General features: G+C 43.0%; 4 protein-coding genes and 1 pseudogene across 4 annotated transcripts; all 5 read left to right on the plus strand.

Annotated features, from left to right (window-relative positions):
• Positions 1 to 1245: 1245 nt before the first annotated feature.
• Positions 1246 to 16223, plus strand: LOC124006635 (annotated as a pseudogene).
• Positions 16224 to 18499: 2276 nt separating this feature from the next.
• Positions 18500 to 29329, plus strand: LOC124007140 (AN1-type zinc finger protein 5-like). The gene is made up of 7 exons (XM_046317470.1): positions 18500 to 18760; positions 26264 to 26439; positions 26572 to 26674; positions 26967 to 27079; positions 27224 to 27300; positions 27374 to 27425; positions 27542 to 29329. The coding sequence occupies exons 2-7, from the start codon at positions 26283 to 26285 to the stop codon at positions 27688 to 27690; spliced, it is 651 nt and encodes a 216-aa protein (XP_046173426.1). The 5' UTR covers positions 18500 to 18760; positions 26264 to 26282; the 3' UTR covers positions 27691 to 29329.
• A 7539-nt stretch (positions 29330 to 36868) lies between these two features.
• Positions 36869 to 45883, plus strand: LOC124007129 (transmembrane channel-like protein 2-A). The gene is made up of 20 exons (XM_046317456.1): positions 36869 to 36936; positions 37109 to 37147; positions 37532 to 37964; positions 38256 to 38408; positions 38657 to 38747; positions 38848 to 38929; positions 39101 to 39207; positions 39305 to 39403; positions 39637 to 39779; positions 39991 to 40138; positions 40328 to 40516; positions 40766 to 40945; positions 41265 to 41423; positions 41533 to 41661; positions 41791 to 41858; positions 42116 to 42355; positions 42558 to 42683; positions 42933 to 43011; positions 43653 to 43779; positions 45017 to 45883. Exons 1-20 carry the CDS (start codon positions 36897 to 36899, stop codon positions 45250 to 45252), a joined length of 2868 nt encoding a protein of 955 aa, XP_046173412.1. The 5' UTR covers positions 36869 to 36896; the 3' UTR covers positions 45253 to 45883.
• An 8630-nt stretch (positions 45884 to 54513) lies between these two features.
• Positions 54514 to 60608, plus strand: slc30a5 (solute carrier family 30 member 5). The gene is made up of 16 exons (XM_046317459.1): positions 54514 to 54938; positions 55285 to 55407; positions 55496 to 55562; positions 55673 to 55758; positions 55881 to 55968; positions 56093 to 56180; positions 56296 to 56372; positions 56508 to 56678; positions 56847 to 57141; positions 57294 to 57502; positions 57677 to 57834; positions 58994 to 59123; positions 59296 to 59554; positions 59729 to 59955; positions 60103 to 60231; positions 60332 to 60608. The coding sequence occupies exons 1-16, from the start codon at positions 54868 to 54870 to the stop codon at positions 60500 to 60502; spliced, it is 2349 nt and encodes a 782-aa protein (XP_046173415.1). The 5' UTR covers positions 54514 to 54867; the 3' UTR covers positions 60503 to 60608.
• An 856-nt stretch (positions 60609 to 61464) lies between these two features.
• On the plus strand, positions 61465 to 64737 carry LOC124007134 (G2/mitotic-specific cyclin-B1-like). Its single transcript, XM_046317461.1, has 9 exons — positions 61465 to 61549; positions 61807 to 61941; positions 62031 to 62138; positions 62283 to 62465; positions 62561 to 62719; positions 63364 to 63600; positions 63845 to 63985; positions 64128 to 64238; positions 64366 to 64737. The coding sequence occupies exons 1-9, from the start codon at positions 61529 to 61531 to the stop codon at positions 64468 to 64470; spliced, it is 1200 nt and encodes a 399-aa protein (XP_046173417.1). The 5' UTR covers positions 61465 to 61528; the 3' UTR covers positions 64471 to 64737.
• Positions 64738 to 71243: the final 6506 nt, after the last annotated feature.

The raw sequence follows: 71243 nt of genomic DNA on the forward strand, positions 1-71243 counted from the left end.
TGTTGAATTGCGACTCCACTTTGTCAACTCTTTGATTACCTTATGGAGGTCATTGCTGGTCTGTTTGTATATGTCCATGTTCCCGGTCAATTTGCCATGGTTAAATGCAGTGTTTCACGCTTTCAGTTTTGTGCGAATGCTGCCATCTATCCACGGTTTTTGGTTTGGATATGTTCTGATCATCACTGTAGGAATAACATCCTCTAAGCACTTCCTGATGAACCCAGTGACAGAGTCAGTGTAATCGTCAATGTTATTTCCAGTGGCGACCCGGAACATTTCCCAGTCCACCTGATCACACAGTAGATTCAGTGTCCCTTTCCTCTTCTCCTACCTCTCATTACTTTTACAGATTAGTTGAAAGGTAAGAGAGGAGAAAAGCATGCTATTAAAGAGTATTGGGATGCAGCCTCCTAATGTCTGATCATTGTAAAGATTTTGGTCATGTTTCAAGTGTTTGCAGAAGGGAGAAGCCGAGATGTCCAAGTTGTGGAAAATATCACCTGTTATAAAAGTGATAAATGTGACATGTTGCAATTGTGGTGGGAACCATGAAGCTACATCTTTCGATTTCCCCACAAGGGTGAAAGAGAATGAGGTGGCCAAAGTCAGGGCTATCCAGAGCATATCATATGCAGCAGCTGTTAAAAGGGTTGCGGGTTGGAATGGTGCACATGAAGAGTCCATGGTGGTGGATATGCCTTCACTGCAGGCTGCAGGGGTTGCCTTTCACCAGCAGGATCCTGCCATTTCAAAGGTTAAGAAGGTGGAATTTGTGGCCTTTATAGCTATGGTGATAAATAGCATTGCCAAGGTGGAAAGCAAGTCCAGGAAGAAAGAAATCATTGTGGAAGAGGAGGAGCGGTTCCTGGAGCTGAAAAACTTCTCGGTGAAGGAGTAACGTGGAATATTATCACAAGCCGTACCACCCTCTTAGGTCCTAGAGCCTGAGAAGGGAGATATATTGAAATTATTGAAAGAAGACAGAAGTAGGAATTTTGTTTTGTAAATGTACTATTTTTATTTGGGTGAAGTAAGTTAGTTTCCCTATCACGTATGGATTTTATTTTTTACCTTGTTTTTGTTTCAATTTGTCCAGTTGGTGGCGGCAATACACATTTTTGGGGTGTAGTCCGCCATAAAACCCAGAGAAGAAGAATGTGTTGCATGTTGTTTTGTTGATGAACTACACGTGATCCACCTTGTCCAATCATCAATCAAAACCTTCCACACAGGGCGCTCGAATCACAGTGACAGACTGCTAAGGGCGTCTTATAATTTTCAAGAACAACATGGCTTCTGTGGGCGAAAGGAGTAAGTAACGTAACGAACACACAAACATCAAATAATTAAGTTAGCTCGTCCTCTGGTACTGAAACTGACCCACGTCCCGTTGGAGATGGTAAAATGGCTGGTTTTGTCGAAGGATCCATACTTTGCATCAATGCAAAACTTCCTGTGAGTCAACTCTCCCTTGAAATGCTCACAAACAAACAAACAAACAAACAAACAAGCTAGGTAACCACAATGACGTGATGGCGATTTACCTAACGTTAGCTACGTCTCTTGTGTGCTAGCATACGTTATCCTTGTGAAATGTTTGAAGTAAGCTAATCTAGCTAGTTAGGTAATTTAGCTAGCTGTGAGAGATGTTGCTGTTTTGCAGAGAGACACTTGGCATGAACAACCGAGTCAAGGATTGTGGTAATTCTATGTATGACCAAGTCTTGTAGCTAACTAAATGTGCCAGCAAGCGTCAAAGTTGCTGAATGTGCTTGTGTCCGACATAGGTTGTTGTATTGTAGCCGAGGCTACCTAAAGTTAACTAACTGAATATGCCAACTATTAGATAAAGTTGCTGCACTTAAGTTAAGCTGACACAATTCACTCCTTCACACAGAACCTACGACCACTCCATAGTTCTCCCTGGACCAAACCAGAACATGATTGTGGGAGCCAATGGAACTGGGTAGTCCAGTATTGTCTGGGTCTAGCAGGAAAGACTACCAATCTGGGCAGAGGGGACAGTGTAGTTGGCTATTTATTAACAAGTGTAACATTACTGACGTTAGCTAGCTACAACTGGGATATGCTTCAAACTTTCCGTAGCATTATTTTGGATTGTTGCATGTATGGCACTCTATATTGTACTTAATTTCTGTTTGTTTTATGTTTTGTATTTGATTGTACAGAATTTAATTGATAACTTGTATTATTCTGACTAGGTTGGACTGTACGTGAAGCATGGGTGCAACAAAGGATCGGTTGAGATTAAATTGTAAGTCTGTTATTGATTAAATCAGAAATGCCATCACACTGATTCCCATATGTTTCCAATAGTGGGTATAATAACATGGATGGAACCCCACCTGTGTTTTCAGGTACAAGGCCGTGGGGGAACCTGGTGATCAACAGAGAGATCCACGTGGAGAATAACCAGTCAGTGTGGCTGCTGAATGGGAGACACTCCAGCCAGAAGGCTGTGGAGGAGGTGAAGGCTCTACAGATCCAGAGTATGCTAACGTCCTACTCCTTCCAATTTTCTAACCACCCTTTGCCTCCTGCCCTGTGACTTTGCAGGAGAAGGTGGGAGAATTTGCCAAGATGACCAAGATTGAGCTGCTAGAGGCCACAGAGAAGTCAGTGGGGCCTCCAGAGATGTACGAGTTCCACTGCAAGCTCAAGATCTTCCACACCAAAGAGAGAGAACTGGAGGTGAGCACAGTTTTAACTCTAGCTCTATGGATGAACGGGGACTCATTGCTTCTTCTTTTATAAAGATGTTTTTGCTGCGGTGTTGACCGCTCAGGGCAGAGCAAGTTCAATGGTATGCTGGTATTGTTTTTTGGTAGAATGTGTGCAAGGAAGAAGGCCAGCGCCATGGAGAAGTTCAAGCAGAGGAAGGAACGGAACAAGCATGGCGTGGGGCGCTACTATGAGAAGAAGAGGCACCTGGACATGATTAAGATGCTGGATAAGAAGAAACCCTGGGTGGTGAGTTTCAATAGCAAGATCATCTGACACACGTATTTATTATGCACACCAATGTAAACCGCTTACTCCAGACACTACAACGTGATGTAAACTGTTTCTGTTGCAAAACATTTTGCTATGTTGTGCACTAATGAACCCTGTACTAGCTTGCAATAAGACACTGGACATGGGTAGATTATTTAATGTAAAAACAAATTGCATGTGAGTGTGTTTATATGAATGTTATGTGAATATGTTCATTTTTGTCTATCCTTTCTGTCCTCTCCAGGAATTTGAGACCGCCTGTAATGAGCTGGAGGGGGTGAAGAAGGAGAGGGAGGATGCCAAGAAGCAGCTAAAAACCATGAGGGAGTCCCAGGCCCCCATGCTGAAGAAGATCCAGCACATCGTCAGCCAGCTGAGGCCCATCGAGAACCAAATGAAAGACAAGGTCAGACAGGCTCCCTGGGCTGTGTAGCTGGGCTGGATGGGGATGTCCATTTATTCCACTTAGTTCCAGCGTCGATTAATTTTGAAACGGGGCCCCGGGTAGAAGCATGGGTTATATTTACTTGGTGGGTGATACTGCAAAGACATTTGTGAACCAGTGTGTTGTGTAGCCCTGTGGACTGGTGGTGATGTATCCTTGTGTTCCAGACGGCCAGCGTCAGGGAGGCCTCTCAGAAGTGTAAACGGGACCACCTGGACAGTAAGCACAGAGAGGTCTGGCGCTGTTTTCTTTCTCTTTTTCTGCCTTATTTTTATACTCTCTTGATACCAATGAGAACATATGACATAAAAATACATGTACAAATGCTTGATCCTCCCTTATCCCTCTATGGTGAAGTTACACATACCATTTTTGCACAGTGCCATGATGAAGATCAAGGAGGAGAAGCTGAGAGGATGCTCCAAGGCACCATTTTAACCAACTCTTCAGTGGAATTAAGGACATCAAGCAGAAGTATCATTGAACAGAGTGTAGACGTAAGAGAGGCACGGGCTCTGAGGAGTTTTGGCACAGTGCCTTACTGCACCATTTTAACCATGGTGAAGTGTTACACATACCATTTGACTTGGTGCTAAACATCCTGTAGTGTTGAAGAACAGGCTGAGAAGTCTGGATGACATGATGAAGATCAAGGAGGAGAAGCTGAGAGGATGCTCCAAGGACACCTACGCTGCTCTCAAGTGGCTGAGGCAGAACAAACAACTCTTCAGTGGCAACGTCCCTCATACGATTTTTTGTTTGTTTGCTGTAGCACATACTTTTGTTTGTTTGCTGTAGCACAGAGGTCTTTTTTCAATTAAGACTACTTGGTTCGAAGAACAGTATGTATGACTACGTAAAAAGAATTTGAAAGCCCGTAGTAGCATTTTGTTGAATTAAACGTTATGTTCTATCAGATCAGTGTCCGTAGCCCGAAAAATGCCAAGTACGTGGAGAACCACATTCCTTTCAATGACCTGCGGGCCTTCACCTTCCAGAAGAGAGAGGACATGGAGAAGTTCATGACAGAGGTGAGAAGGGTCAGCAATAGATTCAGAAAGAAATTCAACTGCCAATACAAGAAAATCAAAATGCTCTGTTTACAATGATATAAGGCAAGGTTTGTACGTTTTTGAAAATGAACATTTTTAAATGGTGTTTTCCAGGCCTGGAAAAGTTTTGGAAAATGATACAATTCTAAAAGGTTTGGAAAAGTAACAAACAATTACATTTCTATGAATGTAATTTATTTAGGCACAGTTTTTAAATATGTTTATTTTTATTTAATTGATAACACGTCAGTGTCATTCCAATCCTGGCGCGCAACCACAGACATGTCAGCGTCACTCGTAGGGGTTCGAGACAAGTGGGCTGTTGCTCAAGGAGAAGCGGGGCAGTCAGACATTGTAGCATCAGATAGGCCTAGCCTGTAAAATATTATAGAGAAGAGACTAATAACTAGGTAGCCAATTCAAAACTGTTTAGCTGTTATTAGCGTGTATTAAGGTTTGTCATATCCCAGAACTTTTCACCGACAATCACAAAAGGCCATATGAAGTTGATTAACTTTTTTGAACAATTCGTATGATTAATTGAAACCATTATTTTTGACAAAACGAACAATTCACTTTGCCATTAGTTGGGATTCAGTTCTATTGTGGTGAATCTAATCATGTGAATAAAAATTATAATTTGCGAATAGTAATTTTCGGGAAAAATATTTGATGTAGCTTTTTGAATTATGTGGATACTTCCAGTTTGTTTGGGCATCCAATGTATGGGACATTGCAACTCAATAGATGCTAGTTAGCCTGCAAAGTAAACACAACTAAGGTAGCTAAGATATATAAATATGACTAAAATCGAAAAGGTATATTTTCTAGAGAAAATTTGTGGGTTTGCTTCAGCTGAATAAAAATATTTGTAACCTACAATAGCCATTTGATCTTTGATATATTGAGTGAGCTAATTATTTCAAAAGGCATAAAGTATTTGGTTATAATGTTGCAATGTTCTACATCAAGGGTTGTCAACCATCCTCCAGGAGAGCTACTGGGTGTGCAGGGCTTTTCTAGTCCCCCTCTAACGAACAACATTTTTAGAAATGAGCTGCTCAACCCGGACCTTGATAGACTGGCTCTGTGTTTGAGCAGAGCTTGATCGAAAGCCTTGACACCCAGTAGCTCACTGAGGGTTGACCATGTGTTTTATGTAGTTACCTAACAGGTGTTATGCATTGTGGGGGCTTAAGTGCCTTGCACAACGACAGGTGATGGTACATGGGATCAGAGAGCGTCCTCCCAGAGTCGATACCACATTACGCTTACTTTTTTTATACATACATATGTTTATACATATACAATTGTTGGTCATGGAAATTTGGTTAAGTCAAAGGTTTACTGACCATGTGACCCACCTGCCCAGGCCCGTGCTTCTACACCTGCATTGCTTGCTGTTTGGGGTTTTAGGCTGGGTTTCTGTACAGCACTTTGAGATATCAGCTGATGTACGAAGGGCTATATAAATACATTTTATTTGATTTTGATTTGATAGGCTCTAGTTAAAGGAACTATATACAGTGGGAAAAGTTATAATGGATTTGTCCTTGGCCTCAGGTACGTGACAGCCAAAACCTGAGGGTGAATTCAGTCTTTGCTCCTGAGGAGTCCTGTGCCACACACCACCCTTCCCGACCCATTGAGTCCCTGAAGTGAGTGGTCCTCTCATACTGTCCCAATATGGATTGTAAATGTATCAAGCCTATACCTAACCTCAACTGTAATCCTAACCCTTCCATTTGTATGTGTAAGATAATTTAATAATAATATAATTTAATTGCTATATTGTAATTACTTCGCCACCATGGCCTATTTATTTCCTTAACTTACCTCATTTGCACTCACTGTATATAGACTTTGTTTTCTTTTGTTCTACTGTATTATTGACTGTGTGTTTTTGTTTATTCCATGTGTAACTCTATTGTTGTATGTGTCGAATTGCTACGCTTTATCTTGGCCAGGTCGCAGTTGCAAATGAGAACTTGTTCTCAACTAGCCTACCTGGTTAAATAAAGGTGAATTTAAAAAATAATAATAATAATAAATATGCATTTTTTTATTTTTCCTGTCTGTAGGCGTTTCGGGTTCTTTGCGTACCTCTTCGATGCTCCAGAAGAGGTTATGAGCTACCTCTGCAACCAGTACAAAGTGCACAATGTTCCCGTGGGAACGGACCAAACCAAAGCCATGATCAAGACTATTACGTTCCATACCCCAGAGTGGCTGGGAGGATGGAGAGTTATTTTGAATTTCAACAAATGTCACTTTCATATTTGATTTGATTTCTGAACAGACTGGAATATGAGATGCTCCAAACTAGGAGTGAGACTGTTAAATTGGGATCCCCAATGTTATTAAGACAATCCCTAACAAAATATATTTTTTAGGCTATAAAGGCCTGGGGAAAGTTGTGTAATGTAAGTAAAACCAGAGAGGTAGAGGTGAACTTTGCTACTGCAAAGCATGCGAGCTAAGACATTGTGAGACGCAGATTATCAAGATGTACAGTGGGGCAAAAAAGTATTTAGTAAAATCAAATTGTATTTGTCACATACACATGGTTAGCAGATGTTAATGCGAGTGTAGCGAAATGCTTATGCTTCTAGTTCCGACAATGCAGTAATAACCAACAAGTAATCTAACTAACAATTCCAAAACTACTGTCTTACACTTGTGTATAAGGGGATAAAGAATATGTACATACAGATATGAATGAGTGATTGTACAGAGCGGCATAGGCAAGATACAGTAGATGGTATCGAGTACAGTATATACACATATGAGATGAGTATGTAAACAAAGTGGCATAGTTAGTGGCTAGTGATACATGTATTACATAAAGATGCAGTAGATGATATAGAGTACAGTGTATACATATGAGATGAATAATGTAGGGTATGTAAACATTATATTAGGTAGCATTGTTTAAAGTGGCTAGTGATATATGTTTTACATTTCCCATCAATTCCCATTATTAAAGTGGCTGGAGTTGAGTCAGTGTGTTGGCAGCAGCCACTCAATGTTAGTGGTGGCTGTTTAACAGTCTGATGGCCTTGAGATAGAAGCTGTTTTTCAGTCTCTCAGTCCCAGCTTTGATGCACCTGTACTGACCTCGCCTTCTGGATGATAGCGGGGTGAACAGGCAGTGGCTCGGGTGGTTGTTGTCCTTGATGATCTTTATGACCTTCCTGTAACATCGGGTGGTGTAGGTGTCCTGGAAGGCAGGTAGTTTACCCCCGGTGATGCGTTGTGCAGACCTCACTACCCTCTGGAGAGCCTTACGGTTGTGGGCGGAGCAGTTGCCGTACCAGGCGGTGATACAGCCCGCCAGGATGCTCTCGATTGTGCATCTAGAAGTTTGAGTGCTTTTGGTGACAAGCCAAATTTCTTCAGCCTCCTGAGGTTGAAGAGGTGCTGCTGCGCCTTCTTCACGAGGCTGTCTGTGTGGGTGGACCAATTCAGTTTGTCTGATGTGTATGCCGAGGAACTTAAATTACTACACTCTCCACTACTGTTCCATCGATGTGGATAGGGGGTGTTACATTACATTTACATTTAAGTCATTTAGCAGACGCTCTTATCCAGAGCGACTTACAAATTGGTGCATTCACCTTATGACATCCAGTGGAACAACCACTTTACAATAGTGCATCTAAATATTTTAAGGGGGGGGTGAGAAGGATTACTTTATCCTATCCTAGGTATTCCTTAAAGAGGTGGGGTTTCAGGTGTCTCCGGAAGGTGGTGATTGACTCCGCTGTCCTGGCGTCGTGAGGGAGTTTGTTCCACCATTGGGGAGCCAGAGCAGCGAACAGTTTTGACTGGGCTGAGCGGGAACTGTACTTCCTCAGTGGTAGGGAGGCGAGCAGGCCAGAGGTGGATGAACGCAGTGCCCTTATTTGGGTGTAAGGCCTGATCAGAGCCTGGAGGTACTGAGGTGCCGTTCCCCTCACAGCTCCGTAGGCAAGCACCATGGTCTTGTAGCGGATGCGAGTTAACTGGAAGCCAGTGGAGAGAGCGGAGGAGCGGGGTGACGTGAGAGAACTTGGGAAGGTTGAACACTAGACGGGCTGTGGCGTTCTGGATGAGTTGTAGGGGTTTAATGGCACAGGCAGGGAGCCCAGCCAACAGCGAGTTGCAGTAATCCAGACGGGAGATGACAAATGCCTGGATTAGGACCTGCGCCGCTTCCTGTGTGAGGCAGGGTCGTACTCTGCGGATGTTGTAGAGCATGGATGTTGTAGAGGATGTTGTAGAGTGTTCCCTCTGCTGTTTCCTGAAGTCCACAATCATCTCCTTAGTTTTGTTGACATTGAGTGTGAGGTTATTTTCCTGACACCACACTCCGAGGGCCCTCACCTCCTCCCTGTAGGCAGTCTCGTCGTTGTTGGTAATCATGCCTACCACTGTGGTGTCGTCCGCAAACTTGATGATTGAGTTGGAGGCGTGCGTGGCCACGCAGTCGTGGGTGAACAGGGAGTACAGGAGAGGGCTCAGAACGCCCTTGTGGGGCCCCAGTGTTGAGGATCAGTGGGGTGGAGATGTTGTTGCCTACCCTCACCACCTGGGGGCGGCCCGTCAGAAAGTCCCGTACCCAGTTGCACAGGGCGGGGTCGAGACCCAGGGTCTCGAGCTTGATGACGAGCTTGGAGGGTACTATGGTGTTAAATGCCGAGCTGTAGTCGATGAACTGCATTCTCACATAGGTATTCCTCTTGTCCAGATGAGTTAGGGCAGTGTGCAGTGTGGTTGAGATTGCATCGTCTGTGGACCTATTTGGGCGGTAAGCAAATTGGAGTGGGCCTAGGGTGTCAGGTAGGGTGGAGGTTATATGGTCCTTGACTAGTCTCTCAAAGCACTTCATGATGACAGAAGTGAGTGCTACGGGGCGGTAGTCGTTTAGCTCAGTTACCTTAGCTTTCTTGGGAACAGGAACAATGGTGGCCCTCTTGAAGCATGTGGGAACAGCAGACTGGTATAGGGATGGATTGAATATGTCCGTAAACACACCAGCCAGCTGGTCTGCGCATGCTCTGAGGGCGCGGCTGGGGATGCCGTCTGGGCCTGCAAGCCTTGCGAGGGTTAACACGTTTAAATGTTTTACTCACCTCGGCTGCAGTGAAGGAGAGGCCGCATGTTTTGGTTGCAGGCCGTGTCAGTGGCACTGTATTGTCCTCAAAGCGGGGGAAAAAAGTTATTTAGTCTGCCTGGGAGCAAGACATCCTCGTCCGTGACGGGGCTGGTTTTCTTTTTGTAATCCGTGATTGACTGTAGACCCTGCCACATACCTCTTGTGTCTGAGCCGTTGAATTGAGATTCTACTTTGTCTCTATACTGACGCTTAGCTTGTTTGATTGCCTTGCGGAGGGACACTGTTTTTTATTCGGTCATGTTTCCGGTCACCTTGCCCTGATTAAAAGCAGTGGTTCACGCTTTCAGTTTCACGCGAATGCTGCCATCAATCCACGGTTTCTGGTTTGGGAATGTTTTAATCGTTGCTATGGGAACGACATCGCCAACGCACGTTCTAATGAACTCGCACACCGAATCAGCGTATTCGTCAATGTTGTTGTCTGACGCAATACGAAACATATCCCAGTCGACGTGATGGAAGCAGACTTTGAGTGTGGAATCAGATTATTCGGACCAGCATTGAACAGACCTCAGCGTGGGAGCTTCTTGTTTTAGTTTCTGTCTGTAGGCGGGGATCAACAAAATGGAGTCGTGGTCAGCTTTTCCGAAAGGAGGGCGGGGCAGGGCCTTATATGCGTCGCGGAAGTTAGAATAGCAGTGATCCAAGGTTGCCAGCCCTGGTTGTGCAATCGATATGCTGATACAATTTAGGGTCTTGTTTACAGATTAGCCTTGTTAAAATCCCCAGCTACAATGAATGCAGCCTCAGGATGTATGGATTCCAATTTGCAAAGAGTCAAATAAAGTTTAAAATATATACGGCTGTGATTATAATCGAAGAGAATTCCCTTGGTAGATAATACGGTCGACATTTGATTGTGAGGAATTCTAAATCAGGTGACCAGAAGGACTTGAGTTTCTGTATGCTTTTGTGACCATACCACGTCTCGTTAGCCATAAGGCATACGCCCCCACCCCTCTTCTTACCAGAAAGATGTTTGTTTCTGTCAGCGCGATGCGTGGAGAAACCAGCTGGCTGCACCGGCACCGCTCTCTCAAGTGAGCCATGTTTCCGTGAAGCAAAGAACGTTACAGTCTCTGATGTCCCTCTGGAATGCTACCCTTGCTCGGATTTCATCAACCTTGTTGTCAAGAGACTGGACATTGGTGAGAAGTATACTGGGGAGTGGTGCACGATGTGCCCGTCTCCGGAGTCTGACCAGAAGATCGCTACGTTTCCCTCTTTTACGAAGTCGTTTTCTTGGGTTGCCGGCTGGGATCCATTCAGTTGTCCTGGGTGAAAGGCAGAACACAGGATCCGCTTCGCGAAAGTCATATTCTTGGTCGTACTGATGGTGAGTTGACGCTGCTCTTATATTCAGTAGTTCTTCTCGACTGTATGTAATGAAACCTAAGATGACCTGGGGTACTAATGTAAGAAATAACACGTAAAAAAACAAAACTGCATAGTTTCCTAGGAACGCGAAGCAAGGCGGCCATCTCTGCCGGCGCCGGAAGTAACAGTCAGCCACCAATTGTGCAAGTTCTCCCACTTAAAAAGATGAGAGGCCTGTAATTTTCATCATAGGTACACTTCAACTATGACATACAAAATGAGATAAATAAATCCAGAAAATCACATTGTAGGATTTTTTATAATCTTATATTGGGCATTCAGTGCAGTCAACAATTAGGGGCCTGTATGTTAGAGCCAATTTGGACATATTTGTATAAAAGACTGAACATACGGAGCTCCGTGTATATTTGTGTAAATATATTAAATATTAATGTATATGATGAAATATTAGGTACGTACCTTTTATGATTTATATTTACCTGATTGAGATATATTAATTTGTTGTTGGTGTAACTCAGTTTTTAGCCTCCCCCTCTTGCCTGTTCATTGTATTGTGGTAAGTGTGTGAGGATAAAGGCAGGAAGTTGGGCCTTCGGGAGAGGGAGTCCTTGCTAGATGCCGGAGCGGTATAGTTTTTTGACCATACAGACATACAGACAGGTCATAATGTATTTTCCATATCAAGTATTCTATGCTTTAAGTTGATTGGAGAATCATTTATTTGTTTGATATAAGAAGAATAAACATTTTTGTTGCACCATATCCCTGGATGTCATTAAATGTTTGTCCGTTTGGAAACCTTGAGTGTGGACTGTATGCTTACCAAACAACCCTGCTTCAGGCTTGGCCAGTGGCTATGGTAAAGACGAAAGGAAGCCACTACACATTTTCTGTAAGTCTTCACAAGGTTTTCACACACTGTTGCTGGTATTTTGGCCCATTCCTCCATGCAGATCTCCTCTAGAGCAGTGATGTTTTGGGGCTGTTGCTGGGCAACACGGACTTTCAACCCCCTCCAAAGATTTTCTATGCGGTTGAGATCTGGAGACTGGCTAGGCCACTCCGGGACCTTGAAATGCTTCTTATGAAGCCACTCCTTCGTTGCCCGGGCGGTGTGTTTGGGATCATTGTCATGCTGAAAGACCCAGGCACGTTTCATCTTCAATGCCCTTGCTGATGGAAGGAGGTTTTCACTCAAAATCTCACGATACATGGCCCCATTAATTATTTCCTTTACACGGATCAGTCGTCCTGGTCCCTTTGCAGAAAAACAGCCCCGAAGCATGACGTTTCCACCCCCATGCTTCACAGTAGGTATGGTGTTCTTTGGATGCAACTCAGCATTCTTTGTCCTCCAAACACGACGTCTGGCAATGCAGGATTTGAGTCCCTGGCGGCGTAGTGTGTTACTGATGGTAGGCTTTGTTACTTTGGTCCCAGCTCTCTGCAGGTCATTCACTAGATACCCACCTTGTGATTTGTTTTTTTTGCTCACCGTTCTTGTGTTCATATTGACCCTACGCGGTGAGATCTTGTGTGGAGCCCCAGATCGAGGGAGATTATCAGTGGTCTTGTATGTCTTCCATTTCCTAATAATTGCTCCCACAGTTTATTTCTTCAAACCAAGCTGCTTACCTTTTGCAGATTCAGTCTTCCCAGCCTGGTGCAGGTCTACAATTTTGTTTCTGGTGTCCTTTGACAGCTCTTTGGTCTTGGCCATAGTGGAGTTTGGAGTGTGACTGTGAGGTTGTGGACAGGTGTCTTTTATACTGATAACAAGTTCAAACAGGTGCCATTAATACAGGTAACGAGTGGAGGACAGAGGAGCCTCTTAAAGAAGAAGTTACAGGTCTGTGAGAGCCAGAAATCTTGCTTGTTTGTAGATGACCAAATACTTATTTTCCACCATAATTTGCAAATATATTAATTAAAAATCCTACAATGTGATTTTTCTGGATTTTTTTCCTTCTCATTTTGTAATTACAGGCCTCATCTTTCTGAGTGGGAGAACTTGCACAAATGCTGGCTGACTAAATACTTTTTTGCTCCACTGTATGCTCATGGTTCTCCCTGCTCCATTCTTTCTCCCTCGTGTTGGCCTGCCTGCTTTTTCTCTTCACTAATGATGCAAGTGTGTGTGTTCATTCTTTGGTCTGTTGCGTGTAGAATATCCTAGCCTTTTCATGACACCGATGTTGCCGGGATACAGAGGTATCTTCAGGCCAGTCTAACAAGCATAGGATAGCCTACTCTTCGTTACTGAGTGGGTGGGGGTGCTTTTGTCTCATATGAAATTACATTAGGCTACTGGCATGTTTGTCTGTTAGGGTAGGCTTTTTAAATATCGGCACGAAACCTCTATGAACATACTTGTCTGTAAAGGAATGCCACGAAGCGGGACTAACATTCATCACTAGGCGACCAGAACTGTCAATCAAATAATCTCAAACTGCCTGCGCGCAGACATTTAAATACTGTGACATACAAAGACATTTAGTAGAAAAAAACATCTAGCTACCCTACCATTAAAAATCACAGCAGCACATCAATCCCCAATGTTTGTTGTCAGGGAAACAATACAGAACATTCTATGCCGGAGCAGAATTCTGAGAAGTTAGACGCTTCTGATTTTAATGCAGCTTTTTTGATGTATTTTTGTCTGAAAAGTTATCAATTGTTGCTATTGACACGTTACTGTAGCTGCGTCCTATGTCTGGTAGATATAATATAGCCCTAGCAGTCATGCATGCATAATAGGGAAATTATTCTGCATTGTTAATTGACGTGGAATTGTATGATTATTTTTTGGGGGGGGGGGTTATCGTTAACGGAAAACCGATTTAATAAAATAAAAAATGTTGGTCAGTTTGTCACATCCCTACTTTCACCTACATCATTTGACCATATATGTTAGTCAGGTGATTGAGGAGCCTTATCTGAAGGTGCTCTACACGGCTGAGGAGAAGTACTCCCTGAAGAAGTCATTCTACTCAGGCAAGACCAGCACCAGTAACTCTGCTGTGCGGCCCTCCCAGTACCTCACCATGGCCATGGACAAACGCCATCTGGAGGAGCAGATCAGTGTGAGGCCAGGAAAAATATGAATTTGAAATAACACATGCTGTAAACTGTGCATTAGCAGTCTGTATACTTTTGTCATTTTGCATAGGAAAGGAACTTTCTTAAGATTGACTTGACACCTGCCATAGTAATACATTTATATCATAGACACACTGATGCTAGTTGGCATAGATAACTTGCAGTAATGTAGTAATAACCAGATGCTTAGCATTTTTTAACACCTTGAAAGTAAAGTGTAACCTTTGGCCATGCCCAGGCAGCTGAGAAGAACATGCAGGCCATCGATGCACAGATGATAGCCATACAGGAACGTGCTGCCAAACAGGATCGGCGTGACAATGAGCTGCGGGCCCAGAAGAAGGCGCTCTCTGAGCTGAAGGGCAAAAAGAGACAGCTGGAACAGAAGATCAGCACCAAGCAGGACAGGTGGGTGGCAGACACACACAGTGTAAACGTTTAGACAATCAGCTTTGTATTTGTTCTCACATACCATTTACTCTTCTGTGTGTAGTCTTTGGCAGATGGCGCAGGGGGCTGAGGAAGAGACTAAGGCCCAGATCTCTGCAGTCAACTCCCAGAAGGTGTCCATTGTGGCTGAGTTCATGGCCCACATGAGGGTACTGTCACTGGTTAATACTGAAGGCTCTATATACACAGATTCTATGTTACATGAGATTTGTATACTAAAACCCTTTATTTTTATTCAACTCTCTCCTTCTCTTTTCCCTTCTCCAGCTGAGGATGGAGAAGGTGTACATGGCTCTAGAGACCGTGGGCATGACAGCAGAGAAGACCAAGCTGGAGACTGACTGCAAGGAGGGCTCGGCTGAGCTCAGGGTCCTAGAGGTCACGCGCGCACACACACTAAACTATTACACAACACAATATTTCATGTATGTTTTGCTGAGTGCTAACTGTGTGTGTTTCCTCTTCTCCCCCTCGCAGCAAGAGTGTGCCATGCTGGAGCAGTGTAAGGCCTGTCTATTGGAGAAATGTAAGGGCATACTGAGGAGGGCCAGGGAGATCTGTAACATGGATCCTGGGAAGAGTGTTGTACCCCCAGACCTGCACACGGTCAGTACAGTAACCTTGGCACATTCCATTCATTCTACCAGGTTAAATTCATTCCTCTATTCGTTCATTTGTGTATTTCTTCATGTGTGTTGTGTAGGCCTTCAGTCAGATGCCCAACACTCTGGATGAGATGGATGCCATGTTGAATAAGTAGAGGTCCAGGGCAGTGTGCTTCACTGGCCTCTGTGAAAATGTAAGTTGGAAGGCTCCTCAAAGCATGCAGTGTGCTCGCGCATCAGGCATACCACACACCCCCGCAGGGGGGTAAAAGCACAGAAATGTTCTCAGCCTCAGGGCAAAATGTGTAGAGTAGCAGGAAATTAGCTTTAAAACAGCAACATTTTCCCTCAGCCTCATGGAAAATGTGTAAAATATCATGAGATTAGCTATAAAACTGTACTTTTTCCTCTTTGACCCATGGCACCTGGAGAAAGAGCTGGATGACAAGAGCAATGCCCTTGACACCTACAGACAGAACATATCAGAGGTACTTCAGTGTTTGGATTGGTCAGATTTACTAGGCTTTTGCACCTGTGCAAGATTGACCTGTTTTTTTGTTGTTGTGCGGATTACAAAAACAAAGCTTAAATGTGAAATTGCCTTTAAATAGTTCCATACCTGATTTGAACCTGCGTTATCTTTTTCCTTCATATGTTTTGTTATTTCAATGCGTTATAAAAAAGCAGGTGCAAAATTGGTCTCTGAAAATACACAATCTAGAAAATCTGTGTGTGCTAGTGTACTTGCCTCAAAGTGCATGTTCAAGTGTGTTACAGAGTAATGTTTCCTTCCTGAGGCCTTCGCCCTCTCTGTTGACATGCTAAGGAGTGCTGGCTGAACCCTCTTAAGCAACTGGTAGAGCAGATTACCAGTTAACGCTCTCTGCCATCTCGTGCCCTAATTTGGGGTTTGACAGAAAAAAAGTATGCACAGTTTATTTTGGCATTGCTCCCCTTACACATTTGCTCAACTTATTTGTTTGTTTTTATATACTCTCTTCAAATTAATAAATATTTTGTATATACTGTTCGAAACACTGTTCAAATAAATGTTTTCTTTCAGATTTGTAGGACTAAGAAAAGTTAATTGTCAATTGTTTAGATGCAAGTGGGGAAGGGGATACCTAGTCAGTTGCACAACTATGCATTAAACCGAAAAGTGTATAACACACTTAACACAACCCCCCCCCCCACCCCCCCTAAATCAGAGTGGTGCGGAGGGCTGCCTTAATTGACGTCGTCGGCGCTCGGGGAGCAACTGTTGCCTCGCTCAAGGACAGAACAGCGTATTTTTCCACCTTGCTGGCTTGGGGATTTGAACAAGCAATCTTTCGGTTATTGTCCCAAAGCTGCTGCTAAACTGCTAAACTATCTGCCGCACAAGCGCTGTTCAATTTTGGGTCCAACAAATTAATAATGGAATATTTTTATATTTCAGTGACATCTAGCAATTCAGCGTGGCAAAAGATTTTAAGATGCTCTTTGAAGAGGTAGGGTTTCAGATGTTTTCCTGGAGGTGGGCAGGGACTGCTGTCCTAGCTTCATGGGCAAGCTAGTTCCATCATTGGGGTGCCAGGATAAGAAGTGATAGAGCTGAGCGGGAGCTGCCATCCTGTAGGTGTGGGAAGGCCAAGAGATCAGAGTTGGGAGAACGGCATGATCGGGTTGGGGTGTAAGGGTTTAAGCATAGCCTGAAGGTAGGGAGGGGCAGTTCCTCGTGCTCCTCCATAGGCAAGTACCATGGTCTTGTAGTGGATGTGAGCGTCGACTGGAAGCCAGTAGAATGGACGGAAGAGCGGGGTGACATGGGAGAACTTAAGGTTGAACACCAGGCGTGCTGCAGCATTCAGGATAAGTTGCAGGGCTTTAATGGCACAAGCAGGGAGCCCAGCCAGCAGCGAGTTGCAGTAGTCCAGACCGGAGATGACAAGTGCCTGGATTAGGACCTGTGCGAGTTAGGGTCATACTCTATGGATGTTGTAGAACATGACCCTGCAGGAGCCACTGCTTTGATCTTTGCAGAGAATGACAAGGTGTTGTCCAAGGTCACGTCAAGGTTCTTTGCATTTTTTTAAGTCGCTCTGGATAAGAGCGTCTGCTAAATGACTTAAATGTAATGTAAATGTTTTAAATTGTTCAATTAGCTGGCCGCTCAACTATCTAAACTTATGGTCAAAGTGCCTGCCGGGGGCGCCCCCCATTGATTCTGTTAGTCTGTCTCACTCAGATATATTAAATCATTTCTCTCCACCCTATGGCAAACTATGTAGAATGGCAGCAAACTTGCTTTAAAACTGTAACATTGTCTCCACCCCATGGCAAATGTGTAGATTGCAAAAAATGTATTTATTTATTTGCTGTCAAGAGTGGGGCCACATGTTTTGCTTGCAATGTTGGGAGTATGGATCTGGGTACGCAGACACCCGTGCACAATTGCAGTCCCTCGTGATGAGTTCAGATTTGTTTGTGGCCCCCACCCCCATCAAAGTTGCCCATCCCTGATGTGAGGATATGACAGAGCCTGAGTGACTTGGTGTATTGACAGGGGGAGGGGGCCTAGAACCGAGCCCTCTGGGACACCAGTAGTGCGAGTACTTGATGCAGACACAGATCCTCTCCACATCACCAGGTAGGATGCAGTCCAAGAGTTTGCAGAGCCTGAGACACCCAGTCCTAAAAGGGTGGAGAATCTGATGGTTCACGGTAGCGGATAGATCTAGCAGGATGAGAACAGAGGAGAGTGTCCGTTTTGGCAGTGTGGAGAGCCTCTGTGACACACTAATTTACCAGTCAAAATGTGTAGATTTGCAGGAAATTTGCTTAACTTATCTCCACCTGTGGTAGAATTACAGGAAATGAGCTGTAATACTGCAAAAAAATGTTCTCTCGCTTAGGTCCTCAAAGGCTAGGGCCCTGATAACCCTCATATGTTATATTGTCTTGTGTTCTTATGTTGTTCCACGTGTAGTTTCAAATGATTGTTCAATACCATTACCGAAATTAAACTCTACCCAATATTATTTGCTTTACTAAAGTCAGTGCAAACATTAGTATGATATTGTGTAACGCAAACAAGATATTACTCAAGTTCGACATGATTTACTTACCTAATATACAGTCATTGTTTACTCCGTTGTTTTGTTGATACACCGTGTCCAAGCCACGATTGACGTAAAAACGATGACGAATGATTACAGATGCTTTTTGGGGGCGTTGACTGCTCAAATTCACTGATTTCCAAAACATCCAGTGACCTTCTTCACAATGGTTACATTGTAGCTAACACTTGTTCTGTATGTGTTAAACTATTAGCGACGACCAAAAGGGGTGCATGCCCCTACTTTCCTCTCTTCCAACCATCGGGTCGCTATCTTCCATGACGTGTTTTGCCACTCCTCCTAAGGCAACAAACGCAAAACCGGTGGACAAGAGTAGCGAGGCTAACCAGCTGGAGGGATTCAACTCCGACGGAGTCCTTAGTATCGCAGAAAGGGGGAACGGAAAGTCTGCCAGGGCTTTTCTAACACCGAACGACCCACGGAGCAAGAACCCGCTTATTCAATTAAGCTACTATAAAACTACACCGATAATAAAGGTAAGTGAAATGACTTTAAAAAATATTTGCCAGCCTTTGTTGGTTACTGTCATTTAGCTGACTAACAGTTGTTTACTGTGAGTGTGAAAGGATATCGAAAATGTATTAGCAAGCTAACGTTACAACCAGCTAGTTTTTACTTTTACTAGTTAAGGTAAAATGTCTTAACTATACAGGTCTACGCAATTATTATCCAGTTTAATGTATGGTGAATTATTAAGGGCAAACTGCTGGCTACTTAACGTCGTTAGCTAGATAACTTACTATTTTTGTTCACGAAGTGAAAATGGAGAGTTAGCGTCCCGTATATCTAGTTTTTTCCACGGGGGGGTCAGAACAGTTTCACCGCGGAAAACAACCGTTAGGGATATTGGAGTTACTGTAACTACGACAGAACCGGCTAACTAACGTTACTACCTGAACCGGCAACCATCGGAGTTTGATGATGGTTGACGAGAGGGATGTGCGGATCATCTCGAGGCAACCTCGAATATCTTATATGGTTAACGTAGCTAGCAAACAACATCTGTCGAAATGGGCATCCATTTTTATTTAACCTACTTTAGATGTAGGTAACTAGTTATTGGTGTACCGAAAGTATTTGTTAATCTTGAACTACCAAAACAGGAAGAGTGGCAGGAACAAAGACATGTCAAAGTGCTAACGCTTGCTAGTAAGATATAGTGGTGATTTGCGAAGAACCACATTTCGCTAGCTATAACGTTTGATATAGTGTTGAATCATATATTATTGATCATTGAGTAGTTAGCTACTGCAATATGATAATGTCATGTATAGGTAGGAAGCAACGCCGTAGCTTTATTGCTATATCTAGTACAGTACGTTAGCTACCTAACGTTTGCCATTCCGACATCTAGCTAACGTTAGCTAGCATGACTCAGTGGATTTACATAGCAGTCGAGGCCTCCACTGGCTGCAATGTCTGAATCGTTGGCCTGAGCTTTCGTTCCAACTTGTTCGCCAGTCTGCCTGGGTGGATTTATTATGTTGCGATGCATTATAGTTTTATTGTCTATATAACGTTGTCAGTTGGCTAACGTTATTTCGATATAAAATAAACTTGTCCTTGGACCCTAACGTGGGGGATGGTGGTCGTGGCAGTAGGCAGGCAGCACATATTCCTTCATGTTGATTTTCATGTAATCTATTATTTATAGCTAAACATCATATGACTGTTGGTTTATCAGTTAGCTAGCAACACACATGTCCTATCAATGCAAGACATGCATGTGGCTTTGCAACTTGTAGGTATGTAGCTAGCCAACTCCACGATTTACAATGGAGTTGAGCGAAATTCTATCAAACGACTGATTTTCAGTGTACAGAATAACACCCAATTATTCCGTGTTCATGGCGCCGATGAGCTTCAGGTCTGGAGTTGGATGACCGTTCAAAAGTTTTTCCCCAGTTGTTTTGAACGCGGCATTATACAGTATGTGGGTTATTATTTTTGTTATGTCGGATCTCCAGTCCGCCCACACTATTGTATAGTTGAGTTTAATCGGCTGGTAATGTAGCTAAAGATTGTAATCTATTGCTCAGTCAAACTTTAAGCGCCCTACATTTGTTCCTGTATAAATAAACAACCAATGCACAGTCTTGCTGTGCCAGTCGGCTTTTTGTGATGTAACCAAACCTTAGTGGGGCTTCCAGGGTTGCCTAAATATAGTCAGCCGAGCTGTTAGCTAGCGAGGTTGTTTGAGATCAGTGTGTCAACCTTGCTTGTAACAGGCGAAAGTGAATACCCCTGTCCATGTGAGTCAGTGTGGTGGGAGTTAGAGGACTCTAGATGGATAAAACCTGTTTTGGCATTGCCACTGAGGGCTTCCACACAATTTTAAAGTAGCCAACTGGGTGGGCCTTCCTATGGGTGAAGAGGGATTACAGGATTCCACATGGGTCATCAGGAGTGCAATCAAGGAATTATACTTGTGCGCAAACATTCCATTACTATAGGTGGGCAGTCCATTTCCAACCTTTGCTTTATACCTGTTCAAACACTCTGGCAGTGTGCACCCTTTCAGTTTGTTTGCCTACTAAGAAGTAGTAGAAAGAAAATTGACTTCTTCAATCTGGAGATGGCCTCAATGTCACTGCCTGTGTGCTCAGACGCCACAATGGGACATGTACTCACACCCCTCGACTTTTTCCACATTTTGTGGTTACAGCCTGAATTTAAAATGTCACACACTACCCCATAATATAAAAGTGATTTTTTTTTATAGATGTTTGAATAAAAAGCGGACACTTTGAGTAAGCATTCAACCTCTTTTATTGCCAGCCTAAATAAGTTGTTTGCTTAAGTCACAAGTTGCATGTACTGACTCTGCAATAACTGTTTAATATGATTTATAAATGACTACCACATCTCTGTACCCCACACATACAATTATCTGTAAGGTACCGCAGTTGACCAGTGAATTTCAGATTCAACCACAATGACCAAGGGAGGTTTTCCAATGGCTTGCAAAACATGGAGAATTTATTTATTTTTTGTCTTGAATATGAAGCGAGTACCACTCATAGTATTTTCAAGCATGGTGGAGGCTGCATCATGTTATGGCTATGCTTGTCATCAGCATGGACAACATTTCAGCAGGACAATAACCTAAAACACAAGGCAAATATACACAGGAGTTGCTTACCAAGATGATATTGAATGTTCCTGAATGGCCTAGTTAGTGTTAACTTAAATCTGCTTGAAAATATATGGCAACTCTTAAAAATGGCAGTCTGGCAGGGCATAAAATGAACACCTGCCAAATGAGAGTAGATTTAGGTATTGGAGGCTACGGATGCTTATTTTACCAGCCACATTGGCGGGTGGTCATTTTGCAGAGCTCTAATGCGAGCATTACATGTGCGAATAGAGAGTTGAGTATGAGTGAGTGCGAGTTGCGATTTCTATTAGAAAAATGCTGCAGTGGCTGTTTTCAAAGTACAGTTCGACAACGTGTTTTAGAACACGTTGAATAAGTAGGTGTCACCCTTTGACTGGTACTGTATTTTGAAGGGGTTACAGAGATGACAAGCAGGCGCTTTAGAGTTGTTTGATCAGTCTGGTGAGGTACAACACAAGAAACTACAGCTTAGTAATCACAATGACTAATTCATTGAGGAACGTATGTGTTTAATCAGGCTGTGTTTGTGAGCGCTTTACTGAAAAGACAGACATTTATGAGATGTTGAAAGATCTGTCACAGAAAAGGTGATATGCCTCATTTAAATGTTCAGAGAACTTGTGTAACAGCATTATTGTAAGAGGGCGAGCGCAAATAATTGCTTAAACCAAAGTATTCTAAAGAGCTACCATGTGTAACCCTAACCCTAACAGACACCTATCATCTTAGTGTTGGTTTGATGCCAATGACACATTGTGCCCATTACCGATACCAATTAAGATATTTAAAAACCTGTCATGGAATTTGTTGATGCATAGTTTCAATGGGGCCCACCCTGCAACACTTTTAATTGGTGTAGGTGATACTTTATTTTTGTACTATATTTTCGTTGAACGTGTAGATGAGTAACACCACTGTTACACTAACTGTTTGAATCAACTTCGTTTCTACGTCATTCTACTACAACAAAAATCTATGATGGGAAAATTGTTGGATTTGCATCAATGTAAGGGAATTTTATCATAATTTCACTTAAATCAAAACTAAACGTTGAACTGACATCTGTTTCCAGTAGGTAACAACTCAGTTTTTTTTTAGTTTGAGTCTGCTGCATCAAAACCTGCCCAAATGACCTGAGAACTAAGCCTATTTTATTTATTTTTACAGCAAGGGAGGAATTGCCACAACTATACAATGAGCAATTTTTTTCATACTGTTATCAAGGTAATTAAGAAGGAATATTAACTTTTAAAGAAATTTGAAGGAAAATTCAGTGTTCCTCAAAATAATTATTGCAAGCTGTGACATGATGTAATAAAGGAATTTGAATGTGACAAGCAAAGAATTTGCCCTTATTAAACTTGCCAGATCATTTTCCATTAATGGATGTCGATTTACTAACTCGCTTGATTGTTGTGATTAATCAATAAGGCACAAGGAGGTATGGTATATTGCCAATATACCTCTGTAACCTTTTGCGACTAGCAATCCCGGATCCGGGAGCGTAATCATAGCCTCAAACAAATTAGCATAACGCTAGACAAGCATTTGTGTAAGTTTATCATGGCATAATGCTATGCTAGGCTCTGCTGGCAGCAGGCAACATTTTCATGGCAGCAGGCAACATTTTCATGGTCCTTCTGTAGCTCAGTTGGTAGAGCATGGTGCTTGTAACACCAGGGTAGTGGGTTCGATCCCCGGGACCACCCATACGTAGAATGTATGCACACATGACTGTAAGTCGCTTTGGATAAAAGCGTCTGCTAAATGGCATATATTATTATTATATTCACTAAAATAAGAAAAGCAACCAAATTAAATAATTTACCTTTGAAGAACTTCGGATGTTTTCACTCAGGACACTCCCAGTTAGATAGCAAATGTTCGTTTAAAAAAATATATATATTGTTTTTGTAGGCGAAATAGCTCCTGTTTGTTCATCATGCTTGGCTGAGAAATCGACCGGAAAATGCTACCACTACGACGCCAAACTTTTTTCCAAATTAGCTCCATAATATCGACAGAAACACGGCAAATGTTGTTTAGGATCAATCCTCAAGGTGTTTTTAACATATATATTCGATAATCTATCCGTCGAGGCTATTGGTTTCTCATAAGAAGCGATTGGAAAAATGGCTACCTCAGTATTTTACGCAAGATTTTCTGCGGGAGACCCCGTGTGACCACTTGCTAAATATGGTCCCTTACGGCTATTCTTCAACGGAAACACGTAAAAGACGTCACAATGCTGTAGACACCTTGGGGAATACGTAGAAAACGTAAGCTCATTCGTAGCTCATTCACAGCCATATAAGAAGTCATTGGCATGAGGCGGTTTTAAAAAATGCGTCACTTCCTGGTTGGATTTTTATCTGGGTTTCGCCTGTAACATCAGTTCTGTTGCACACAGACTCTTTGCAGTTTTGGAAACGTCAGTGTTTTCTATCCAAAGCTGTCAATTATATGCATAGTCGAGCATCTTTTCGTGACAAAATATCTTGTTTAAAACGAATGTTTTTCATCCAAAAAATTAAAATATTGCCCCATAGTTTTTAAGGACTGTTCTTAAGCGCAACGCAGAGTGCATGGATACAGCCGTTTAGCTTTGTTATACTGGTATATATATTTACATTTACATTTAAGTCATTTAGCAGACACTCTTATCCAGAGCGACTTAGATATGCCACTGTTTTCAGCCAATCTGCATTCAGGGCTCAAACCAGGCTTATATTTGTATATAAATCCCCTTTGAGCATGTGCATAACTATAGATAAATCTGTCAGGAGTTTGAGATATGAAAGTTGGACAGAGAATCTCAATCTCTGAGCAAGAAACATTTGGATGAACATTAAACTAATGTTCGGCTATTTTCTGGCAATTGTTCTCATATGCAGTAGGTGTTAAGACTAAACTGTTATAAACGGCTCCATTTGCGAGATTTACTTATTTCAATAGGCGTAGGACACAGACTAAAATCTGGGTTTATGATTCTAATTAAATGCCATAGTTTGCTTAGATAAAGTTAGGTAGCCTATAGGCCCACATCTCATTTCAGTCTACAGTAACCTAGACTAGATGTAAACTGAACGATTTAGCAGCTTACTTAGTTCAAATGAACAGACTAACTCAATATGCTTGTCAACAGCCAAGGTTCTGTAGCCTAGTCTGACCACTGTTACCATCAACCTAATGCGTTCATAAGATCACCAGGCTACAACAACAATAAACTGAATTTATAGGCCAATTTATAAAATTGTTTTGCCAGCACCAGGTAGGCTATACAGGTGGCAGAACTTGATTTGACTCCAGTGGTATTGTAATTTCAACGGCTAATTTCAAGGGCGTATATGTTAATGGGCTGCCTAATGGCTAACAGAGACAAATATGTGATTATCCACGTTTAGGACCCCCCCCCAATAAAAAGAATCACGCGAGGGAGTTCTACACCTTCCATTTCAGATTTCCACTCCACTTGGCAACCTCCTTGAATTGAGCATACATAAATCACTGCGCTTGACAGCAGTCAACATTAGAATGCATTTTAAACCTCCTCTGAGTGGATTTATGTCATGTGCCCAAAATCATTTTCCAGTGCTTTGTCTCCATTATTTCTTGATGTGCATCAGTTCTAGAGTTTTAATGTTTTCTGTAAAAAGGGTTGGAAATAGGTGTCTCCGTAATGACAATCGAAATAGCCTACCCACAACTGGTAAAAAGATGTCACAATGTGTGTGTGTGTGCTGCTGCTCTCTTCTCCTCTCGCTCACGTGATTCAGCCAAGTGGTCTTTCAACCCACATGCACCCCTCTGGCCCTCCCCACCACTCACTCAGGAACTACCTGACAGTCTGGAGCAGGTCACAGTGAAATGTATATATTTTAAGAGAAATGCTGCGTTGCAACTTAGAAATAGCCCAAAAACCTACAACCCATGACCAATTGATTTTTGTCCACGACATCCTATTCAAAGGTTCACGGTATTCCTGCCAAATCGGGCTCATGGCACACACACACACACACACACACACACACACACACACACACACACACACACACACACACACACGTGGCTTTACTTGCCAGGTAGCCTAGTGGTTAGAGCATTGGACCAGAAAACCAAACCTTTTAGTGTTTTTTTTGTGTCAAAGAATTCCTTCACAGCCCTAATAATTACCAGTTGGGGGGCCGTTCAAGTAGATTTTTCCCAGTCGTATGTGGTAAACATCGATATTGTGTCCCATTATTGCGTCTGAACACACCAGCAGCACTGTTGAAAACTAATCAATTTTGAAGTAAACAAACTGAAAGGGTGCATTCTGTCATCCTAGTGTGTTGTTTAAACTGGTATTAAGCCAATGATGGCGATTTACTGCCTCCTACATTTATTGAATGTTTGCGCACAAGTATAATTGTCTGATTCCTCCTGATGACCCACTCTGACCTTGATATACAGGGTGAGTGAGATTATTCAGGTTCAACTGTTGAAGTGGCAGTGCTTTTAGAATGGTGGCAAGCAGTTCAAGGCCACAGGTGCCAGGACAGCCCAACAAGATTAAAATGCTGGAATATAATATTGCTTCTTTGTTAAGGGTTCATTTTCTTCTATTGGTACTGAATGTTGTCTGATGTGTGGCTGGACCAATACTGTAAACAGCTTTGTCACACTAACAATTGATTATGTTTAGACATTTGGCAAATGATAGGCTAATAACTGTACTAGAATCATATTAGAAGGGGCTCGTCATAAGCCCCCCCATAAGAGAACCATAGTCTGCCTGTTTTTGACACATTCAATTCTGCCTGACTGTTTGTAGCCCACACGTCTCACTCTCTAATGAGCATGTCTGTTTAATTCTGTCCAGGGCAATTTACCCAGCAGAGATGGCACAGGAGACCAATCAGAGTCAAGCGCCAATGCTTTGTGCTACCGGCTGTGGTTTCTTTGGAAACCCCAGGACCAGTGGCATGTGCTCTGTCTGCTATAAGGACCACCTGACCAGACAGAACAATGGAGGAGTGAGCCCCTTGAGTGCAATGGGTAAGAGCTGCCATTCCTCCATAAGCTGTTAATCGTTTTTGTTCATTTTTATCCGAGAAGTAGATGCCTTAAGACTCAGGTTTGCGGTCATGACCTCTTCTCCTAGTAAATCCAATAATTTGTATCATTTAGGTGGCAGTGTCTCCAGTAGCCCCACAATGGAGGCCTCTGCCATCCAGAGAATTGAGGCAACATTGAATAATGCTGCGGCGGCGGCTGCTGCTGAAGCTGATTCTTGGGGATTATTTGTTGCAATTGTCGTAATAAAATGGTCCAGGATTATGAGGAAAAACATTAAGATCCTTAAGCTGCCAAGGTCTGATAGAATTCAGGGAACTCAGTGAGAATAATGGCCCAGGAGGTGAGTGTCAGTTGCTACTTAGAAATGACCATGGAAACAATTCTTTAAGACCAATCCACACCAAATGACTGTCGCTTATCTTGCACCACGTTTGTTATCATTACATCTGAATGAGATGGCTAGTGTGCAGTGGACGATTTGGAGTAAAACTTTGTAGCTTCTCTTTCTCTCACTGTAGTGGGGCAGCAGCTGCTCTTCCTGTTACCCAACAGATGACCGAGATGAGCATTTCCTGTGAGGAGGAAGGAGCATCGCCTAAAGCAGAGCTTGCAGAACCTGGTGGGTGTCTGACTCATATGGGTGTTCAGAGCCTCATGGGGGAAGGGGGGCACACACACTTGTGAGTGGTTACACGCCTGTAATGGGAGGTGGTTGTGAATATACTGTTTTGAGGTCTTATTTTGCATTCCCCTATTTTTCCAGTGGTCACTCAGCCCATCGCCTCCGCTTCCCCCCCCAGCGCTGCCGGGAGTGACGAATCCAAATTACCTGAACCCGCCAAGGTTGGCAACAAAATCGCACAGCCAAGTTGTGGGAAATATACTGTTTTGAGGTCTTCATTTAAGTGGTCCTAAAACGAAGAAGAACAGGTGCTTCATGTGCCGCAAGAAGGTTGGCCTTACAGGTGAGGACAAACATTCCATTACTGCTTATTCAGTCAGCTTATGTGCTTCTATGATTTGAGTGTGATACACTGTACAGAGTTGGTATGAGCCAACTGTACCCTTTTTAATCTGCCAGGTTTTGACTGCCGCTGTGGGAACCTGTTCTGTGGACTCCACCGTTACTCAGACGAGCACAACTGCCCATACGACTACAAAGCAGAGGCCGCCGCCAAGATCCGCAAGGAGAACCCTGTGGTGGTGGCCGATAAGATCCAGAGAATATAAGACCTTTTGTCACTTTGACCTTGAACACTGAGTGATTGGATTAAAAAAAGGACTCGTGCTGACCTGCGTTCTAAAGGACTAGTTTTTTAAATTACAATATGGGGGGGTCCAGTTTCCTGCAATGCATGAACGATCACATTTTTTATTTTGTTTTCTGTTGGTGTCTGTGCTTATGATTAAAGAAAAATGAGAAAGATCAAAAATGTTATTTTAGAATACTACAGACTAGAAATGTTTCTTTTCCGGTGATGCCTGGACCTGGCTTAATTCTCACTGTTTATGGGGGAGTCTGATTTTTGTCAAGTAGGCGAGCTGATGTGTTAACTACTTTTGTGACTAGTTATCTGTGTGTTGTTGACATTTTTCTGAGGGTAGTGGGGGATACTAGCCGATGAGACTGTTACAGCCCCGACTGGATCACTCCCGCAGTGGCAGGTCACAGCTGGCTTATGTTGGGAATAGCTGTTTTTGCTCAACTTCTCATAACTTGTCATGGTGTCCTCCATGGAGTCTGTTTTATATGTACTACCATACATGTTTGTTTCTGTGCTGCATGGGGCCTCAGTTCAGGGGAGGTCCTCAAGCACATTTCCCTATTGTGAGATAAGATGTGAAGTAGTGACATAAAAAAAGATCTTGATTTATTAGTCAACTAAAGAACATCTTGGAGGAGCTTATGAAGTTATCATCCAGTAGGCATGGTGAAAGAAACCAGACCCCTGACACTTGGATGATGGCTGGATGGATGTGTTCTATTCCAACCTTATTTGCATCTGAATCAAACCAAACATCATTGTGTCATACAAGCCTGCTCCACTGGTTCATTCTTCTGGCAATGTGTGCTGCACTAAAAAAAAACATTGCTTAGGTTTACTTGTATCTGTTGAAGATTATTTCCTAAAGAAGTATTTAGGTTCGATGCTGTGATGCTCATTTGCAGGGGATACTTGGCGCTGCCTCTGACCGGGTGGATGGGAAATTGGAGGAAGACTTCCTGCAATGAGATCAAGGTCAGGTCATTTGACCTCACTCATCCAGCCACTTGGGTCATGTGACAGTGTTGATGCCCATTCTGTGTTTTTGTTTTCTCCCTTCTCGTGTCCATGTTTTTATGAGGATATGGAGTGTTTTGCATGGGTTGTTGTATCAATGACAAAAAGCCTAAATGAACCAGATTGTTGAGGTTGGAAGGGTTAGGTCCACTAATCTTTTGATGAATGTTTCACTTCTGTTTTCATTTTAATATTATTTTTAATGTATGTGTGCTGATATGTTTGATATATTGTGGAGTGCATATCACATGCTATGTATTGAACACAAGTGTAGTGCAGTAGACTTGGATGGCTGGTGGATGAGTATTGTGTATGTTTGTATGTATGCAAGTAAGTGCTTGTGTTCCTCAGTAGTCAGAACTGGTCCAGTGGACTCACTCTTGATTTAGATTCTTTTGGTTTTTCTGTTTTATTTGGTCCTGCTGTGAGATTTCACTTTAATATCTATGTTTTAATATTTTGAACCCTTTTTTTTAGTTATGCAAGTTTGTACAAACCATTATTTATGTACTGCGCATTTAATCTTGTTACACAACATTACTGCAAAATTGTATCATGTAAATAAAATGATGTACAGAGATATAGAATCATGTAACCCGTGGCCATTTTATTTAACGTGCTATAAGCTAATTTAGTCTGTTTTCACGAAGCTTTTAACATGTCGCAACAGTGAAGGTGATGCATTTACCAATGTCTCTAAGACTCCAATGTCTTTGCAAGTACCAGTACGTAACTGCAATGGCTTGCTACTCAGCCCATGTTATTTTACTATGCAGATGGGCAAAACTCCCAAAACTGGAGGTGCTGCTTTTAAGTCTGTATTTGAATTTATTAAGGATCCCCATTTGCTGCTGCTTCTTATCAATACCTCTCTCAAAGATAAGTAGTGATACTGTCAACCTCTCCAGCCTCGAGCTTGAGATATTGACATGCATGTTATTGATGTTGGCTCTCTGTGTACATCAGAGATGGTCACTAGTCTTTGAGGTAGAGTCCAAGTCAAGTCTCAAGTCCCTTTTGGGAATGGCTTTCTGCCTGATGTGGGTTAGGTCTTGTAAATTATTTGAAGATACTCCCTTGTTCATTAGTCCATACTTGTATGAAAGGAAGCACATCGGGCGCTATTTAAATCAAAATACATTTCCTTCTAAAATGTGGACAGTTTACATTAATAAAAGTAATTGTACTGCATATGAAAAAAAGCAAACGGAACATTTTAAAGTGTATGGTATTTTGTGGAAGACATTGTCTATATTTCACTTCATTTTGTCACACAAACTGAAAATCTGTAGGTGAGGGAAGATAAATGACAAGTATGAATCTAAACCAAAATGACTGACAACTGTTCAATAACTGCACTACTAAAGTGTCCTATATATCAAACATAATGACCTTTATCCCTAAAATATACTTACTGACCTGGACACTTAACAGAAATACAATTTCCTGTAACGAGAAACAATTTATGTCCTGTACCCTAAGATGGAGAACATGTCTATTGCAGACAGGTTACTTTTCAGAAAGATCAAGTTTGTCAGTGTTCTTGCACTGAGCCTGGCACGATGAGGGTGCATGAGGCCCCCATAACTACTCCCCACTGGGGCACTGGTGTCAGGCACAGCATAGTGGGCAGAAACATTTGATAAATATTCTCTCCTTTTTAATAATGCCACCTAGACCAGTCCAATAACCTATTTTTAAAATTAACACTTAGTAAACTTAAAGAGCATAAAGAACTATTAAGACGGTTCATTAGGTCAACAGTCAATGTGAAACCATGTCCGCTTAAAAAACTAACAAATGTCCAACATTCTTTTTAGGAACAATTTCATAAATTTAAAGTTAGTTGCCAAACACTCATAATTATATAATTTACAGCATATTATTTAAATATGGCACGATTTCACATACTATGATAAACGATAGCTAACGTTTGCTTATCTTAACAAGCTTAACTTAAGATAAACGATAGATTTTGCTTGTGTTTTAATGTTCCGATCTACAGCAATAGCATACACAATGTCCGCTCAATCAAATAAGGACAAAGCGTAAATATAAGTAACCGTTATCCCTCCATTGAAATAGATACGTCCTTGTCTGCATATTTTTTGCAGAACAGATTTTCTAGAACGCTTTTCAGCCCTCTGTATTAAATTACGTTCTCCGTGTTACAATTCTGCCTCTTCAATGTTATCTGACAGAATGCACAACAAAAACTTATCCCAGTACTGACTTGCATTGTTCACGAGTCTCTCGTCTAGAGTCCAAGTCAAGTCTCAAGTCAATTGATCACGAGTCCAAGTCAAGTCGTAAGTCATTTTCTTTGCAATTGAAGTGCGACTCGAGTCTGAATCTCATGTGCAGTTGCAAACCGTAGTCTGGCTTTTTTATGGTGGTTTTGGAGCAGTGGCTTCTTCCTTGCTGAGTGTCCTTTCAGGTTATGTCAATATACTATTTTACTATGATCAGCAGATTTGCAGATGACACAACAGTGGTAGGCCTGATTTCCATCAACGACGAGACAGCCTACAGGGAGGAGGTGAGGGCCCAGGCAGAATGGTGCCAGCAAAATAAGCTCAACAAAACAAAGGAGATGATCATGGACTTCAGGAGACAGCAGAGGGAGCATGCCCGAATCCACATTGACAAGAATGTAGTGAAGAAGGTGAAAAGCTTCTAGATCCTCGGGGTCCACAGCACTGACAATATAAAATGGTCCACCCACAGAGAGTATACTGAAGAAATTTGGCTTGGCCCCTAAGACCTTCACAAACCTTTACAGGTACACCACTGAGAACATCCTGTTGGGCTGTATCACCGCCTGGTGCGGCAACTGCACCGTCCGCAACCGCAGGACTCTCCAGAGGGTGGTGCACTCTTCCCAACGCGTCACTAGGGGCACACTGCCTACCCTCCAGGCCATCTACAGCACCCGATGTCACAGGAAGGCCAAAAAGATGAGATCATCAAAGACCTTAGCCACCGGAGCAACGGCCTGTTCTCCTCGCTATCATCCAGAAGGCAAGGTCAGTACAGGTGCAACAAAGCTAGACAGAGAGACTGAAAACAGCTTTTATTTCAATGTCATCAGACTGTTAAATAGCCATCCACTCAGTACCCTGCCCTGAATTTCGTCACTGTCACTAGCCAGCTACCACCTGGTTACTGCACCCTGCACCTTAGAGGCTACTGCTCCAGTCCACCTGGCCGTGCTGCTGCTCCAGTTTCAACTGTTCTGCCTGCGGCTATGTAACCTTGACCTGTTCACCGGATGTGCTACCTGTCCCAGACCTGCTGTTTTCAACTCTCTAGAGACAGCAGGAGCGGTAGAGATACTCTCAATGATCGGCTATGAAAAGCCAACAGACATTTGCACCCTTGACAACTACTGTGATAATTATTATTTGACCATGCTGGTCATTTATGAACATTTGAACATCTTGGCCATGTTCTGTTATAATCTCCACCCGACACAGCCAGAAGAGGACTGGCCACCCCTCATAGCCTGGTTCCTCTCTAGGTTTCTTCGTAGGTTTAGGCCTTTCTAGGGCGTTTTTCCTAGCCACCGTGCTTCTACACCTGCATTGTTTGCTGTTTGGGGTTTTAGGCTGGGTTTCTGTACAGCACTATATCAGCTGATGTAAGAAGAGCTATATAAATACATTTGATTTGATTTAGGAAAACTCCAAGTGGGCTGTCATATGCCTATTACTGAGGAGTGGCTTCTGTCTGGCCACTCTATCATAAAGGCCTGAGTGGTGTAGTGCTGCAGAGATGATTCTCCCATCTCCACCGAGGAACTCTAGGATACTTGGTCACCTTTCTGATCAAGGCTCTTCTACCCTGATTGCTCAGTTTGGCTGGACAGCCAGCTCTAGGAAGAGTCTTGGTGGTTCCAAACTTCTTCCATGTAAGAATGATGAAGGCCAGTGTGTTCTTGGGGACCTTCAGTGCTGCATCCATTTTTTGGAACTCTTCCCTAGATCTGTGCCTCGACACAATCCTGTCTCAGAGGTCTACAGACAACTCCTTGGACCTTGTGGCTTGGTTTTTGATCTGACATGCACTGTCAACTTTGGGACCTTATATAGACAGGTGTGTGCCTTTCCAAATCATGTCCAATTGAATTCACCACAGCTGGACTCCAATCAAGTCGTAGAAACATCTCAAGGATGGAAAATGGAAACAGAATGCATCTGAGCTCAATTATTAGGAAAGGGTCTGAATACTTATTATTAGCTAGTGATGGAGATGTGAGTCTCCAGCTTCAGAGAATTTTGCAATTTGTTCCAGTCATGGGCAGCAGAGAACTGGAAGGAAAGATGACCAAAGGAGGAATTGGCTTTGGGGGTGACCAGTGAGATATACCTGCTGGAGCGCGTGCTACAAGTGGGTGCTGCTATGGTGACCAGTGAGCTGAGATAAGGCGGGGCTTTACCGAGCAGAGACTTGTAGATAACCTGTAGCCAGTCGGTTTGGCGACGAGTATGAAGCGAGGGCCAACCAACGAGAGCGTACAGGTTGCAATGGTGGGTAGTGTATGGGTCTTTGGTGACAAAACAGATGGCACTGTGATAGACTGCATCCAGTATGTTGAGTAGAGTGTTGGAGGCTATTTTATAGATCACCGAAGTCGAGGATCGGTAGGCTGGTCAGTTTTACGAGGGTATGTTTGGCAGCATGAGAGAAAGATGCTTTGTTGCGATATAGGAAGCCGGTTCTAGATTTAGTTGTCCATGTATTCTGTTGTGTAGATTGCTGAGGATTTATTTTCTTTATCCATTGTTGAATAAGGCAGTAACTTAACCAAATGTGGGAAAAATCAAGGGGTCTGAGTACTTTCTGAAGGCACTGTATGTTAATGCGACCTATTTTTACAATTTTCAGGTTGCTTGATTGTTTTTAATTTCTTTACTGGGAGGCTTATCGGAGGTATACATGACAGTGATGTTTACATTTGATCTGATAGTCCAGGGTGAACTGTTCACAGTGGGGTTCCTGCTAGGGAAAACCGTCTCAGTGCTAACAGTGTAACTCAGGTTCGTAGGCGCATGATTACTGCTGACACAATAACTGTCGGATTGACAGAGTCATTCAGAGGAACATACATTAAGTTACTTCCATTTTGACTGACAACACCCCTGTGTGTCTCTGCTTATGGGTAAATATAGAGACTGGCAACCTGATTTGCAGCTGCGTGGCCTTCTCTCACATGAAATACTCACCCCAGCTTCCACCAGTACAGTATGTTATGATACACACTGTTGGGCAGGCAGGCATAATCAGCCTAAAACAAGCTGCATGTGTTCAGCTACAGAACAACACAGGGGTCACAGTCACAGCAGGCAACCTGTGGATTACTTTAAAAGGCCCCCAAACACTGTGTGGGAGTGAGAAATCTCTGGGCAATGATTTGGACCTCTTGTGATTGCCAGTTCTCTGGCAGACAGTGGTGGAAAAAGTACCCAATTTTCATACGTAAAAGTCAAGATACCTTAATGGAAAATGTCACCCAGTAAAATACTACTTGAGTAAAAGTCTAAAAGTATTTGCTTTAAAAATAGTGAAGTACCAAAAGTAAATGTAATTGCTAAAATTCCTTATATAAAGAACAGCATCATTTAAAAAAAAAACGTTTTTACATTTACGGATAGCCAGAGGCACGCTCCAACACTAAGATATCATTTACAAATGAAGCATGTGCTTAGTGAGTTCGCCAGATCAGAGGCAGTAGGGATGACCAGGGATGTCCTCTTGATAAGTGTGTGAATTAGACAATTTTCCTGCCCTGCTATGCATTCAAAATGTAACGAGTACTTTTGGGTGTCAGGGAAAATGTATGAAGTAAAAAGTACATTTTCTTTTAGAATGTAGTGAAGTAAAAGTAAAAGTTGTCAAAAATGTAAATAGTAAAATAAAGTACAGATACCCCCAAAAACTACTTCAGTAGTACTTTCAAGTATGTGTACTTCAGTATTTTACACCACTGCTGACAGAGCATAAACATATGTACCTACATTACAAGTCACATAATAGGTTTATTTGTCCATTGGCTAGTCTACCTGCTAGTATACCTGCTTATCTGCATAGTTCCTATGTAAGTTGTATGGGTTGATCAGTAATATAAATCAATTGTACACTATTACAATATATAATTAAGTGGTTAGAAACACTGTCAAGTGACACAGTTATGATAAGGCTAGGAATTACAGGCCGCACAGAGAGGGTACTTTTTATTTTACACAAATTGAATTTCCTCACACTTTATTTTCTAAGATTGCTCAACCATCGAATTCTCGAACAAAACACCTCTTTGTCCACAAAACTATAATCTTTATTAACCCAGAAGTAAAATCTCGTGTCATTTGGTCAACTGGGTGCCCACGGGAGATTATCACAAACCCAATGATAATATCCTTCTTGTCCAGTAGGGGGCAGGCTGGAGGCTCTGACTGATCATTTGTTTTCGTCACCACCTTATCAGATCTATGTTCCTTGCTGATTTGTGCACAAGTCCAGGTGACATGTAGCTGTATTCCCCTGCAGGCACGCAAACCGTGTATTTGTTTTGTCTTTTCAAGATCTTGTGATATCCTGAGTGGCTTTACATGGTTGTAGTGTTTTTTTCAGCACAGACTAAACATTCCTCCTATCCTGTCTGACATTTTTACATATATACTTTTTTCACAGTTTTTGTGATTGTAGTTGATCCTGAAACCCCTTTTAAATTATTTTTCATTTTGTTCCATTAGTCATCACTTGCCCATTGATTACAATGCATTATGAAAATATGTCCAAAGTATGTTAGAAAACACTCCAAACCAACTCCTATTAGGTCAGAATGCCAATCTGAATGTTTCTGCACAATATTTTTTCCTTTTTTAAAGGTTCCACTATCCCATAAATCCATATTTCAATACTATTTTTGTTGTTGTTGTTATTGATGTTGTAAACAGGATAATTCAAACATAACTCAGCAACAAAACAAAAAAAACGATTTTCTCTGTAACAAAACAAAAAACGGTTAAACTTCCCCTTAAAGTGATATTACTGGATCCTCCAGACTAGAAGCATTAACATTTAATACTCATGCACAATTCATGGCAGAAATGCATTAAATATTGATTTAAAATCATCTGAGTCATTTTAAGGCGCGGAAGTTTTCAGACTAGAATGAGGACTACGTTGGCATGAAAGCCGTTGATGATGGGGGTTTCCTTTGATCATTGAAGGTGGAATCATTTCTGGAATGATATTGGTTGGAAAAATGAAATTGTAATATTATGATTGCACTTTTTTTTTTTAATGATACTGGTGAGAGATGCAATGTTTTATGCATGTGTGTGTGTTTTTTCTACTTGACAGGGTGGAGGAGTGTGTGATGGTGTAGTTTTGGCTGTGGAAGATGAGCTCCTCTTCATTATTTAATGGGGGCCAGGCTCAGAGGTGTGCACTCTGTATCTTTGTGTGTGTACTGTATGTGTTACTACACATACCGCTGTACATTGTTCATTCTCACTCTGTCATTGTGGGCAATAGCTTTCCAATATTCTGTAGGCATTGTATCAATAGCAAATGTAATATGTAAGATGTGTCTAATGTGTTTGAGGTTTGCCTAATGGGTCTTGAAAAGGAAACCTAAACCTTCATTAAATCTTTAAGGCTGTTCGTCTTGGTCTGTGTGTGGTCATGGTGTCTCATGTCCAGACGAGTGAGAGTGTCTCTAACTGTTTAAATGTCCTTGTCCTTCTGCTGCTATATGGACCGTAGAGAAGCTCCACTCCCTTAACCTTCTGTCTGACACAGGTGCTGTCCACTGAAATGGTTGCTCAGGTTCCCTATGGGGGTTCTCTGGGTTTTATTTAAGAAAACTAACACCAGATCATGCTGGAACTTTTTTGTCGTTGTTGCTGTCATTAAGTTACACACTCCTTGATGTCTGCCGCTATGATATCATGTTTTTGTTTCAGGAAAACAATATAACACCTATGGAGGCAGGTCACATGCTGTAGTTGTCATAGTGATGGGGAGTTAGTTACTAGAGCGAGGTACAGGTCCCGGTAGAGCTCTGGCTCTGTGTGCCTGGGGAGGGGTTGGTGCATTCAGTCCAGTTAAAGTCCCAGTACCTTCAGAGAATATCTCACACCAACCACCATGCCTAGGAAGAGTGATGTGGCGGCGAAGATTGAGGATGGTGAGTTGAGATTCAGCATCTCAGTTGCTCATGTTTTTATGCTCTGGCTTTGAGGTGATATAAAGACTTTATATGAGATGCAAATGCAAAATGCCTTTATAGATTCATGCTGGGACATTTTAGAGATGTTTGAATGAGTGGTGGACATTTATTTGTTTGCGTTGTCATTTAGTTGGAATCGAGATCGATGGGGACGTGAGTGACAGTGAGGGTAAGCGGAGATGAGTTCTCACCTGACCCGTATAAAGCAGAGCTTATAGTGGTGTCTTTCTCTGTGAAGGAGGAGGACAGCTACTGACACCGGCTGTTAGAATTGACCTGATATTTAAAAAGCTTCAGCTCTATCTGTATTAGTGTGTTTTTTACATTGTGCTAAAAGTGTATATTCCTGCATGTGTTGAGCTGTTGTGTGTGTGTTCTCACGCATACATTTGTGTGTGTGTGTGTGTGTGTGTGTGTGTGTGTGTGTGTGTGTGTGTGTGTGTGTGTGTGTGTGTGTGTGTGTGTGTGTGTGTGTGTGTGTGTGTGTGTGTGTGTGTGTGTGTGTGTGTGTGTGTGTGTGTGTGTGTGTGTGTGTGTGTGTGTGTATATCCAGATGACACCAGTCGAAGGAGAGGGAACAGAAGACCGGCAGCTGGCAGAGGAGGAGCCCGCGGCAGGGGCAAAAAGCCAGCTGATGAGGATGATGAGGAAGAGGAGGCCCCCAGAAACCGCAGAGGAGCCAACAAGAAGAAGGCTGCTAAGTCACGTGACACCGACGACGAAAGTGAGGATGACACCCCCAAGAGAAGACAAGGAAGAGCAGCAAATAAAGGAGCAGCAAACAAAAAGAAAGGAGGAAAGGCCCAGGACAAGGACGAGGACAGCGAGGAGGAGAAGGGGAACAAGAGAAACAAGAAGGGAGCCACGGGAAAGAAGGGGAAAGAAGAGGAGACCAAAGATAAGAAAGGAGACGCCAAAGGGAAGGGCAAAGGAAAGGAGAAGGAAGACGAGAAGGACAAGAAGAAGAAGAAGAAGAAAGAGAGCAGGTATCTTGAGTGGAAATCAGGGCCCAAGATTCTAAACGTAGTACTAAACAGCGCAGGAATCAAAATAATGGGTCAAATACCTTATTTAACTGTATTATACAATATTTGCTACCCTTGCACCAAGAGAAATAGAGGGACATCCTTTCTAACCCTTCCAACTCTCTCTCTCTCTCTCTGTCTCTCTCCATCACTGACCTCTCTTTCTCTTCGATCGCTCTCTCCTAACAATCTGTCTTCCGCTCTCTCTGCTCCACTCGGTCTCCCTTCCTCTATCTTCTATCCAACTCCCAGCTCAGACACAGACTCTAACACAGACTCAGAGGAAGAGTCCATGTCAGAAGGAGAGATGGAACGACTGAAGGAGGAGGTGGAGGAGAAGAAGAAGGTCATAGCTATTATGAGGAACAAGCCCTGGCGAATGAAGAGGAGGCTGGTACATCTGAAGTAATGAACGAGTTGACTGATTGCACTCGCATAGGCTCCTGGGAAAATGACATATGCTGTCAGGATGAAGTTGAGATACACTTTCAGATAATAATTAGCTCTATTCATTGATCATAGCAGTGGGTTTTTTTTACCCCATTTTAAAGTATGTTCTACACCTCCTGTCAGAATTATTTCCCTATTTTGTTACTTTTATCAATTTATTTGAGCTTGACTGTTCTGTTGCTAACCTTATGATTTGTTCTCAGAGAATGTCAAGAATTTGTGGATAAATTTGAAGGGGCTCTGGGAAAAGGAAAAGGCAGGAAGTTTTATGCTTATAAAGTCATGATGACGAAGGTATGGAACCATGAGCACAATATACGATTTTCTGCCACTTAGCTTTTTGTGGTTGTCAAAATATGAGGCTATAATAATGATTGTCTTTCTTTTTCGCCAGAAATGGATCAAATTCCAAAGAGATTTTGAAAATTTCAAAACGACTTGCATACCATGGGAACGAAAGATAAAAGAGGTTGAAAGTGAGTTACCTGATACTCCACAATTTAGAAACACCAACATACTGAAAATATTCCTGAACACAGGTCACAACACAAGATAAAGTAATATACTGAGCTGATTGACAAAGGCCAGTTGAATGACAGTTGAACGCTACAATTTAGTGAAAAACACTATCACTTCTCTCCCCTCAGGTCACTTTGGGTCCTCAGTTGCTTCCTACTTCATCTTCCTGCGCTGGATGTATGGCATGAACATGGTCCTCTTTGGCTTAACCTTCGGACTGGTTGTGATCCCAGAGGTAAAACCGCCTCACAAAGAGTCTTAACACATAGATACAACTCTAATGTATACTCTAGCAGTCTATCAATCATTATTGAAATGTTTTATGGCTCCAGGTTCTGATGGGACTTCCGTATGGATCCATTCCCAGAAAGACAGTGCCCAGAGCTGAGCAGCCCACTGCTCAAGACTACTCTGTCCTCATGGACTTCAACGTGGGTTAAAACATGCAGTCGAGATAGGCTACCCTCTATTTACTCTGCATGAAAGCCTATCAAATATTACCATATCAAAGAGTTCAGGCTCATATGATGTGATGATATTTCACATTGTACTATTTAAATGATCAGCATGGGTCTGGAGACACCCGTGAAGATCAGAAGACACAGTTTATCGGTAAACTATAAGAGCGCAGTTCATCACCTGCGATCACTTCTTTCTCTCTCAGGGGTATTGCAAATACTCAGTCCTCTTCTATGGTTACTACAACAACCAGAGGACCATTGGGCTGCTGAAGTTCCGCCTACCGCTGTCTTACCTCATGGTAGGAGTGGGGACTTTTGGCTACAGCCTGATGGTGGTGATACGAACGTGAGTCACCACCCAATGCCCCACTTATAAAACAGCTTAACACATCAAGATAGACCCCAGGAAGACCCCAGGAAGAGTAGCTGCTGCTTCTGCAAAAGATCATGGGGATCAAATTAAACAAATATACACAAATCATTTTGTTTGTTCATGGTGTTTGATCTGAAAATGGATGACGGCCTTTCCCCACTGTCATTCATATACGTTTTGATAGAATGGCTAAGAATGCTGACGTGGGGGGAGGGGACGGAGATGACGGGGAGTTCACCTTTGCCTGGAAGATGTTCACCAGCTGGGATTACCTCATCGGCAACGCCGAGACGGCTGACAACAAGTACGCCTCCATCACCACCAGCTTCAAGGTAACCATGGAGACCTGTGTACTATTTTCGCAACTTCATCACAATGTCTGATCTTTTGAATGATGTTCTTCTGAGTATTCTTTACTGTATTCAATCCAATATAATTACATAGATTATTTCCCACTAACTACACAGCACCACATGTTAGTGGCCCATAAGCTAACTGTCTTTCTGTCGGTCTGAGTGCAGGAGTCCATCGTGGATGAGCAGGAGAACCAAAAAGATGAGAACATCCACCTGAGGAGGTTCCTCCGTGTGCTGGCCAACTTCATGATCATCTGCTGCTTGGGAGGAAGTGGCTACCTCATCTTCTTTGTGGTGAAAAGGTCCCAGGAATTTGCCAACAGGGACGACCTGAGCTGGTACGAGAAAAACGAGGTAATGCTTGGAGAATGGTGTTGATGCCATGTACATCCTTTGAAACCAATGGAATCTGTTTCTATTTGGAATAAATTATAGTGATATTATGTCATAATAGTGTAGCATTTAAAAAAATCTCATTCATTAATGACTAAACAAACTTCCCTCTCTATTTCATCACCGAAATATGTTTGATCATATGGTGTTGTGTAAAGTGGTGGTGTAGTGGAGAGATGGTATGATTCCTCCCATTGTCCCACTGTGTAGTTGGAGCTCATCATGTCCCTGTTGGGCCTGGTGTGTCCTCCCCTGTTTGAGACCATCGCTGAGCTGGAGGAGTACCACCCCCGGATCGCCCTCAAATGGCAGCTGGGGCGCATCTTTGCCCTTTTTTTGGGAAACCTCTACACTTTCCTGTTTGCCCTGTTTGATGAGGTCAACAACAAGGTACTGTAAGGCTGCCTCACACTTCTTTAGGCCACTACCAGACTTTAGCTCTTTCTTGTTCATCTTAAATCTACACTGAGAGCGGGATTACAGGATCCTTTTCGGGATAATAAGAAAGCGTCAACGAGAAGGATAAGGTTCAATACTGGGACGGTTGAGTTCTGTATTCTGTAAACAACCCAGTGCATCCTGTAGTGAGGGATTGGTTTCATACTCTTAGGACTGATGTACCTCAGAGAGGTGCATTGTCATTGGGATGAATGGGTAGTGCATTGTAATGTATGACCTGTGATTCGATGGCTTCCTTCCTTCCACTCAGCTTGAGGAGGAGGTGTCCATTAGGAATGCGTCCATCTGGGCCCAGAAGGAATACTACGCTAACTTCACCCTCTACAACAATGACACGGACACCACCCCGCCCCCCATGGACCCTTCTGACGTCATCAGGGGGCCATGCTGGGAGACTGCCGTCGGCATAGTACTGACACCTTACTGATATCCTCATCTCTGGTGTGATATGGTAATTGTTTCTGTTGTATGCCATGTACCTTTGTGAAGCCCTGTCTGTGATGTTCATCATGCGACAGGAGTTTGTGAAGCTGACCGTGTCAGACATCCAGGTGACCTACTTGACCATCCTGATTGGTGACTTTGCGCGGGCTGTCATTGTCAGGTTCCTCAACTACTGCTGGTGCTGGGACCTCGAAGCCACATATGTACGTGCTCCACTGGTCATTGTTACAAATGTCTTATCTTGTCTATTGGCGGGGATGAGGTCTACGTTTTTGTTGCCAGGCAGAAGTTTGAACCACTGTTTGTGATATGGATTGTCTCTCCCTCTGTAGCCATCGTATGGAGAGTTTGACATCAGTGGCAACGTTCTTGGTCTGGTCTTCAACCAAGGAATGATCTGGTAAGAGATATTTCTATTCTGGTTGTAGAACTATAGAACTCATGTCGTATATTCCCCTCGCTGACCCTGTGTGTGTGTGTGCGTGCGTGCCTCTCTCTCTCTCTCTCTCTCTCTCTCTCTCTCTCTCTCTCTCTCTCTCTCTCTCGCTCTCTCTCTCTCTCTCTCTCTCTCTCTCTCTCTCTCTCTCTCTCTCTCTCTCTCTCTCTCTCTCTCTCTCTCTCTCTCTCTCTCTCTCTCTCTCTCTCTCTCTCTTTCAGGATGGGTGCATTCTATGCTCCAGGGCTGGTAGGGATAAACGTCCTGCGTCTCCTCTCCTCCATGTACTACCAGTGCTGGGCCGTAATGGCCACTAACGTGCCCCATGAGAGGGTCTTCAAAGCCTCCAAATCCAACAACTTCTACATGGGCCTCCTCCTTCTCATCCTCTTTCTCAGTCTACTGCCTGTGGTCTACACCATCATGACTTTGCCACCCTCCTTTGACTGTGGGCCATTCAGGTAACACACACATACACACAGGCATGTTTACTGTTCTGTAGGACATACACATTCACAGAGGAGAATCCCTGCAAATGCACTCACATCTCTACGCATAAACACAGACAAACAATATACAATATGTAAGGACACATACCTGTCGCTACATACTCACAAAAAAAAAATCACAAATACAGACTCACACAATCTGTGATCTCCACAGTGGGAAGGCCAAGATGTTTGATGTCATAATGGAGACGATAGACCTGGACCTGCCTGCCTTTCTGGGAACACTGATGGGCTACGCAGCCAACCCTGGCCTCATTATACCAGCTGTGCTACTGATGGTGTGAGTTCACACGTTCTCACACGTTCTCACACGTTCACACACACACACACACACACACACACACACACACACACACACACACACACACACACACACACACACACACACACACACACACACACACACACACACACACACACACACACACACACACACACACACACACACACACACACACACACACATATATATATATTAGGATACTGCATATCTACATTTGTAAACAAATGGATATGTACTTCCCTACAGACTGGCTATCTACTATTTGAACTCGGTATCTGAGGCGTACCAACATGCCAATGCGGAGCTGAAGAAGAAGATGCAGATGGTGAGTCTGAGGGTTTTTCAAATTAATTCAGTCTCACGTAAAAAATGTTATGTGGTTAATATACACACTACCAGTCACCTACTCATGGATGGACACCTACTCATTCAAGGGTCTTTCTTTTTTAAAACTATTTTCTACATTGTAGAATAATAGTGAAGACATCAAAACTATAAAATAACACATATGGAATCATGTAGTCCCCAAAAAAGTGTTAAACAAACTAAAATATATTTTATTGCCACCCTTTGCCTTGATGATAGCTTTGCACACTCTTGGCATTCTCTCAACCAGCTTCACCTGGAATGCTTTTCCAACCGTTTCATAGTTTTTATGTCTTTACTGTTATTCTACAATGTGGAAAATACTAAATAAAAAAACAAAGCCTTGAATGAGTAGGTGTTCTAAAACCTTTGACCGGTATTTAAATAATACTAATTTGCTCGTTATCATCGATCTATCTACATGTATATATCTATCTTTCATCTACCACTCACACACACACACACACACACACACACACACACACACACACACACACACACACACACACACACACACACACACACACACACACACACACACACACACACACACACACACACACACACACACACACACACACACACTCTGTCTCTCTTTAGGCAAGAGATGAGGAGAAGAACAGGAGGAACAACACTGAAAGCACAGACCAGGTCATGAAGGACCTGGAGGACCTGCTCCCCAACCGCTCTCTCTTGCCCCCAGCTCCCCCACCAGAGACAGGTGCAGGTGGGCATCATACCTTCACTTCAAATGTGTATGAAACCTTAGCTCCGATAGTGCAACGCAGGTGATCTTGTTTGACCTAATGTTAAATATGGCTGAAATCAATGATATCATGAGCCAGTCTGGTCTCATAGACTAGACGTAACATGGTAAACGTAACTCCGGGGACACTCAAATGAATATGATATGTTCTGTTTGGTATTGTTACATACATTTACATTTACATTTAAGTCATTTAGCAGACGCTCTTATCCAGAGCGACTTACAAATTGGTGCATTCACCTTATGACATCCAGTGGAACAGCCACTTTACAATAGTGGGGGGTGAGAAGGATTACTTTATCCTATCCTAAGTATTCCTTAAAGAGGTGGGGTTTCAGGTGTCTCCGGAAGGTGGTGATTGACTCCGCTGTCCTGGCGTCGTGAGGGAGTTTGTTCCACCATTGGGGAGCCAGAGCAGCGAACAGTTTTGACTGGGCTGAGCGGGAACTGTACTTCCTCAGTGGTAGGGAGACGAGCAGGCCAGAGGTGGATGAACGCAGTGCCCTTATTTGGGTGTAGGGCCTGATCAGAGCCTGGAGGTACTGAGGTGCCGTTCCCCTCACAGCTCCGTAGGCAAGCACCATGGTCTAATACATAAAACAGAAAGTTACTTAAGGAAAAAACAAAAATAGGGTGGTTGGTTGGGGTGGATGGGTATGTTTATAATGCAAACAACTAGCAACCCAAAGGTTCCGGGTTCGAATCTCATCACGGATGGAAATGTAGCATTTTAGCTAATTAGCAACTTTGCAACTACTTACAACTGTTGTCTACTTTGCAACTACTTAGCCTGTTAGCTAGCCATTTCCCTAACCTTAACCCTTTAACTTAACTCCTACCCTTATCCCTTACCTTAAACCCCTAAACCATAGCTAACTCTAGCCACCTAGCCAACGTTAGCGTTAACCACCTAGCCACCTAGATAATGTTAGCCACCACAAATTGGAATTTGTATCATATCATAAGTTTAGCAAATTCGTAACATATTGTACAATGTGCAAGTTGGAATTGGTAACATATCATAGGAAATTGATGATGGACATCCACAAATGAATACATACCATACAGAACATAACATATCATACTAATTGGAGAGTCCTGAATTTACTATGTTATGTCCACGTTGCATGAGCAAAAATATGGTTGTACTTGTTTAGACTTTGAGGCAATGCACTCCCTCTATGTATTCCCTGACCAGACAATAAAGCAGACCAAGGTGGAAAGTCTACAAAGGTGAGGCCAGGAACTGCAGGCAAGGATGTGAACCTGCAGAAAGACGTGTCCCTGTCATCACCAAATCCCAACGCTCGAGGCGCAGTGACCCGCCCACCGGGTCCCCGGGGGCCTGGACCTCTGCCTGGAAATGGTCAGCAGGGGCCAGGAGGGGGACCAGGGCGAGGACGGGGGAGAGGACAGCCACCTCCAAGACGCTAGCACCCAGATGAAAAATAAAAGTCAAGATTTTTTGTAAATCTAACAATTGTTTAACTAAAGAATTTGCAAATGTATTGAATTGTACAAGTGTTGGATTTGAGCTACTATTGCTTAAGAACAAATTCACATTTTGGATTAGGTTGGGGACTGTACACTGAGTGTACAAAACATGAAGGACACTTGCTCTTTCCATGACATAGACTGACCAGGTGAATCCAGGTGAAAGCTGTGATCCTTCATTGATGTCACTTGTTAAATCCACTTCAATCAGTGTAGATGAAGGGGGGGAGACGGGTTGTAGAAGGATTTTTAAGACTTGACATGGATTGTGTGTGTGTGCCATTCAGATATTGAATGGGTAAGACACAAGATTTAAGTGCCTTTGAATGGGGTATGGTAGTAGGTGCCAGGCGCGCTGGTTTGACTCAAGAACGGGTTTTTTCACTCTCAACAGTTTCCTGTGTGTATCAAGACTGGTCCACCACCCAAAGGACATCCAGCCAACTTGACACAACTGTGGGTAGCATTGGAGACAACAAGCATTGAAGACAACGTGGGCCGGCATCCATGTGTGGGGGGGCAACTCCATATTAGGAAGGTGTTCTTAATGTTTTGTACACTCAGTGTATAAAGCGATATACAATTATTCAACTGCTATTGTGTCTTTATTGAGTTTGCCTTGTGTTTGAAATGGTTTGGAATAACAGATTTGGAATGGTTGTGTTTGGAAAGGTTTGGGAAAACACATTTCAACCTTTTATTCACATACTGCACATGCCTACTGACTTTGTATTTCACTCAATGAATCTGACTTTGACCTAACATTTTGTTAACACAACACGTCTTCATGGTATGTCGTGAAATGCTCATCACTTTTATTGTGTTGGAGGAGAACATCAGACATCACTGCAATCAAACCCACTACATAACCACTGATTTGCAGCATTTCTGCTTCTTACTGTAATCTTTAACACAGGCACTAGTATGCTAAATCTGTTGTGGTTGAACGAGGTTGGCTTGAGGGATTGTCAGGCTCTGAGGGGTTTGAGAAGTGAATGGTGGAGACACTGCAAGGTGTGTTGTTGAGTAGTGGACAACACAATCAAGACAACTGTGGCTCAGAACAATCTCTTCAGCTGAACAGGTGAGGTTTTCTAACATTCAAATCAATCAAATCAAATCAAATTGTATTAGTCACATACACCATATGCAACCGGTGTAGACCTTACAGTGAAATGCTTACTTACAAGCCTCTAACCAACAATGCACTTTTTTTAAACAAACAAAAAGGGTGGCTGGAGTCTTTGACAATTTTTGGGTGCATGACACCGCCTGGTATAGAGGTCCTGGATAGCAGGAAGCTTAGCTTGTACATAGGGCTAAGCTTCCTGCTATCCAGGACATCTATACCAGGCGGTGTCATGCACCCAAAAATTGTCAAAGACTACAGCACCCTTTTTGTTTGTTTAAAAAAAGTGCATTGTTGGTGCTCTCGATGGTGCAGCTGTAGAACCTTTTGAGGATCTAAAGACCCATGCCAAATCTTTTCAGTCTCCTGAGGGGGAATAGGTTTTGTTGTGCGCTATTCATGACTGTCTTGGTGTGCTTGGATCATGATAGTTTGTTGGTGATGTGGACACTAAGGAACTTGAAGCTCTCAACCTGCTCCACTACAGCCCCGTCGATGAGAATGGGGGCGTTGAGGGAGAGGTTGTTGTCCTGGCGCCACATGGCCAGGTCTCTGACCTCCCCTGTGTTGAGGATCAGCATGGCGGATGTGTTGTTACCTACCCTTACCACCTGGTGGCGGGCCGTCAGGAAGTCCAGGATCCAGTTGCAAAGGGAGGTGTTTAGTCCCTGGGTCCTTAGGTTATTGATGAGCTTTGAGGGAACTATGGTGTTGAACGCTGAGCTGTAGTCAATGAATAGCATTCTCACATAGGTGTTCCTTTTGTCCAGGTGGGAAAGGGCAGTGTGGAGTGCAATAGAGTGTATCCTCTGCGGATATGTTAGGGCAGTATGCAAATTGGAGTGGGTCTAGGGTTTCTGGGATAATAGTGTTAATGTGAGCCGTGACCAGTCTTTCAGAGCACTTCATGGCTACAGATGTGAGTGCTAAGGGTCTGTAGTCATTTAGGCAGGTTACCTTAGTGTTCTTGGGCACAGGGACTACGGTGGTCTGCTTAAAACATGTTTGCATTACAGACTCGGACAGGGAGAGGTTGAAAATGTCAGTGAAGACACTTGCCAATTGGTCAGAGCATGCTCTCAGTACACGTCCTGGTAATCCGTCTGGCTCTGCGGCCTTGTGACCATAAGGAACGTATAAGAAGTATTGATGCACTTGTGCTCATTCTCTTTAAAGGTGTACTATGCAGAAATCGTTCCACCACTTCCTGGTTGCTAAAATTCTAAACGTTTGCTTAATTTCAGTTTATGTGACAAATCAAGGAAGTACAGTGTAGATAGTCATTGTACCATCTGTGAAATATATTTTCCAGAACCCAGAATATTGTATTTTTCATCTTCCCCTTCTTAGACTTGCTATCAATGAGAATAACATATCTATAACTCATATTTCTATGTGAATTTGGTCAAGTCGCAAAAAAAGTTACGTATTGAAGCTTTAATTACAATTCTGTTTATGAAATTGTTGGTACCACTTTACATTAGAGTTGCCCTTATTACTGTGTACTTATTCCATTTAGTACAGTGTAACAAGTACACTGTAATTATACTGCTATTACTTAGGATTAGGGTGAGGACTAGTGATAGGGTTAAAGTTGACTGAGATAAGTACAGTGTAACAATCAGTAATTACAACACCTGTTACACTGTACTTACAGGCATTCTTTTCACAGATATAACTAGGTTCCCGAGCTGTAAAGATGGAAACGGTCGCAAAGAGTAAAGATTGAAACCGTCGCGTCAGCTGTAGAGATGGAAACAGACATAACAGCTGGAAAGATGGAAGACAACTCACAAATGTTTGGTAAATCAACATCTGTATATTATGGGACCGTAGCTCCATATCCACACTTTAGTGCTAGTAGCAATGCAGCAGCTCTTGAGAAAGCCATTGAAGCCAAAGGTAAGAACACCATGTATCAGAATACTCCAACCTCCAAGCCCCCCTTCCGCCTGGCACAGACGTCAGTTCATCGTCTGGTTTTGAGTTGTCAACTAACGTGAATTTAACGTGAAATAAACAATGACAAATTCCACGTTCACGTTGATTTAACATTACATTTTTGGTTCAAATTATGTGGAAACAATGTTGATTCAACCAGTTTCTGTCCAATGGGCTTCTATTTTTATTTAATTTACATTTTTTATTTAACCTTTACTTAACTATTCACTCAGTCGGTTTTATTGTGTTTTTATTCATGATCAATATGACCTCTACAGGAGTGGATGAGGATATGACTATGACAGTTCTGGTGAAGAGGAGCAATGGGCAGAGACAAAAAATCTAAATAGTCTATAGACAACATTGTCCCCTCAGCCAATCCCTACTCCTAACTGCCCCTTCCCTTCTCGTCCCCTCCCCAAACTGTTACCACCTTAATAACCCCCCCCCCCCCTCTATCTTGTTTCAGGCTCTGACTGATGACCTGAATTCAGCTCTGAGGTCAGATCTGAAGGATGTGGTTTTGGCCCTGCTGATGACCCAGGACTAATTTGATGCCCACCAGCTCAGACAAGCTACAAATGTAAACAGCAATACAGTTTTTTGGTATATTTTCACAACTCTTAGTACAAAACTCCAAACTGGTCACATGTGTAACACAGCCAGTCTTTCATTCAAAACTTCTCATTGTGCATTCAATTGGATTGTAAACATCTCTCACCACACAACCATTGATTAAAAATCTAAGTTTATTGTGAAATGTAATGAGAACATTGGTTTAATCACCAAAACACAACATAATTCATCCAATGCGAGATACATGTTTAAATGAAACAAATTAAATTAATTAAAATAAAATAACATTTAGCACGCATTCATTTGCATCATGCTTGTCTTGAGCATTTGGCCGTACATTCTCATCCACATCACTGTGAATCTCATTGTTCGTGCATTGCGGGAAAAATCTTTTGGCTTGGCAAATCCAAGCTTGACCTTGGTTTGCATTGATGTCGTCGTAAGCCTCGTCCATTGCCAGAAGGAAGGTGGCAAGCTCGTGGGGATGGTGTTCATACACGCTCATGAGGACGGCGATCATCCATTCTGAAAAAAATCCTTAATAGGGTTGAGGACAGAAGAGCATGGGGGCAGTAACAGGGTCATATATCGGGGATGGGCCCAAAACCATGCCTGAACCCACTCTGCATGGTGGAACCTGAAATTGTCCCACACAATGTCATCGGTGCCCTTCCACCTTGACAGACCTGCTCAATTTCATTGAGAAACACAATGAGGTGTGCAGCGTTGTAGGATCCAAGTAATGACCTACGTTCTACCATACCATCTTCAGAGATAGCTGCGCACATGGAGATGTTTCCCCCACGTTGTCCAGGCACTTGGACCGAGCTTTGGCCAGGTTGAAGCCCGCTTCATCATCAAAGATATACTTGTGATAGTTCACAGCAGCATCAAGAACTATCACCCTCTAAAATATATATTTGTTAGTTATGTTATTTTTACAGTATAGTTCCAATATGATATTGTAAAGTAACAAGACATCGAATAGTAACAGTAATACAGTACATATGTAATGAATACTCAGGGATAAAAAGGTGTAGATTCACGCGCAGATCGCAGCAGATGTTTTCAGGAATCGTGGTCACATGCAGGCAATGGTCATACACAGGTAGGCGAACAGGCAGGTGAATCAAAACTAGGACTGAAGGCTATAACTGGTTCTCACAAACTAGCTAGGAAAAGGCTTAGTAGAGTCAAAATGAACAATACCTCACAAAGGCACAAACAGAATGAACTGAACCAAATAAGGAGCTGGTGAGACCAGGTGAGTAACTAACACAGGTGAAATCAACAGCAAAAATGAAAAACAGGGCTACGTTCAAGAACACAAAGAAACAGAACACAAGGTTGACTAAGAAAATAAATACAGAACCTTACAATATAGTGCCTGAACATACTCGGCCCGCAGTTGTTTCACCCAGTTGTTGTTTCTCGCAAAAGGCACATGGTAAATGTGTTTCATAGATACCTGGTGCCTCTTCGAAAGGCCGATGATTGTTGTTACGCTGGTGGATGCCACATTGGTAAAGGTGTCATCGGTCTCCTCAATGGCCTGCCTTATTTTGAATAGGCGTATGTCATTGCTGGCTCTCACCATTTCCACCACTGCTCACTCCTGCTGGTCAGTCAGCACACGGCCACAGGGTCTTCTGTCAATTCAAAGGGGCAGAACAGTGTATACTGTCAATAGATCATACTGTAAGAACACTAACGTGTGTTTTTACTGTATGTAATTTACTATAACATGTCATGTACTGTAAATGTAATGATAAAGCACATTCTGCAGACTTACTGGCTTTCTTGGTGAAATTATCTCATGATTGAATTGACAGTTGACCTTTTCAGATTGAGGTGAATTAATCTGGCAGCCTCTGCCATGGTAAGGCCTCTGTTTATCACATGGTCAACGACGATGACCTGGACTTTAGACACATTTTCCCTGCCGTCTGCCTCCCTCTCTCTGAAACCCACCTCTTTGACGGGGCCCATGCCCACCTCTTTGACCTCTTTGACGGGCCCCTTGTCTACAAACACTTTGATTTCTTTCTCTCCCTTGCTGTCTATCCTGCTCCATGTTGAAAGAAATTGCAAATGTTCACACACACCCTTTTATTTGATGACCAATTGTGACCAATATTATCATGTACTCTGGGGAAGGTCTAAGCTTCAATTGCTATTCGATATTGTTCTTGTTTTGTAACAATAGAGTTTGCGCACAAATTAGGATATTCTGGTAGAAATTATGGCATTAAGGACACACGAGGAGATTTGTCAGAAAGAGGTCTATCATGGATAGTGTGAATATGTGTTCATTTCAGGATCTATCATGAGTGTAAGGATGTATGGAAGCGTTATAAATGTCTCTCTCGCTTTCTCCTACAGAATACCAGAAGGACTTGGACAAGGTCATTAAATGTGAGACCAGTTAAGACTTCACCCCCGCAATTCTGGCCCTTCTGAAGACTGACAGGAGTGAAGACACTGACGTGGACATCGAGCTTTCCATAAAGGGTACAAGGGTAGGATAGCACTCATCACAACCTTTAACAACATAGTAGATGCAATAATATAACTCCATGATAATGTCTGGGCACATCGTCAGTCTCTAATGTGGTAAAATGGTTTCCTAGGCTGTCTTTGAGGCAGGAGAGAATACCAAAGGGACTGATGTCGCTGTCTTCATTGACATTCCCGCAGCAGGAGTGGCCCACAGCTCGCCAAAGGTAAGGCATATTAATGAGTACAAACACACACAAACACACAGAAGGCCTGCAGAGTCTCCAAAATAGCCAGGTACAAAATCACTACACAGGTTCCAACACACAACAGAGGTCCAAACACACCCAGACAAACAGGTGTAGTGTAACCAAACACAAACAGGTCACACATAAAATGGACACACAGAAAAAAAGATTCTTAAGACTCTGTGCTTAATCATGAATGAATCCATGTCTATTTTATTTCCTAGCATTCCAGAAGTATTCTGATTTCAGTGATGCCTGCCTGCCTGCCTGCCTGCCTGCCTGCCTGCCTTCCTGCCTGCCTTCCTGCCTGCGTGTGTTCATGCGTGTGCGTTGGTGCTTACCTGTATTAGATGGTGTACTTGGTAAAGATATTTAAAGATATAAAACTCCTCTCCAGGGCTACGGTACGTGTGAAACTCTGATCAGGGTGTTCTGAGCAGCTCTGAGGTGGACCTGAAGAAGATGATGGAAGAGTTTGAGACCATGTACAAAAGAACCCTACAGGAGCACACACTGGTGAATTACACAACACAACACTGAGTGAGAATCAAGAGAAAGTTAGAGATTGATTTTGAATTAAATGATGTGGACATTAACTCATTACCCCGTTTCCTTTGTGAAACAGGAGGACACTGACCGCTGGCTACGTCCCTTCCGTCTTCAAGAGAGCGAGAGTTGCACCCCTTTCCGAAAAAACCTACACTCGATCCCTCCGATGTCAACAACTACAGACCAGTATCCCTTCTTTCTTTTCTCTCCAAAACTCTTGAACGTGCCGTCCTTGGTCAGCTCTCCCGCTATCTCTCTCAGAATGACCTTCTTGATCCAAATCAGTCAGGTTTCAAGACTAGTCATTCAACTGAGACTGCTCTTCTCTGTATCACGGAGGCGCTCCGCACCGCTAAAGCTAACTCTCTCTCCTCTGCTCTCATCCTTCTAGACCTATCGGCTGCCTTCGATACTGTGAACCATCAGATCCTCCTCTCCAGCCTCTCCGAGTTGGGCATCTCCGGCGCGGCCCACGCTTGGATTGCGTCCTACCTGACAGGTCGCTCCTACCAGGTGGCGTGGCGAGAATCTGTCTCCTCACCACGCGCTCTCACCACTGGTGTCCCCCAGGGCTCTGTTCTAGGCCCTCTCCTATTCTCGCTATACACCAAGTCACTTGGCTCTGTCATAACCTCACATGGTCTCTCCTATCATTGCTATGCAGACGACACACAATTCATCTTCTCCTTTCCCCCTTCTGATGACCAGGTGGCGAATCGCATCTCTGCATGTCTGGCAGACATATCAGTGTGGATGACGGATCACCACCTCAAGCTGAACTTCGGCAAGACGGAGCTGCTCTTCCTCCCGGGAAGGACTGCCCATTCCATGATCTCGCCATCACGGTTGACAACTCCATTGTGTCCTCCTCCCAGAGCGCTAAGAACCTTGGCGTGATCCTGGACAACAAACTGTCGTTCTCAACTAACATCAAGGCGGTGGCCCGTTCCTGTAGGTTCATGCTCTACAACATCCGCAGAGTACGACCCTGCCTCACACAGGAAGCGGCGCAGGTCCTAATCCAGGCACTTGTCATCTCCCGTCTGGATTACTGCAACTCGCTGTTGGCTGGGCTCCCTGCCTGTGCCATTAAACCCCTACAACTCATCCAGAACGCCGCAGCCCGTCTAGTGTTCAACCTTCCCAAGTTCTCTCACGTCACCTCGCTCCTCCGCTCTCTCCACTGGCTTCCAGTTGAAGCTTGCATCCGCTACAAGACCATGGTGCTTGCCTACGGAGCTGTGAGGGGAACGGCACCTCAGTACCTCCAGGCTCTGATCAGGCCCTACACCCAAATAAGGGCACTGCGTTCATCCACCTCTGGCCTGCTCGCCTCCCTACCACTGAGGAAGTACAGTTCCCGCTCAGCTCAGTCAAAACTGTTCGCTGCTCTGGCTCCCCAATGGTGGAACAAACTCCCTCACGACGCCAGGACAGCGGAGTCAATCACCACCTTCCGGAGACACCTGAAACCTCACCTCTTTAAGGAATACCTAGGATAGGATAAAGTAATCCTTCTCACCCCCCCCTCCCCCTCTTAAAATATTTAGATGCACTATTGTAAAGTGGTTGTTCCACTGGATGTCATAAGGTGAATGCACCAATTTGTAAGTCGCTCTGGATAAGAGCGTCTGCTAAATGACTTAAATGTAAATGTAAATGACACAAGGGATATTAGGAGAAAATCCTGCTTTTACTGTGCGGACCTTTCTGAAGACTGTACATACCAAATGTTCCTGCATTACTAAAATAAATAAAACATATCGAAAATATTGAAGGCCTACCTGTTTACAAATAGCTGCATACATAAAGCATAGATAAGAGCATGACAGCTTGTGCTGCCTTCATATGTGGTTTGTTTACTAAATAAGTATATTGAAATTATGTATTCATAAAACTATTTGTAAGAGCAGTAATCAATGTATATGTGTAGGTACCCTACAGCAGTATAAAATATGTAATCCAAAGTCTAAATAGAAAACTTTTTTGGGAAAGGCTAAAATGTCACTTTGGCTGCACAAAGCAGAACTGATGGGAACTCGGACCTGGGAACTTTAGTACGTTCAGAACCACTGAGAACTCGGAAAAAAACAAACTCCGACTGAGAAAAATCGATTTGAACGGTCATCCAAATCGGAATTCAACTCGGGAACTCGGGCCTATGCCTAGAGCTCCGACTTTCCGACCTGAGGTTCACTAACGTCATGATTTGACGTCGTATTTTTCCGAATTCCAAGTTGTTTTGAACGCGGCACTAGGTTCGAGAATTTGTGACGTGGAAACGTTTACAGTATCCGGAAGTGTGGCCGCGACCATCTGGGATGGTATTCTTTCCTTTGGAAGCAATTTTACAAATAGTTTATGATACCATATTCTTAATTATGCCGGATATTTGAACGAACATGGTCTGCATCTGTATTGTAAAGAGGGAGGTCTTGCTAACTAGCTAGCTACGATGTCGAGTTGAATTATATGATAAGCTAGCCGGCTAGCTGGCTAACAACAGCTACTATAGTAATCTCTTTGACACAACTTTACAAGGCCAACGTTCGCTAGCAACCACCAGCCTTGTCGCATGGATCATTACATTTGTTGAATTTCAGCCTAGCTATACAAATGGATGACAAATACAGCAGCAATGTACTTTCCAGTGGACAGCTTGGCAGGGTTGAAGTACCGAATGCCAGGTAAGCCCTCTAGTTTTCTAGTAATGTTCAATTGTTGTGGTTTGGCAGCTTAGGTTAGCTGTAGCTGAGGAATGCTCAAGATAGAACAGAGTTGAGCGTTCCTCAGCTAGGTCAGTTGCTGTCTTCGCTGACTAACTATATATCCTGTGACGATTGTACCAGATTAGTTGATGAATTCAGAGTATTTGCATGTATGTTCTGTTCAGTGCTAGCCTACGGTAGAAGTGAGGCTATTGTTTACATCATGGCTGTGTTTATGTCACAGATTGTCATCACTAGTCTTCCCTAGCTAGGTGGGCAAGATCATGTTCTGAGATTGCATTTGACTTGTTATTCTCTCTTTCAGGCTAACCAGGTACATAGTGTTACTGCTTGTGTCCAAGGTGTTGAAGGCACTTGGGATCTTTGAATCATATGACCTCCTCAAAGTTGTCCATATTGTTCAGTTCATCTTCATACTAAAATTGGGGTGAGTAGCTCCTGGTTTCTCCTCCAATTAAAATATGAGTTTATTCTGTTATGTATGGAAAATACATCTGTCTTTTGTTCCTGTGTAGGTGTGCAGTGATTTTGGTTTTCTTCCAAAAACCATTCTCTTCTGGGAAAGCAATTTCAAAGAGACAGGTATGTTTTTGCATTGCTTTCAGGTCTTACTCGGAGACACAAATCATGTGTCATAGACAGCATATGCACTCCAGGAGTATTCACGTGACCCTCACCCATCTTTATTGCAGTGGATCAAGCTTCTCAAACATTCGGTCATCAGCTGCATCATTTCCCTCCTGGGTTTCTTTGGTCTCACTCTCTGTGGACCTTTAAGGTAAGATGTCATGTCATCCGTGTGACCGTCTGATTGAATGGAGGGTCTGGTTTCTTGATGTCATTACTTGTACGACCTCAGACACTCCTTGATAAGATCCTATTTTTTCCCTTCTTGCTCAGGACGTTGTTACTGTTTGAGCACAGCGATGTGGTGGTCATCGCACTCCTCAGTGTTCTATTCACAAGCTCAGGAGGTGGCCCCTCCAAGGTAAGCAGACGTGTGCATCTGTTTTTTTTTATGTTCTTTCTAAACAGTCTTATCAATCTTCATTTCAATGTCTTCCAAACCCCTGTGGATGTGGTGAATGACAACATGTCTGTTTGTGTTGTAGACCAGAGGTGCTGCTCTTTTCATTATCGCTGTCATCTGTCTCCTTCTCTTTGACAATGATGACCTCATGGCAAAGATGGCGGAACATCGTATCCTTTCTGAAATGCACGATAGAATAGAAGTACAAGTGCATTCTTTTTCTCTGAATGGGTGATCATAATGTCTAACCTCTATAGTCTTTCCCTTAATCATCTGCTCTTCTAGCTGAAGGACACCATGACAGTGCCCTCACTCATGCTCTCTATACTGCTATTGCATTCTTGGGGGTAGCAGATCACAAGGTAAGGAAATCAATCACATCACAAGTACAGAATTTGCTTGTCTAGTGGATGTAATCTTCCCTGTGTCTCAACTTTATCTTCTCTCCTTTCTCCAACCTTTTAGAAAAGTTAAGCCTCTAATGCTCTCTTTCTCAGGGTGGGGTTGTGTTGCTGGTGGTGTCTCTCTGCCTGAAGATTGGCTTCCACACAGCTTCCAGGAAGTTGTCTGTGGAGATCGGGGGAGCCAAACGCCTGTACGCCCTGGATAACCTGGTCTCCTCCATAGTCCTGCTGCCCTGGGTCATAGTGCTCTCAGCCACCACAGAGGTAAGAGATGGATAATATGGGAAAGCACAATTCTAAGACATCTATAATGCATGTTTATCAGATTTCTTACAAATATTTTGTCTCAGTAAGGTTAAGAGCCCAAACAATTGGGTATTTGTTACTGCATAAAGAGTACAAAGTGCCTAAACTGTGATTCTAAATTTCCAGAGCAAAGTGGAGTCATGGTCGGCTCTTATCCTGCCATTTGGGATGATCATCTTCTCTGTGATGATCCTGGAGTTCTATGTAGAGTCCATCTGCATCACCAAGATGGAGGCTCCCAGGTGTGCCCGCTACGGCTCCATCTTTCTCTTCCTCAGTGGGCTGCTGCTGGCCAACTTCTGGACCCACCCGCTGACGGAACAGCTCCGGACCATGAGCAAGACCCCCCAGCAAGAGAGCACAGAGACTGAACATGTGCTCTCTGGGGGGGTGCTGGTCAGTGCAGTCTTCTTCATCATGGGTGAGTGAGAGTACCGGCAGTAGGAATGACTGACTTCATGGTGACTAGACAGTTTTCGTCAGAGTAAGGACTGTGACATTAAGTAGTCTAACTTTCAGGTGGCATTCATTGAGCATGTCATATACCATAAATGCCCCTCTCACTGTTTTCAGCTGACAGCATCTTGTCGTCACCATCGAAGAAGGGTCAGAAGGGGACCTTGGTGGGGTATTCCCCCGAGGGAACCCCTCTGTATAACTTCATGGGGGACGCCCTGCAGCACACGTCCCAGTCTCTGCCCCGCTTCATCAAAGACTCCCTCAAACAGATCCTGGAGGAGTATGATTCCAGACAGATCTTCTACTTCCTCTGTCTCAATCTGGTAAGTAGAACCTCAGGTGTGAGAATACATAGGACTGAATATCAGATGACTGGACTGGGTGATCTAGACTTGAGGATTTCAGTACCATGTCTTATCTACAGAGCTTTTTGTGGTGGCTAAAAATTAAGATTAGTTGACTAAATTGCTTGTTACTTCTTGTTTTCCACTTTCTAGGCTTTCACGTTTGTGGAGCTCTTCTACGGTGTGTGGACCAACAGCCTGGGCCTGATCTCTGATGGCTTCCACATGTTGTTTGACTGCTCTGCTCTAGTGCTGGGCCTCTTTGCAGCTCTCATGACACGCTGGAAAGCAACCAGGATATACTCTTATGGGTAAGCTCAGTAATGGAGATAAGCTGCTCTAAGAGGTATTGGCGATATGGCCAAAATCTCATATCCCGATTTTATAAGTAATTTCGTATCCCGATAACAATACATATCACGATATAGCATATTTTCTGTAAATTCAATGAATAAATAGTTTATATGAAATGACTACATGTAAAGGCCTATTTCTTATTACATTTTGAGTTATACTCAATAAATAAAAGGTACTTACTCATATGATTATTTCTCCTTTTATTTAGAACCTTTGTGCACATTTCCAATTAAGAATGTAACCAAATTTATGAAACCTAAAAAGGTAAATAGAAAACACTTCAACTATAGTTGCAAACAAAATAAATATAGGCCTTAAAAAAAAATATATATTTATATATATATATGTTTTGCATGTTATTTTGGCATTAATACTTGTCACTTATCAATTTGCATTTGGTACCTTGGGTCGAGTGTTAGCACCAACTCACAAAACCCCCATTCTGGACCGTGTAAATTGGGGCCATGTCTTTGCAGATGTAAGTTGTAACGGCAGCTGTTATCTCCTTCCATCTTTGTGATTCTTTGCCATATGGTGTGCCGCGGGCAAAAGCCTCTTCAACGTCTGAGTCGGGGGTTTGTTTTGAGCACTCGACTGTACTGTTTTGGGTCTCATCCTTAGACTCTCCATGCATCACAATATTCTTGCATAGGTGGTGAAAGAGGTTAGTGGTGTTTGAGCCTGTTGTCAGGACCGGCTTGCGGCATAATTTGCAGAGGACGGTTTTCTGGCCTGTGTCAGACTTTTGATACTCAAACCACGTCCAAGCAACCGAAGTAGCCCCACTTTTAGATACGAGCTCCTCTTCGTGCTCTGTGTCACGTTCACTCTCCTCCATGTTTGTTTGTGTTGCAAATTTCCTTCCGCACGTGTGGAAGAACGCAAAGTGTCGTCCAATCGAACAAAACATATTGCTGTAAAGAGTGTGATTTGCGACACAACAAAATAAACGATAGAGCATAATACGAAATTCTAGAAGTTTTTCTATCGTCACACGATATATATCGTCATATCGCCCAGCCCTAATTGGACGTCTTCATTCTTATCTGGAGCTAGTATTGTCAAGTTGAGAAATTCAAATGTGATTGATCAATGTTCTGTTTAAATTTGCAGATATGGCCGGGTTGAAATTCTCTCTGGATTCATCAATGGCTTGTTCCTCATGGTCATAGCTTTCTTTGTCTTTGTGGAGTCGGTCACCCGACTCGTAGACCCTCCCAACATTAACACAGACATGCTGACAGTAAGTTAACCATGTCTACAGCTTCTCATAATGCCTCTTTATGTTCATCATGTTAACATTTGTATCAAACATATTCAAGTTTCTCTGCCTAATAATATGTAGGTTGTCCAAAAGAGTTTAAACAAATGTTCGTCTGGTAACCCTGATAACACAGCATCTGTTTTTTCCCCAGCCTGTGTCAGTTGGAGGGCTCCTCGTCAACCTAGTGGGTATCTGTGCCTTCAGCCACGCCCACTCCCACGGTGCTGCTAAAAGCAACTGTTCATCACATGATCATGGCCACTCCCACGGGCATGGGCACAGCGAGCACGGGCACTCTCATGGGGGACATGGGCACGGTGGAAACGGGCATGGGCAGAGCAGCCATGGACACAGTCATGGAAGTAGCCATGGCCACTCCCATGGCGGGGGCATGAATGCCAATATGAGAGGTGAGTGATCCACATTATAAAAACGGTTCATAATTCCTTGTAGAGCTGAGCTGAAGAGAGGTGTTATGAATGTACGTCCAAATTAGGTGCTCATTTGCTCTTCGTTGTTTTCAACTGTTATGACGGACCACAGTCAGTGTTTAATCACGGCTTTAAATGCATATTTTTTCCCAGGTGTCTTTCTGCACGTGTTGGCTGACACCCTGGGCAGTGTTGGTGTGATCATCTCCACAATCCTCATTCGTCAGTTTGGCTGGTTGATCGCTGACCCCATCTGTTCCCTCTTCATCTCCACCCTCATCTTCCTCAGTGTCATCCCGCTGCTGACAGATGCAGCTGAGGTCCTCCTCTTGAGGACGCCTCCTGAACATGAGAAGGACCTCAACATCGCCCTGGAAAAGGTTGGATAGCAAAACCTCTACTTACATAGTAAAGTAAATTGAAAGATTGTAATTAAGTACATTAGATTTGTATTCAGTTGATTGATAGTGTTTGAAGAGCGGACCATACATTGAATAATCAGGTTGGGTATTTTTGTGCTCTTTCAGATTGAGAAAGTAGAAGGTGTGCTATCTTACCGCGACCCTCACTTTTGGAGACACTCAGCCAGTGTCATCGCAGGAACGATTCACCTGCAGCTGATGTCAGACGTTGTGGAGCAGAGGATCATACAGCAGGCGAGTGGAAAAAACAATTTCTAGATTTTTTGGGGGGTTAAGTTAATTGTGTTTTTCATGAATAATACATCTCAAACCATTTTCATGTTGTTCTTTATAGGTGACTGCTATTCTGAAAGATGCCGGAGTGAATAATCTATCTGTCCAGGTGGAGAAGGAGGCCTATTTCCAGCACATGTCTGGCCTCACTACTGGATTCCATGATGTTCTGGCAATGACACAACAAATGGAGTCCATGAATTATCTGAAAGATGGAACATGTATCATGTAACTTATTCTGTGGTACCAAATAACATTTTTGAATTGTTTTTTTTTTTGTTGCATTTGTGTGTGTGTGTGCGTGGTTCATGTGAAATAAAAATTGAATATATAACTTTTATCTTAGTTGGACCACAACCACTGTCTTTATTATGTTCTTCTATTATTCTTTCTCCATTTTTTTAGAAGAGTAATTATGCACTAGATATGTGGCTACTGCAGAGCCTGATGTGCCTCCAGAGCACATTTATGGGATCAGAGGTTAACACAATATAAGAAATGTGTGTTGTATGGTCATGATGTCCTGTTTCCTACATGACTAGCACAAATGCAGTAATAAGAAGACCGTAAATAGTCAAATAACAGTGTAGTACAAGTGTACACTTTATTACATGAAATGCAACTGTGATAGTGGAGTTATCAGAGAAAACAGAGCCAAAATCAAAGGTTTTTAATAATCTTTGGGGAAATTAGCAGCTGATGGTGCTCCTAGGCACGGCAGGTAGCCTAGTGGTTAGAGAGTTTGGCCAGTACCGAAAGGTTGCTGGATCGAATCCCCGAGCCGACAAGATAGAAATGTTTTTGTCCTGCCCATGAACAAGGCAGTTAACCCACTGTTCCCCGGTAGGCCGTCATTGTAAATAAGAATTTGTTCTTCTGACTTGCCTAATAAAATAAATAAAAATATCTTTGCAAACATATAATTCATTACATAATAGAAAACATCAACAAACAAACAAAACAAGTTGATAAACCTTAATTAAGTACAATAAAGTGCCTTTGTTTTCAACTGAAACAACGTATTTTTCTTATTTATAAGGAGGCGGAAGTCTTAAAAAAAATATGAATCCTGTCATCATTACTGGTTGTCCTAGGAACGCATTCTAAGTGGCTCCGTATCATCCAATCAGATCACAATTCATTTTGGAACGCAGCGAATGGGATTCGAGTAAGCCTGCATTTAAACCACGGTGATTCACTCTTTGGTATTGTACAGTACAGTGTTTTCTGTCTTCAGCAAATCAACTCGTCTTTCGAAATGGCTCTCCCTATGACCAGAGTAAGTTTTTATATTTTACTGAATTTCTCTTTGTTGTAATGTAGTCGTGGCATTTGATTTTTTTCCCCCTTATATGCATTAGTTTAGAATTGTTTTGGAGCTCAGATGGGGATAAGTGAAATTGCCTCGTGCGTCTGCAAAAAAATGTTTCCTTCTCGTGACATTCTTGCGTACTGTAGTCATTCAGTATTCGACATCCCTTGTTTTATTTGCCTATGTGAATACATCTCGCTACATGGTGTCTTTTATTGCTGTAGAGTCGCCTGGCTTCCTCAGAGAACCAAACTACCCTTCCGGGCAAGGCTGTTTTGGGAACTAAGCCTACACTGAGACCACGAGCAGCGCTCGGCGAAATTGGAAATGTTGGAGTCCCCAGACAGACTTTGAAAAAGGTGCGATTCCGGAAACGTGTTCTATGTATTGCTTACGATCTAGTTGCCATGTTTTTGTACTAAAATACTGCGCTTCAATTATTCTACAGAATACAAAGGCAGAAACTACTAAAGTGGTTGACAGGAAGACCAGCACGCGGGCTGGAAAAGCCCAGGTTGAACAACCACCAAAAATAGTAGTTTTTGCCCCTGTTCAGGTGAGACTTCTGGAGTGATGGGCAATTTGTCTGCTTCATTTTTTTTTGTTTGCCTTCAATCTGCTCAACTCTCCACTCACGTTTGGGACCTTGTTCACCACTATACCCCATAATTGAATACAAACGTTGGTGTTTATCTGACAGGTTTTGCCTGAGCCAATGTCTCCCACACCAATGGAGACCTCTGGCTGTGCTCCCAACGAGCTGTGCCAGGCCTTCTCAGATGTCCTACTTAATATCAAGGATGTAGATGCTGACGACTACGACAACCCCATGCTCTGCAGTGACTATGTGAAGGACATCTACAAATATCTCCAGAAACTTGAGGTTGGTTTTGAAATTGAGTAACTATGTCCATCAAATGCATTGTCTTACTGCATGTGCCTGTTGCCTACATGGCCCTCTGTCATCTCCCCTTGCAGATTGATCAGGCTGTCAAACCCAACTATCTGGAGGGACAGGAAATTACAGGCAACATGCGTGCGATCCTCATCGATTGGCTTGTCCAGGTCCAAATCAAGTTCCGCCTGCTGCAGGAGACCATGTTCATGACTGTGGGAATCATTGATCGCTTCCTTCAGGTAATAAGCCAGTGGGAACTTTCCCTTGGCCAACTACATCCTGATCTGAAACTATTTGAAGTTTGGTGAATGTATTTTCACCCCTTTTTCTCTCCCTAATTTCGTGATATCCAATTGGTAGTAGTTAGTCTTGTCTCATCGCTGTAACTCCCGTATGTACTCGGGGAGAGCTGATGGTCTAGAGCCACGCGTCCTCCGAAACACAACCTAGCCGCACTGCTTCTTGACACAATGCCCATCCAACTAGAAGCCATCTGCACCAATGTGTTGGAGGAACCACCTGGCTACTATGTCACTGCGCCCGGCCCGCCACAGGAGTTGCTAGTACGTGATGAGACAAGGCTATCACTGCCGGCCTAACCCGGACTACGCTGGGCCAATTGTGCACCGCCTCCCGGCGGTGACAGAGCCTGGATTCGAACCCAGAATCTCTAGTGGAAGTGCCTTAAACCACTGCCACTCGGGAGGCCACATAGTGGGGATGTAGCAGACACTTCATTTAACCTGCTAGTAGGCTTATTTTATTTTTTGCCAATCCAGGATTTCAAGTTTGGACAGAGCAACAAAATGGGTTGGACACAACCCCAAATAATTTGCTCCCATTACTGTGTGTGGTCCCAATTGATTGACATCTCGTTCACCAGGATAACCCAGTGCCCAAAAAGCAGCTCCAGCTTGTTGGTGTGACAGCCATGTTCATTGCCTCCAAATATGAGGAGATGTACCCTCCGGAGATCGTAGACTTTGCCTTTGTTACCGACCAGGCCTACACCACTGCACAGATCAGGGACATGGAGATGAAGATCCTAAGGGTGCTGAAGTTCAGCTTTGGCCGCCCTCTCCCCCTCCAGTTCCTCAGAAGGGCCTCAAAGATTGGCGAGGTATGCCAACCTCCTTGAACACTGATACACTTCCATTTATATTGCTCAAACCCTGTTCCCAAAAAGCTACCTTCCTGTAGGTTTTGCTCCAACCATAGGTGTAACTTTCTTAGTTTATCAACCAGCTAATTTGAATCTGGTACACTGGATTGGCCTTGGTGCAAAAAAATCTATAGGGCTGTAGCTCTTTGGCAGATGGTTGGACAGCCCTGGCCTATATTCACACCAATTAAAATCTCTCCAGGTGACTGCTGAGCACCACACCCTGGCAAAGTACTTTGTGGAGCTCACCATGGTGGACTACGAGATGGTGCACTTCCCTCCCTCCCAGGTGGCCAGTGCAGCCTTTGCCCTCACCCTGAAGGTCTTCAACTGTGGTGAATGGGTAAGATGTCATGTCATCAGTTTGTTTAGTTCTCTTTACTTTTCTGAATGGCATCTACCTTTCTTGTAAAATATTCTGACCAGTGAAACTAGGCCATTGTTCGCTATTGCTTAGTCTTACTTGCTCTGTGTCCTCACCCCAGAGCTCCACACTACAGCATTACATGAACTACACAGAAGACAGCCTGGTCCATGCCATGCAGCACATCGCTAAAAATGTTCTGAAGGTGAACGAGGGACAAACTAAGCATATGGTGAGTATCATACAAAGTACTGCCTCTTGCTTTGAATGCCACTTTGTTTGACTTTCCATGCACCAATGATTAGTTCAAATTATTCTACCAAATGGCCCCTGTCCCCTTGATTTTAATTTTGTTTCAGGCGGTTAAGAACAAGTACTCTAGTCAGAAGCAGATGAGAATTGCAACTATTTCACAGCTAAAGTCTTCGCTGATCAAGGACCTTGCAAAACAACTCACCCTATGAGATGCCTGCTGGAGCTATGTGCTGCTTGTACTGTACAGAATGTATGACTTATATGTTTTTATTTTTTTAGTTAAGTCTTAACTGGGAGAAATGTTAGTGTTGTGAAGTGTATAGCTTGTGTTCCAACACCTGGGTGTTGGACTTCCTGGTAATTAAATGCATTGGCCTAAAGTAGGTCATGTTCTGCCTGGCAATCAATGTAACTTGCATGTATGATCAAGACTGTATATTCATGTAATGCCAATAAACATTTTATAAACTTTTAAATCCTGTTTTTGTTTCATACTCTTATTTTATTTATTCTTATTGTAATACCTAATCTTGTCCACTAGAAGGAGCCAGTGCTTTAGTTTCTGTCTTGGCAATTTCATGTGAAGTGCAGCTAGTTTCCTTTATTAGTGCTTGCATGCATGGCACATTTACAATTGTACAAGTGATGGCTAGAAAATGGCCATCTGCTGACGAGCATAAATTCTGGTCTTCATTTAACTGCTTGAGTTGATATTTTGACTGGCTTAAAGGGGAAATGGCAACTCTGAGCATGGCTGTTCACATGCATTCAAGACACTCACGCTCTTACCCTTTTTATTTTTCGGACATCATGGCTGGGCTGACCCAGTTGCTCAGAGCTGCTCCTTTTCAAGGCCTCTCACTGCACTCTAAGGAGCATCTGCACAGACATTATTCAGGTCAGAGCCATTCTGCTGTTGGCCAGCCTCTGGTCCATCTCATTAAGTCCTCTGCTTTTGTAACCTTGACCCTTTTTTTGTGATCAGAACCCAAGGTAACAATGACCTGGTAATCTCAAATGTGTTGTCATACCAGCTGGGTGTGTTTTTACAGGGTTAGCCATAGAACTGGAGCAAATTGGTAAGTGTCTTGCTCAAGGGTATGTTGCCCATTTTCACCATGTCTGCTCAGGTATTCAAACCAACCTTTGCTTACTGGCCCAACACTAACAAACACTATCTGCCACCTGTAGTCTTAACTGTTCTTGACTCTTTATTCCTATAGGATGTAGATCTTTCCATTGATCTGTATCCTCTGCAATTACATTTTTGTTCAACCTTCAAAATAACATGTTTCCTACACTTCCAGTAAGGCTAACAGCCATTCTAATGAGTTTAGCCTAACCTCTGAACCCACATTCTGGTTTAGGAACAATGTCACCTTGCTTTATTTCAGGCACTGTAGTGAACATTTTTGCTTGGGGGCTCCATTGAAAGCAAAGCTGTACAATAAGACCTTGAGTATTAAGAGGAATATGAGGATCCCATTAAAAGAACAGGACTCCATCTGTCCTGGAGCAAGCAGCGTCAATTCATCACATCAAGCTAATGGACACAGAGGCAAAAGTTATCACTTTAGCCCATCCACAGCTGAGGGCCAAGGGAACATTGTTCCATGAGACCCCCAAGAGGATTCTCAGAGAGCTAATGCTGTTCACGGCCACCTGTCATCTCACAGAGTTCCCTCTGTATCCGTCATGATCACAGACCATCATTCACAGATCTGCTGACGGCTCTCAACCTGTTTGTTGGACAACAGCTTGGCGACATACTGTGATTAAACTGTCACCAAATGAGCAATATTACAAAGATACTTTTTTATTTGGCATTGAAAACTTGGTTTATTGTAGTTTGTTATACAGTTCACATTGCCAGTTAACATTGCAGCACTCAGAGAAATATGAATCTGTTGCAGAATTAAAAAACAAAAATGTTGCTTTAGTAAATTGCGTTTAAGAGCACAATAAATGCAAAGTGGGGAAAAATAAAAACAAATGGCTCCTCAGCCTATTTTCTTTAGCCTACCTCTGTCATCACAGACACAAGGGGATGTTGCTTAAAGGGTGTCTCTATAGGTTCATCTTTTCAGCTCTACTGTACCTTCTGCTGCTCTCCGTAGGGAAAGACGCTAATTTGTCTCAGTTACACTGGAAAGCTGTTCTTTTAAACCCAGACCATTGCTGAGAACTCATGCTTGAAGGCTGAGGTCATGACTGGCCAGCCAGATCAGTTTACAAGACAGATTCCTCCTGTGGAGCTTGAAGCCGTATGGTTGAAGCAGCCAAGAATACTGGATTTTTGGCCTTTCGTTTTTTTTATTAAAAAAAAAAGTTTCATAGAAACCAGTCATATGACATAGTGGAATAGCAGATAGAAAACAGGAGTGACCACTCAACCGTAGTGGTGAATGACCGCTCTCATTACCCTGTGTGCTATTGTTTGAATATTGAATAACAACCATATACCATATGTCAAAACTGTATTTATGATTTGTGAATAATTACATCAAATTACACACTCTCTGATGACAGCTTGAAGGCAACTTTGGGATAATCCTTATTCAAACATATTCAATCAACACTAAGGCACACAAGCTCATGCCATATTCTGTGTTTATTCAAGCCCTCCTCAATAAATGAATTCAAGAGTCAGCATTGAGGTCCAGAAAGAATGGAAAACTTGGCCTCAGAAACACCTTTCAAATTTCTGAGATACATAACTCACCCAAAGTTGAATTGTCCAAGACCAGAGTCAACAGTTTGGAAGTGTTTCTCAGTCTAAACATTATCCGAGATGGCCAGGACTTAACAAGTGCACCCTTCAAAATGAGTCAATACACATTCTCAATTCACATCCACTGTGCCTGCATGTCTCAATTCAATAATGACAAAGTCAAACAAACACAACGCCACAGCTGTGATGTTAGGGTTTTTGTGGGGTACTAATAGGTCTGCAGCTGGCAACCGGACTGAAGTCTCTGGCCCTGAAAGTGAAGCACAAATAAACACAGGGGCATTCATTTTCACAATTTATAGATTTTCAAATAAAAATTGGTGTGCCTCCTGAACTTTACCAACCTTTGCTGCTCAATGGCACATGAAGGAAAGAAAGGCTCCTATTGTGGCCTGAACACTGGTCTATTTCAACCAGGTGTGAAAAGGAATCACTCATTGGTTCATTCCAATTTAGTGAGTGGAACACACAGGTCCAGTGTGGCTTAGTTGGTAGAGCGTGGAGTTTGCAATGCCAGGGTTGTGGGTTTGATTCCCATGGGGACCAGTATTAAACATTTATGCACTCACTACTGCAAGTTGCTCTGGATAAGAGCATTTGCTAAATGACGTAACCTCTCTGTGTAAGAATTTAATGGCAACAGCTCTTTCATCTTCTTTACCCAACAAAGTTCATACCCTCACATTTGTTGAACAGCCTGTACAACATGAATCCTTTTACTGCACATTTTCTGACTAAACCAAACCCACTCAGTAAATTAAAAGGTTGAAATTGTTTGTTGGATGCTTTTGCTCAAAGAACCGAGAACTTCCAAATTCATCTGACTTTGTAACCATACACAAGATACACTGGTAACATAGTATTTGTATATGAATTGCCTTGTCAAAATGGCAAACGCTGCCATTGCATGACGTTGATGATAGTTAGCTTTATATTTGATCAGTCAAATACCCTTTTTTTGCTTTCTATCCATAGAATGTGGAACATTGACACTGTGTTGTTGTGCTAGAGCCTGTTTTGTAAGTTAACATTTTACTCTTATCATGAGTTGAATCACACCCTTCTAAGTAATAGTCACATTTTTGAGGGATTAATGCCAATGTACTTTGTTGATGTTTTGAGTTTACGATATGTGAAATAATGAGACCAAGATTGCCCGTAAGTTTTGTTTTATTTAGTTATTTTTAAACAAAAAATGTTGCCCCTTCATTCTTGGAACCACTGGCTTTCTCAGCATGCCTACATCAAGAAATATTTCATGTAAAACATAGGATACAACAATATTTGTAGCAACAGGGACAGTTTCATGCAGAACCCTCTGTGGAAAATGCCCTTCAACCAGGAAGGGAGTGCAAAATCTGACAGAAAATGGCTGATTTCCAAAGCATATCATTCTATACTATCAGTCTATCCCCACCATGTCCTGTACTGTAATCTATGCTCAAGATAGCTCCACTCTTGATTCCCAAAACCATATTTCCACCCCAATCCCTATACATAACTTATTAATACCAGACTGGTTATATTCCAGACTGACTTAGACACATACACCACAATGCAAAGGAGCTATTGGCTCTGACTTCGTAGGATTTCAAGTCTACCCAACATTGAAACCATAGTGTAAAAGTCCCCAGATGTAGCCGGAAGTCTATGGGTAGATATTACAGAGTGACGTTAAGATTCTGTATGATTACTCTTTCATCATGTGGCTAGAGCAGGCTGCAAGATGCTGTAATTTGACCTCGGTAAATCAGTCAGCCAAGCCAAAACTTCTCCAGTCATGTTATAAATCCTCAGTGGTGTGTAGGGGGGGGTTGCTGCTGCTGACACATTGTAAATCTACCTCTGGGGTCACTTGGCCATTTCCTTTGTTTTTGGTGAGTGTGTGTGGCAGAAGATTTCCAGAGAAGGCCATTGCACCTGGACACTGTTCCTGTGAGTGTGTTCACCTCTCTACCAACTAAAATGCATTCTTTAGAGAACAGCTGTCCATGCATCATCATAATTCAATCATGACTTTGATTGTGTTTCAATTAACCGGAATGGAGATAACACATGCCTATCCGTTACCTGTTTCCTTACCTAACATGATGGAGAAATTAAATTGATGAATATGTCCATGTAAAAAAAAATGTCAGTAAAAGTTTACTAGCATTCAGCTGGGATGACCTAATTGTAAGAGCAGAGTGTTTGTGTAGTGCATTTGTAACGTAGAGCTCGCCAAAACACTGTGTGGACGCACACTGCTGAGTAAGCACATCCATAAATTAGAATGGTGTGGAGCCTCACTTTCTTTTACTTTCACCTTACACGAACAGTAGGCAATTCCCTTCAAGAGACAATCCATTACTATCAACATGATTAAGCTCTTGAGATTTTCTATATTCTACATCTCTCATCATTCTCTTAGAAATTACCTTGAGCTTCTATCCCCATACATCCCACTAACTCTGTGTTGTTGTTGTTTTTGTCACACTACTTTACATTATCTTGGCCATGTCACAGTTGTAAATGAGAACCTGTTCTCGACTGGCCTACCTGGTGAAATAAAGGGGAAATCATAAATAAATAAATCAACTAATAAATAATTCCCTCATTGACTCTGAGTTTGCAGTGGATAATATAGAGGTAGCCTACTATGGGCTCTATTCAATCAGATCTGCTTCAGCCGACATCCACAAGGTGGTTGTTTTGGCTGTGTCGGAGGTGGAATTGCATTAGACCTTACAAATCCATAAGTGACTCCCGGCATTATACCTAAACCGGACATTGCCACTGGGTGCAAATAGTCACATTGATAGAAATCCCATGCAACCTTTTTAACAAGTTCGAACACTGGAATGCGAGATGTAAATATAAAAAAAATAATGGAGCCATACAGAATGGCCGTTGTTATGCAAGCTCCTTGGCAACTTAGCAACTTAGCTATTTTGTCATTCTTTTGTTATGCATTTTTACTTTATTTTCTCAAAATGTATCCTCTATCATTTCTTACAACCGACAAGAACGTTTGAACATCCGATCGGCAGTTACTTACCTCAATTCCGGCTTCAACTTCGATTCATCTGCCCTGGGCTCTTTCTGTAATTCCAGACAATTTTCAGGCTACCCAAGAGGAAACGACGACGTTACAGAGGCAAGAGAGGGGGATCCTGGCGAGATTAAGTTGAAGGGAAAACCTCCATTCGCGGATTTTCTACCAATAGGACTCTCGAAACTGCAATATTCTCTGCTTTTCTCAAACATGGCTCTCGGACAAGATACACCACATGGCTATCCAACTCGATAGACTCTCCATTCACCATGCCGACAGGACAGTGGAGTCGGGGAAAGGGAGGGGGGGGGTTAGCCTCAAACCACTGACTCGAGCTTGGTGGAAGAGCCAACCCATTGTTCAACTGTCTTCGAATACCTGATGGTCAAATGCCGACCCTTTTACCTCCCGAGGGAGTTTTCAGCTGTTATCGTAACTGTTGTATACATTCCACCTCAGGACCAGAATAGGCTGGCACTTATCTAACTGTACGAGGCTATAACCAAGCAGAAAAACTTACATCCAGAGGATGCTTTTCTGGTTGCCACAGATTTTTAATTCTGTGTCATTAAGGCACGTGATGCTTAACTTCCATCGACATATTTCTCTCACTACTAGGGGCGATAATGTCCTAGATTATTGTTATTCTCCCTCGTCTGCCATTCTGTAAGTCAGATCTCCGTACTCCTGCGCACATCGCCATAAAAGATCCATACACAACGCAATGTCAATTGCACTCCACAGTGCCTTCACCCACCTATAGAGGAATACCTATGTGAGAATGCTGTTCTTTGACTATAGCTCAGCGTTCAACACCATTGTCCCCTCCAAGCTCGTCACTAAGCTTAGGACCCTGGGATGACTGAACTCCTCCCTCTGCAACTGGATCCTGGACTTCCTGACTGGCCGACAAGACCCCAGGTGGTGAGGGTAGGCAACATCACCTCCGCCACGCTGATTCTCAACATGGGGCCCCACAGGGGTGTGGGCTTAGTTCCCTCTTGTACTTCCTGTTCACCCATGACTGCATGGCCACGCAAGACTCCAACACCATCATCAAGTTTGCTGATGACACGACGAAGGTAGGCCTGATCACTGGCGATGATGAGATAGCCTATAGGGAGGAGGTCAGAGACTTGGCAGTGTGGTGCCAGGACAACAACCTCTTCCTAAACGTGAGCAAGACAAAGGAGATGATCGTGGACTACAGGAAAAGG

This window comes from Oncorhynchus gorbuscha, linkage group LG20, assembly GCF_021184085.1.
Source record: "Oncorhynchus gorbuscha isolate QuinsamMale2020 ecotype Even-year linkage group LG20, OgorEven_v1.0, whole genome shotgun sequence".
Lineage (NCBI taxonomy): Eukaryota > Metazoa > Chordata > Actinopteri > Salmoniformes > Salmonidae > Oncorhynchus > Oncorhynchus gorbuscha.

Excerpts from the sequence above, each read along its gene's own strand:
- LOC124007140 (XM_046317470.1), top strand. The coding sequence starts at position 26,283 with ATGGCACAGGAGACCAATCAGAGTCAAGCGCCAATGCTTTGTGCTACC. Across the intron at positions 26,675-26,966 it reads GCTGCTGCTGAAGCTGATTC|CTCTCACTGTAGTGGGGCAG; the intron begins TTGGGGATTATT and ends TAGCTTCTCTTT. Across the intron at positions 27,080-27,223 it reads AGCAGAGCTTGCAGAACCTG|TGGTCACTCAGCCCATCGCC; the intron begins GTGGGTGTCTGA and ends CTATTTTTCCAG.
- LOC124007129 (XM_046317456.1), top strand. The coding sequence starts at position 36,897 with ATGCCTAGGAAGAGTGATGTGGCGGCGAAGATTGAGGATG. Across the intron at positions 38,930-39,100 it reads AAAGATAAAAGAGGTTGAAA|GTCACTTTGGGTCCTCAGTT; the intron begins GTGAGTTACCTG and ends CTCTCCCCTCAG. Across the intron at positions 40,517-40,765 it reads GCTGGTACGAGAAAAACGAG|TTGGAGCTCATCATGTCCCT; the intron begins GTAATGCTTGGA and ends CCCACTGTGTAG.
- slc30a5 (XM_046317459.1), top strand. The coding sequence starts at position 54,868 with ATGGATGACAAATACAGCAGCAATGTACTTTCCAGTGGACAGCTTGGC. Across the intron at positions 55,969-56,092 it reads CAGGAGGTGGCCCCTCCAAG|ACCAGAGGTGCTGCTCTTTT; the intron begins GTAAGCAGACGT and ends TTTGTGTTGTAG. Across the intron at positions 59,124-59,295 it reads TTAACACAGACATGCTGACA|CCTGTGTCAGTTGGAGGGCT; the intron begins GTAAGTTAACCA and ends TTTTTTCCCCAG.
- LOC124007134 (XM_046317461.1), top strand. The coding sequence starts at position 61,529 with ATGGCTCTCCCTATGACCAGA. Across the intron at positions 62,139-62,282 it reads TAGTTTTTGCCCCTGTTCAG|GTTTTGCCTGAGCCAATGTC; the intron begins GTGAGACTTCTG and ends TTTATCTGACAG. Across the intron at positions 63,601-63,844 it reads GGGCCTCAAAGATTGGCGAG|GTGACTGCTGAGCACCACAC; the intron begins GTATGCCAACCT and ends AAATCTCTCCAG.